We start from the raw sequence: 72,089 nt of genomic DNA on the forward strand, positions 1-72,089 counted from the left end.
CCAACTAGACAAACAGGTACAAACACTTGGTCAAGTTGACACATGAACCTGACCATGACAGTCATGTGTCTTCTCACTTGAGAGAGACCCTGAACTTCAATGACCTTCTTGAACCAATGTATCTTTCCCTCGATACCTTTTCTGGGAGATTTCTATAGACTTGTTTTAATTGGGACATTTTCTCAGCCTTAGAACTGTAAACTAGCATCTTATTTAATTCCCACTTTTAAAAGCCATTCCATTTCTGGTATATTGCATTCTGACAGCTAGAAAACTAGAATAGTGGCTAAGAGATTTCATATCAGGTTGAGAGGTTATGCTGGGGCTTATTCTTATGTAAGTATAATAGGAAATGCAGAATTATTCTTGGATGGAAAACTTCCTCTAAATTTTCTTTCATTCTTCTCCACTTCTTTGTGAGCTATTCTGCTCCCCCTCATTGAGCCTTTAACTATCCTCCTATTAGTTTTACTCCTAGCTCCCTGCCTCTTACACCATCTAAGTTTGTTGACAGGTCAATAGCAGCTGTGACCAACCAAGAAAATTCTGAGAAAATACCCCTACTACAACAGAAATTTGAAAACCTATGTCTGTCACAAAAACTTCACTACCAGCCTGTTCCAGCTGAAGGTGCCCAGAAACCCAATTTATGATGCCCCTGCTCAGCTCAAAGCAATTTATATGTCCCCCCACTACAACATTTTGGCTGCAAGAAGTAGCTAAAGAAAGAGCACAATGTCCCTGCTCCCTTTAAAAATTGCTTCAAGCTGGGCTAAAGCATTCCCCAAACCTAATGCTGGCCCAGTCATTTTTTTTTTACATGGGCAGACACTGGGAACTGAACCTGGGTCTATGGCATGGCAGGTGAGAACTCTGCCACTGAGCCACCATTACCCACCCTCTAGTCAATTTTATTTAAAATAAAAATGCAGAATGTCAGTTTTCAGAAAAGGAACTTTACATATAAAATGGACTCCATAATCTGGAGACCTCTCAGTTCCTTTCTCTCTGCTTCTTTTGCAGAGTAGAGTCTGATGTTTGAGAGAGAAAGCAGTGTCTCAGTACTAGAGCAGTGTGTCAGAAACCCAAAAACCAATCAAATCATAAGTTAACAAGCCCTCATCCAATCAAGGGATGACACACGATGTAGTGGACACCTTCCCCTCCCAACTTCAGTGTACCTTTAAAATACAGCTCCCAGGACAAAAAGCCAGAGTCATTTTCTCTTTCCTTTCACTGGCTCTCCAGGCAGGAGCCATTATCAGGCTCCCACCTGCTTTCTCTCTTTCACTCTCCCACCTACCTTCTCACTGCTTTCTCACCTTCAGTAAACCTGTCAAGTTTGACTTGCTGATGTGTGTATTTCTTAGTGACTACATGCCTAACATCTATGAGTTAGGCTGTGTTTATTTTTTTGTTTCAGCTGGAGATGTTAGAGGCAGAAATTTCCTCTGGTGTTGTTTGTATCTCTCCAGGTGACTTTAGGTTTTCTTGGAAACTTCTTCTAAGATAAAGTCCTAACCTTCCATTTCTTTCCATTGCAATCTCTGATTATGGTTTTGTAGTAAGGTGTGGGGTAAAGGAAATCACTTGTAATCCTGTGATTTGGTCTCAAACTTTTAGTGAACATATGCCCCTGAATTGTGATCTTCACAGGTGCTTCAACACCTTTTTTGAGGTGAAATAGGAAAATTCAATGGTATTGGACAGAGAAATTTCTCTTTTCACTTGCCTTAGGCTAGATGTGGCCAGAGATCAGTAATCTATTTCCTCATGTTACTTAGGTTCTGGTAAAATCAAATTTGATTAGTCTCTGTTAAAATAGTTCATTTGAGGACAGATCTTTGATAAAGTGAACCACCCCCTCTTGGTATATTTTTAAATGGCTAGTTTCCTCCTCCCCCTATTGAAAGTAGGAGGGGAATTTTCTCAGGAAATCACAGGGGGAACCCGGTTGGGTTCTTGGAGGCAAACCTCAGGAAAGTGTTTCCCCGACTCCACAAAAACAAACAAATAACAAATGGGGGCCACTCCCAAGCTACTCCAAACAGACACTCCATCATTTACATTGAGCTCTGGTACTGGGCCCAGAAGTGGGTTTTGTTTCCTAGGCTTTTTCTGAAGTTACTCTTTGGCTTTCTATATCCATCTGTTATCTCTTTTTAAATTAGCTGATGGGACTAAAAAGAGTTCTTTTTCATTTTTTTCACTGTATTCATCTTTTTTTTTTGTTTGCTTTTTGATAGGTATGATGACTTCCAAGTACCTTACCTGCCAGTCCCTCTTTTGTGGTTTTAATTTCCATTTACAAATGGCTAATAATGTTGACAGTCATTTTTGTTGTTGAAGTTTCTTTTCAAATCCTATTCCCTTTTGGAGAGAGAGGGCTTTTGTTTTATATTATTGAGCTTTGAAAGTCTTTTATTTACTCTGGAAAAAGAAGTTTTGCCAGATGTGTGGTTTGCAGATGTATTCTTTGTATTTGACTTTGATATGTGCTGTGATATAATTACATCACCTTATAATTGGATTCTGGCAATCCTAGGGCAGAATGGGTGAGGAAGCCTCCATTCAACAAATACTATAGTCATGCATATTTTGTACCAGGCAGTGCTTTAGACACAAACAAGGAGGTGTATACTGTGAACTTGGTTTTAAGGAAGTTTTAAGTCTAAAATAGTGAAAAGAAAGATAGGGGATAAAAAAACTGAAAGAAAAACATGGAGATGGGAAATACTATGGCATGCTTGGAGGCTTGAAAATCATTTTAAGAAAGAATGTGCTGCCTAATGACTGTAATATGATTGGAACAAGGCATTTTTCAGACTAAACTGGCCTTGAATTATACTTAAAGGGAATTAGACATTATTCTACTGAATTTTATTGCTGATATGGCTTAAAATTTTGGATGTAAATGAGTCAAGAGAAGATCCAAGTGTTAAAACCAAAATGCCATCATATATGTGTCTTTCCCTATTTCTTTACTATGCTTTCATCTTTGATAATTTAATTTCACATAGGATTTGTCCCCTTCTTGGCAAAGAGAGCAACAAGGAATTTTGATCTTCAATGTGCCCACAGGATTGGCTTCAGCAGAAAGGAGCTCTGCTCATACGTGACTCATTAGTGCCCTAGTGTCTTTTCAGATAACCAGTAGCCTTGACTCTTGATAACTGGCCTTGTACAGTTGCCCAAACTAAGTGTGTGGAAAGACAGTGACCAATCAAGATTACCAGGGAAAACTGAGATGCTATTAATAAAAGAATGAGAATGCATATTATCCACACTTTTTTGTAAGTAAGGAGGTGATCAGAATATATTAGATATAATATATCTAATGAGAAACAGTTTATCTCATTTATAAACATGTCTGGGGAACACTGAACATGGGTCAATTTTTCCAAAGAAACTGGGATAGTTACCATGAAGTAACCCGATATTTAAAACTTTCTTTGAAGCTTGACTTAAAAGCTAGATCTAAACAAACAGGTTACCTTTTTTGCTAATGGCATAATGATAGGCCTTTAGGCTCATTGCAATTTTTCAGTAGGATGGAAAGGCAGATACTTATCATTAGTAACATGACAGTAACTGCATGTCCTGGAGGTCTTAAAATGTCAAGGTAATGGGCCACTGTTGGATTTGAAGAAAGGAGTAAATAGTAATTTGGCAAAATACTGGGGTTTGACTACCTGAAAAGACTCCTTACATACAGAGTAGTTCAATATTATAAAGATCTCTGATGAGTATGCAGCTTTATATATTGATAATCTCCAATTCAGTGGGTCACACCAGGGATGATTTGTTTCCAGGGGATATTTAACTTGAGATATTTTTGCTCATCACAAATATAGAGGCAGAGCCAAGGATATTGATAAACATCCTACATGCACAAGACAGAAACCCACAGCAATGGAATCTCTAGTCCAAAATATCAGTAGTGCCGAGGCTTCAAAACCATTCTCTAGTTGAAGAAGCACAGCCTAAAGATTTTTCTTAACTTCATCATAAATGACAAGTCCCTGATGATATGGAAATCTTACCTCATTTAAAATATTTGAAAAGAAAAACAGTGCCATATTTTCATTTTGAGAGCACTAAAACCTGTCTTTGAGCCAGTGTATATTCATTTATTCCATTGCAGTAATGAATAGCTATTTCTGTCAGGGATGATGGCATATTTCTAAATGCTTAAAGCATGAACAATGACCTCAAAATTTTCTTTATAGGAAAAGTTAATTATAATATATCCCTCAACAAAGCCCGTAAAGATTTGTTAATATATTTGAACCCTCCAGTAACTTCCTCAGGCTGGAAACATATTTCCAGCTTATATTTAAGAAAATTGAAATTAAAGAGTTTGAGTATCTTGCTCAAATTCACTGATTAGAATCAGAACCTGGTCACGGTTGTTTAATGTCAACACAAGTGATCTTCCCAATTCATTATAGCAACAAGGATCAATGCTGCATATAAATAATCAAATTTAATAAAAATGTAGCAATAAACAAATAGTAAATGATATCTTATGGAAATGAGAAAATAAATGCAGTTATAATAGTGTAGGGACTCAGGAAATATAGCTTATTGTTTCATTTTTAAAAGATAGGTGCTTTAAACTTGAAATTGTTACCGCTACAACATACATAAATATCTTATATGTCTTAATAACTGGAACTTGTGTTATTTTATTTAGAAGAAGATTCTTTGCAGATATGCTTAATTTATATCTTTACAGATAGGACAGTATTTTGTATTGTTAGGTGTTTGTATCAGAGAAGTTAAGGTGATTTCATACACACACACAAACACATCAGTTTTGTAAAGAGGAAGCACAGAGATATTTAAAGCTGCCTTCCATATTGCTGTGTTAAAGCCACAAGCCATTGAATGCTGACAACCACCAGATGATGGAAGAGGCAAGGAGTAGAGTCTTCCTTAGAGTCCCACGATGGAGTGAGACCTTGAAGACAGCTTGATTTTGGACCAGTACTACCAACTTCAGATTTCCAGACTCCTGAACATTGAAAAATAAATCAGGTACCCCAAAATTTTTGTATTTGTTCAGGAGCCACAGGAAACTAATTGCAAAGAGTAACACTTGGAAATGCATAGAATATTTAAAATAAAATAAAGCAGAACACAAAAACACTAACAAAGTCAGGGAAACTTAAAAAAGGAAGGAAATGCACTGTTTAGTCAAGAATCAAGATGAAATATGGAACAAAAAGTAAAAGTAAAACCAATATTAATAACAGCATCTAGTGCACTTATATCTTATAATTGATTTTTATATTTTAAAATAGCATCAGAAATTTCAGATAATTTAAATAAATTTCATTACAAATTTATGTTATAAGTAGGCTATTATTGTTATCTCCATTTAAAGATAAGAACTTTTAAAAATTTTCAAAATTATAAACCTTAAATTGGAAAAAACAGTAAAGAATAATAACCAGCAAAAATAGCTAAAAATAACACCCACCAATATAAATAAGCACATGGGATACTTCCTGAAAGAAAAATGAAGTCAATTCAAAATAACTAGTTAGATACATTTAGGATTATAGAAAGGAATCTCTTTTTGTGAATTTGTTAGAGATATATTCGTGTTACTTGAAATCAAAACCTTGAAGTATAACATTACCATCCATAAAGCCACTTATAACACTTATGGATGAGGGAAGAAAAATAAAGGTTACAGACATATTTTTACTTTGTGCTGACCAATAAAGGGGATTGTAAGAAGAATCTCAAGACAAGGAGTCACCAAAGAGTTATATAGGGTCCTCTAAATTTTAATGTCCTTCCCATTTTGCCATTTTATCTTCATTATTAAAACACAAGCTACTACTTAAAGCCTTGTTTTGAAACCCTAAGTGCAACTAAGAAATGTGCCCTGCAGAAAGCAATTTCTACCTCACCAGTTTCCTGAGAACCACTTTCACATCCTTGTTCAGCAGGCCATATAGATCAGGGGTTTCAGCGTGAGAATCACTGCTGTATAGAATACTGTGGCCACTTTATCAGTTTTCAGCCTGTAGTCAGAGCTAGGCCTCCAATGAAGGAGAAGGATTATTCCATGGAAAATAACTATGGCTGTGAAATGGAGGGCACAGGTAGAAAAAGCTTTGTGCCTTCCCTCTGCAGAGCACTTCCTCAGGATGGTGATGAGAGTAAATATATAGAAGGTGAAGATGATCATATGGTGATGCTCTCATAGAAAGTGTCCACAATAAATAAGAATACTTCATTCATAGATACATCAGAGCAGGCAAGAGATAAAAGAGGGGGTAAGTCACAGAAGTGGTTAGTCACATTTGATCTATAGGGTGGGATCTCAAGTGCTAAACAAATGTGAATCAGAGAACACACTGCTCCACAGAGAGGGCAGGCTGACACCAGTCCAAAACAGAGCTTCTGCAACCTTATAACCATGTACAGCACTGGGCAACAAATAGCCAGAAACAGTAATAGGCCATCATAGTCAGCAGGATGACCTCAGTGACCACACATGCACAAAACAAAAATAATTGCATGATGCATGCCAGGGAAGAAGTGGCTTATGATATTGGCCAACATCTTAGGCACAATGATGGTGGAGTAGCAGAAAGCCACAAGGGACAAGTGGCTAAGGAAAAAGTACATGGGGGTTTGAAGTTGAGAGCTGGCTTGGATGATTGTGTTCATGCCCAGGTTGCCCATCACTGTTGAGTCCATAGGTGAGAAGGAACACGAGGAAGACAAAGTCACTTAGCTCAGGGAGGTCTGATAATCCCAGGAGAATGAATCCTGAAATAGTGCTGCAGTTTCCCGTCTCCATTTTCACTATATTGCATGTTGAAGAAACCACACAATATTTTTGTCTATCTCCTAGGAACATACTAATGGAAGAAAAGTTATCTTACACTAACTTAAGAGATATGGAGAATTGATATCAAACCCTGTTTATATAAGTTATATGAAAAATAAAATTTTTAGTTTACTCCAGTTGTGAGCTATCACATTGGAGTCCATTGATCAAAAATAAATTTAGCATACAGAGAAGCCATATTGGCCACTCCACATATTACCACAATAGAATCAGGAAGTTCTGTGAGGTGAGATGGTCTGTTGGGCTTGAAGTGATCCAATGACATGCTTAACACCCCATGAAAATTAACACACCCCATTCTCTGAAAAACTTAATAAGCTCTGTACAATTATAACTATTATGATACTATATAATTTATCTTTTTTCATTCATTCTATCACTAACAAAAGTTTACCCAGGTAAGCTTCTTTGCAACCTTGCTGTTGGAGAATCTGAGATCACAGACTGTAGGAGGAGTACACACTTAACTTCACATGTGTGCAATGCAAATTGAAGAGAGGGTAGACTATAAATCACGCAACCCAGAATTTTTTTCCATATCTTGGACTAAACTGCAAGAAATAGAAACAGAGAATGATTCTGAAGTTAGATTTTCTCATCTACTTAATAAAAAACATGGATTATTTGCTTACCCCAGAGAAAAAACGAGTAATATGAACTTAAAAACTATTCTTCCAATTTTTCTAGGGCAATAGTAGAAAACCAAATTGTAGTAAACACAATAGAAATTTCAAAAGAATACATTTCATTTCTCAAGCAGTGATAGGACCCAAGTCCTTGACTCCCTATGATCAACTCATGAGCACATGAACTCAACCTTCAGAATTAATATGACATGTAAGAAGCATCTCCATGGTCATTTTTACTATATTCTATGAAGGAAATTGGGGTAGGAGGAAAGGGGAAGGAGGAAAGAGGGAAAAAAGAAGGAAAATATATACCATTTTGTTTAGTCTGTATTCTTTCTCATGCTAGTAGATGTTATCCATCATTTTGTTGTTCAGATGAAATTGTGCCAACTTCTCATTGACCGTCTCTTAATGCCAAAAGAAATATTCCTTGCCATAATATGAGTTCTGTTAAAAATTATCTAATTAGAAGCATTGAATTAGACATAATTTAAAGATAATTTTGCTTATAAATATATTTATTTCCAAGTTACTTGAGTCTAGTTCTAGCTAACAGACCTGATGGACATACCTGTCCTTTCAAGTCCTGAAGATGTCAGGATGTATACAGATTAGAACTAAGATATTATACCTTAATTAGTCCCCTAGGAACTGGGTATACTAAGTTCTCTCAACAACTATTATTCTCCATGGAATCAAAAAAGTTAAAAGTTAAAACTAAAGATAACTCTACAGAGGGTATAAGAAGCAAACAATCTCTATGAACTTTTGGTCTCATATATACTACTTTTAAGTCAAAGTGTGTTCCCAAACTTGGAGTTGTTATTCTAAGATACTCTGCAGTTTGTCAGAAATTCAAAATATCAAATTCAACCTAAGCTTTGGTTCTTCCATTTGCACCTCCACCTCAGACAGGATCTCTCTCCAGATTCTTCTCTCTTTCCAAGAAGAGATGCTATTACTTGTATAATGTTTGAGCTGGCTGATTGCCCTATATTCTCAGTTATCTGGTGGGTTCCTGAAAATTCATGATTTTTCAGAATATCTAACTCTATGTGCTATAGGAGTGGGAGCAAATCTCTTTCTAGATTTCTGCATCCTATTTGAAGGCAAAAATCAGATTATATATTTTATAGAAGATTCAAAGTATTTAAGATTTTAACAAGTTTCCAAATTATCATTTAATAAGTCACATCAGAGCCTTTTTTATATAATCTACTCAGAAACCAAAATAATGAAGTCTTCTAAATTACTCCATAAAAATTCTATTGAAGAATAGGAGATTGCTAAATTTCCCTTCAATGAAAAAGATAAAGGGCATAATCAAATTTAATTAATTATTGAAATATGCAAAGATGGTGAATAACTATAACCATTTTGACATATTATGTGGATTATGTGAAAAAATTTGAGTGGCCATATTATTAAAAATGACAATGTTATTCTTTTCAAATCTTCAATGTAATCAACTTTAATGATGTGGAAACCTGTATCATTCTAGCAAAAAAGGAATTTGTCCCTGGATAATGTGACTATTTGAAATAAAGAACAAATAAAATAGCCCTGCCAATATTTTTAATAGATGCACTTCCAATGATCTTTCTCTGGAAATTTAACCAAAAATTCGTAATATATTTAAGTGTTTGAATAGTAGTTTGAATAACTCAATGTAGACAAATATCACATACAGATATATTACCATAGGAAAGAAAAGGAAATTTACATAGTTTTGTTTTGTTACAAAGGAATATACTAGTGTGATTAGTAAGGGATATAGTTCTGAACAGAAAGTGGAATATAAATATGCATTCAGAAATAAAAAGAATTGAAATAAAATGTAATGACATCTATTTCAAATGAATCATGATGGATATCAGATAGCTATGGTATATACTGAAGGATATGAGCTTTATTTTTTCAATTTAAACTTATGATGAAAAATACTGATATAAGTCATGTGCTATGAAATAGCTATGGGAACTACCACAGGTAATTTGAAAGCAAAGTTAGAAAATGGAAGAATATTGAAAAAAGTGTTTTTGCATATGAGATCAAAGCCCCAAATTGATGTCTTTTTGATGTCATCAACTAATTTTAAACCACTGGTTGAAGCATTTAAACCATATGGCTCTCCATTTCCTCAGAATACTAATCAAGATGATTTCATCTCTACTTTCACAAAAATGTAATTATCCTTTGCCAACTTAAAGAAGAAGTAGAAGCATTTCCTAACTCAAAACAGTTATTCATTATGGAGTCCAATCAAGATTAAAATAATTTTAAGCTACTTTTCACCATTGACTCAAGGAAGTTGGATATCTTTCTTTCTTAATGACATTTCTAATTAAGTCAAAAACATTTTGTAAAAATGACTATTTTTGTAAGAGTAAAATTAAAAATAAGCAACAAAGTTAAATTGCTTCAACAAATAACTTGGAAAGTTTATATGAAGACATAAATGTTATAAAATATGATGCTATAAAATTAGATACCTAGTAAAATGAAGGCTTTGTAATAAATATTTACTGTATTTAGACTTTAGAGTTCATTTGTAACAATGTTGTAATCCAAAGAGTGAAATTACCCATTAATATTTATGATTTTATCATTCAGTTTTTTCATGAACACTGTCCAGAGGGTCTTAAATAAAAAGATGATCAAGGCTATCCTCTTGCTGAAGCTGCCATAGTGGATTCATACATATTTACACAGGACATGAACACAGTATAAAACAGGTCATGAACACATCATCTCTGTTTCTGTTCTCAACATTGTGAAAACCAATCTATTATTTCTAAACCTCTTGTATTACTTGGAGTCCTCCACAATGAAACTCTTTATTTAAATAATTTATAATAGTAGTTATATCTAATTTAAGTTTCCATACTTTCAAGCACCTAACAGGATACTTTACATGTATATGGCATAAAACAGTAACTCAAAAATATCTATCAACCATTTTCTTAATTAAACAACCTCACTTCCTGAATATTGTTTCAGCCCTTTGCCCTTGCCTAAGACTTCTTTCTCATGCTCCTGCTTCTTTTGACATCTTGCCAATTCTTGAAGGCCATATGTCAATTATGAAGCAATTCCTCCAATATTCATATGTGAATTTAAACTCATTCTCTTCACCAAAACTATTACGATAGTCAATATATTATACTTTGTAAAATTGTAACTTTTGTTTGTCACACTAACACAACTGGATTTTATTAAAGATTTGAATATAAGCACTCTCTTAACTCTCATGTATTTTACTATTGTTACAATAGTAATTTGATTGTTTCCTATCACCAACAACTTTCTAGGCACAAGGAAAGAAAGTATGAGAGAACTAGCACTTACTGAACACATATAATATATATAGTGTCTACATTTTCTTTTGTGGAACAGTCACCTTATACAGTAAGTTCTACCCAGTATTTATATAACAACTGAGGCCAAGATCACACAACTTTGTCTGACTTATACAAACAGAAGCAAGTATAATCTTTTGACCAAAAACTTAGGTTATTTCCATTATAAAATGTTTTCTCCTTGTGAATATCTAAGAGATATTTAAGAATGAAGTTGTGGTACAGAGTTTTAAAAAAAAGTCAGAGATGTTATGCAATAACTGATGAAAATGTTTGCCTACATACACATTCAATGAAAAATAATTTCTGTGCACTATTTCTATTGATTGTGTCATGGACATGCCTATTTCTCAGCCTGCAAATAAGGGGAACAAATATGGTATAATCAACTACAGAGGCCATTTAAGTTTCAGATTTTGGAGTATCCTACAGAGCATAGGAATAAAACTGTGCTATGGAAGATGGAGATGGGAGACAGGTGTTAGGCACAGGTGGAAAAGGCTTTGTGTTGCCCTCTAGAGAATTATCTTCAAGATAGACAATGATGAAAATTTTAAAGGGGAGAAAGGTGAGTAGTATGCTCATGTCATTAAAGATGGCAAAAGCAAAAAGCATCACCTGGTTGAGTTAATGGAATAGGGGAAAGAGCAGTGAGAAGAAAACACAGAAAAAGTGATTGTGTTGAAACTATTAAAACATAATTTGAAAGCAGAACATGTAAGTATCAAGAATCATGCTACTCCCCATGTATATGGTTCCTCTACCAGCCTTGCACAGAATTTCTCAGACATGGCAACTCCATAGAACAGAGTTTCAAATAGCCCCAAAGTGGTCATAAACCATCGGAGCTAATACAAAGGATTTCATCATCATAAGTGTACTAAAGAAAGGGAAATGTAAAACACATCCTAAAAAAGGACATGGATCTTTCTTATAAAGTAGCATCATCAGCATCTTTGGAGCAGTGATGGAGAAAAGCAGGAAAGCTAGAAATGAGAGATGGCTGAGGAAAAAGTACATGAGGATTTGTAGTTATAGTTTAATTTTGAAGATCATGTCCATTACAAAATTCCTTACAAAGGTAGCACTGTATTTGGCCAGAAATACCAAAAAGAGGGGAACCCTTTGTTCAGGGTAATCTGAGATGCCCAAGAAGGAAAATGTGGCTTCAGCATTGCATTTCTTTCTGCCAGAAACATATTTCCTATTGCTGCAATTGAAAATCATTCTTTAAAGTAAAATATTAAGAATTGTGATGGGTGCATGAAGCATGGTTAACTAGCCCTGTGTAGAGTCTAAGGTGAAGCAAAATATACCTCTGTTATAATGCTGATATGTTAAGTATCCAAGACAGGATTATCTAAAATTTCAGAAATAGAATTACTATTTAATTTATTTTCTCAAGAATTATAAAACTTAATATTCATGTTCTGAAATGTGATTTTAAAGAATTCAGTGTGTAGTAATGATTTAATCAAGCAATTTGTATGTTAACATGTAATAAAATCCTCATGCAAGATATTGCAGTCTCACTGAACTTCAGTAGTTCTGGGAAGAAAATGAAAGAACTACTTACATCTGTCTTACAAAAACTAATGACAAGTGGAAGCATCTAATGTAACTTGTGTATTTACAATAATTTTTACATAATATTGATATGCACATATATTGTAATTATGAATAAACAATAGCCATTTTACATTGCTTAAATCCAGACTTTAAACAGCAGTTTGGCACTTTCTCTTCATTCCTCTTTTTTTGTCAATTAAGTCAGACATCAATGTTGGCACTGATTTATGATTTTTAAAAAAGAATATCTCTCAAACTGCTATATTCTACAGGTGAAGAAATGGAAGCCCAAACTAGCCATGACTTTCTCAATGACATCAAGTTATTAGATAATCACCCTATCTACTACAACTCAGATACCTCCCACCTACTACAACTTTCCCAATGGCATAAAGATATTAGGTGATCTACCTACCTAGTCCCAGGCATGTACCCATCTCACTATGCCAGGTGCACTACAGAATGAGATATTTACATTTTCATTTTGTGAAGATTGCATTTTCAAACGTTTAATGTTGTTAATTCTTTTGACAACTTATAAGGCATGTTTTCAAATATGAAACTGTGGAAATTAGTCAAATGAAAGTGTTTAGTGTCACAGAATGGTTCTAAAGAGCTATGTCATGCTGAAAAATAGGGGAATGGAAGTGAGAGAAATTCCCCCATTCAGGATCAGGCATGGTAAGAAAGTATTAAACTTTCAAAATGTTACATAGGTTTTCTTGGCCCCACAATCTTCTCGGCATTCACCTGCATTACCCTTAACAATTTGGATGAGATATTAAGTTGGCACCACACTCTAAACACATTTATGAGAAAGAGTTCTTAATGCAGAAATAATGATGAGATTCCTGAAATCAGTTTTCCAGAAAAGGCCTTCAGATAAAATATGGCACTCAATTAAATTTAAGTTTCAGAGAAATATTTTTTTGGTATAGGTATATCCCAAATATTACCTACAGCATACTTATATTTTCAATTACTTCCCTATTTACCTGGAGTTCAAATGGCAGTTGCCAGTGCTAATTCTGGTAACTCTGTGCCCAGAAAAACTCAGAATATCAGGGTGACCAACTCAAATCCAGGGTCTCTCCTTGCCTTAGTGCTGTAAATTCTATATATCAAGAATCCTCTGTCAGATTCTTTATAATGAAGATTTCTAACGAGACTACCACTTGTGGTAAGAAGATCCCTGGGTCCAGATGTTCCACCAGTAACATCTGGAGCCTCATGCAGAGATCTGGACTCTCAATGATCCTATCTGTGCAGATATCCAAGGATTTAAGGGCAAGGCAAAAGATGATGTTTTATAGACAATCTTCACCATTTAAAAATTCTTTCTTAGTGACCTATTTCTGAGTTTCTCAATCTTATAACCATTGGGCTAGAAATACTTTGTCATAGGGAACTCTTCCTGTATTGTATCATATTCAACAATATCCTTGACCTGTACTCATTAGAGGCCAACAGCAGCTCTCCATTCAGTCAAGGCAATAAAAAACGTCTCCAGACTTTGTCAAATAACCCCTTGAGTTGTGGGTGCTCAAATCACCTTTAGTTGAGAAAAACTCCCTTTATTTCCTTGATATTGGTAGATTTTAATGTTTCTGCTGTCTATTATTCAACTCATAAACAATGTGCAGAGTTAATATCATGGTTTATTTTCTCTCATATGATTCCAGTATATGGATTAATAAATATATGTATTATCTTTCAATTCAGGAAATGTATTATCTAATTTCTTTTTGTCTGTCATTTCTTCTCTCTTCTTTATTCCTTTATCACTTTTTCCATGCTCTGAAATTTTATTTGGAACAGGTTCTGTTTATTTTATTCCTACTGAAGTCTTATTCCATTCATTTCATGTGACTTTTATTTAGATACTTGCATATTTTCCCTCATAAAACTTTTTTTTAAAAAATCACAAATGCAGGGAAAAATATATTGCTTAAAACTCTCAGGTCAGGCCCATTCTTTTTCTTCTATTCCCAAGAAACTGTTGCTGAGACCTAAAATTTCTAGAGTGTAAACAGTTTTTCTTTGAGTTATTTCTAAATCTATATGAAAGTTGATTTCATTGATGCTAATCAATGAAAACCTCATGACAAACATGAACTAAATATACTTAGAGAAAATGAGCTTTAGCCACATTTTTAATAAATTAAAAATTACAATTCTCAGCAACTATTTTTACTTTCTCCTCTCAATTTTCTTTTAAGAAAATAAAAGCCAAGTATACTAAAATTTTGTAGAAATTTACATACAAAAATACATCTGCTGTGTAGATTAATTAGGTGACTCTGCCAAACCGGAATAAAGAGACTGCACCATGTTTTCCATGTGGTGCCTCAAAAACACCCATTCATCAGTAGCTGCACATGCCAAGAGGGAAGTGAGTGATGGGGCCACCACCCAATGCAAAATACATGCAACTGTGAGTTTTACAAAAAGCTAATTTAACTTAGATCAAGGTGCATTATAATTATTTAGTGTTAAGATTCAAAAAAAATACTGAAAATACAGCATGATAAAATTATGCAAATACATAATTATATATAAAAATAAATATTAAATGCAGCCAGGAAAGTCATTGGAAGAAAATATATTTAAGGGTTAATAACATTTATGAATGATTTTTATTTTTTACTTTGAATTTCGTTTCATTCTAATTTTTGTGTAAGGAATGTTTACTCCTAAGGTAGTGTTATACTTTTGACTATAAAAAAATCATCATGAAAAATGTGCTATTCTACTTCTGGTGGTTAACAATATGGACTTTCTCTCACTGAGTAGTAAAATATTTCTCTAGAAATTCCTTCTCTGTAACAATTTAAAAAGACTAGAGCATCACAAAGGAATACCAAAAAATCATGCTCAAAATTATGGGGCTTCTAAGGGGAAGGTAACTCTGTGTTAAAAACCTAACATGGATGTATTGTTTTTGAACTTTTGTCCTTGGAAACATGCCAAGCAACCTTCCTTGGAAACAGGTTCCAGAGATGGCCAAATGTTGCAATATCAGCAATCCTTAATATATGAAGTACTGTGGCATTACCAGGGTTAAAGGCAAGGGGTATATTCTGCCTTGACAGGGTTCACAGAAGCTCCTTATAATGATTGTTGGATATCATTTCTGGGAGAACTTTCCATTTGACCAGGACTGAATACAAAATTTTAGGTTGATTTATTTTACTTCAGAATACATCAAAACTGCACGAATGAAGAATTAAAAATAACTTGTCTGAAAGAAAACAAATATTTTGACTAAGGAAATTTGGGGTCCTTATATGGTTTACATGATTTATTAGTGAAAAACATGAGGGTAACAAATTTCTAGACAGATGCTGTTGAAAGAAACTTGCACCACCTTTTCCAAATGGTAAGTATCATTCTCAATATTAAAGGGATTTATTCAGATCAAATAAAAGGGGGGCATTATTGGAAGAATATACATTTACATATACATATACATATCATGTAGACTTCACCTAAATAATTCCAGGATTTGTAGAAATAGAAATATAGAATTGATGGAATTCAAATCAGCAAGCAAAGTTCATATGTTGGAAATATAATTTTGGAATAAATTTCATTTATAATGTTCAATTTAGGAAAACAACTAACCTTCCAGAAATTAACATTTTGCATGGTCCATAATTTTAACTCATTCAAGTGAAGTTCTCTAAGGTTGAAATTTATGATTAGTCACAAATAATAAATAATTCTGGATACAAAATAAAAGTAAATGGTTCAAAAACAGTTTTTCTATCATTACATAACTGACATTTTCTTGGCTTTTCTAAAATTAAATTTAAACAGGTTTATGGTGTTGGTGTTATAAGCATGCTCTCTAAACTCCACATGTTTTGGTAAAATCATAAACTCGACAATGAATACATCTGACTCTGAAAATGCATTTAAAACCTTTCTGCCCTTTTTCTCATGCAAATTTGAGATAATAGTGACACATACTGTAAAATACTTATAGATGGGTTAAATGTGTTACTAACTTTACATGTCAAGTTCATTGTAATTATGAAATATATTTGAATTTCTATTATATAATATCCAAATGATGATTTATAACTAATGGATATTTGGCAAATACACAAGATTATTTCATTCACTGGCTGTTTCACCCAGATATATTTTTTTTGTCTTCCTGGGTCTCACTGAAGTTTTTCTTGTTTATTCAATGGCCTATGACCACTAGGTAGCCATCTACAACCCTCTTCATTACCCAGTTGTCATGTCCATGAGACTCTGCTGTGCCCTCATCACTGGGTCCTATGTGATTGGCTTTACTGACACGTTGGTTGTTGTTCTTTGTATGAATAGTTTGCATTTCTGCAAATCCCATGTAATTCACCACTTTTTCTGTGATACAATCCCAATTTTAGTCCTGTCCTGCTCTGACACTGGTGATACTGAAATCTTTATACTCATGGTGGCTGACTCCACCTTAATGGTGTCTCTTATCACAATCACTGTATCCTATGGGTCCATTCTATCTACTATCCTGAAAATTCATTCCATTTCAGGAAAGCACAAAGCCTTCTCCACTTGTGCTTCTCACTTCCTGGGAGTCACCATCTTTTACAGCTCAATGGTTTTTACCTATTTAAAACCAAAAAAGTCCTACTCCTTGGGAAAGGATCAAGTGGCCTCTGTATTTTATGCTATGGTGACCTCTATGTTGAATCCACTCATTCATAGTCTTAGGAACAATGAATTGAAAAATGCTCTCATTAGAGTCATACAGAAGAGAGAGGGCTCGAGGCAACTGAAATGACAGTGATGCTGAACATTCAATATTAGCTTTACTTTATTTATTTTCCTGTTTGGGTATTTATATGGTCTTTCCCTAAATACATTAGTGTTCTCTAATTACTTTTGATTAGCTATCCTGTACTTAACCGTGCACAATCTGGAAAATTTCCAAAGATATGTTTTTAGAAATTTGCATAGTAATTGGAAGCCATGAAATATATGCCACACCTGTGGTCTAGATTATATGTGTTTGTAAGGGCAACCAATACGAAAAATGTGGTGTCATCTTTCAAACTGCATAATAGAAATCTTCAGACACTTTTCGATTTCAGAGAATTTTATTATGGAAAGCACTTTCAGAGGTGATTCCATTATTCTGTAGAGAAGAAATACATTCCTGTGTTAGATTCTAGATGTGCCAGCTTCTAAGCAGATTTTCCCTTGGTAAGTCACTGAAAGTTTAACTGTATAAGAATAATAATAAATCTAGGTCCTTATAGTTAATGTAAAAATTAAGTCAGATGATGAATGTAAAGAATTTAATGGGGTGCTTATAAAAATGACCATAATCATCAGAATAATTACATTTTTGCAAAATTTTTATTATACTATGCATTTGTTATGAAAATGATCATTGGTATTTCATAACTACTTTGGCCTCACCTCAGTGATAAACACTAAAAAGGGAAAATAGTACTTCAAACACCTTTTCTTAGAGCAAAGAAAAATATTTTGATATAATTCAGTTGTAGAAAAAAACTGTGTATGAACATTGATGAAAATTTGGAAATTGGGTTTAAATATTAAAGAAAATAGAAATACTCTGGAATATTAAAAAAATAAAATTTTGGTAGTCTTTTCATGGTCTTTCAGACTAATGTTATGTGTGTGTATGTATATGTTACATATATATATTTTTGTCATTTTCTATTTTACTTGCAGCTTTCAGTTTTCACTCTTTCCTTACATTTCTGTTAATTCCTCTGTCATTTAATCTTCACAGAATCAAGAATCTCTTCTTGCGATTTTGTAATACCTGAAGTTTTATGAATTCTCAGAATAAATATCTGCATACTGTAGTATGTCTTGTCACTATTTACTAACAATTAGAAATTGCTGCCATTCTGTGATGTTTCAACAAGATTTAGCAATTATTGCTTCTTTGTTTAAATTCAGTATAATTAAAATCATTATCTCCAGGTTTGCTATTTAAAATTAATAAATCGCTAATTAAAGTCTTGTTTTATCTATTAAATTTTAATAGAGATAACTTGTAAACTTAAGAATTCATAATGATTCTTAATTTCCTGACATCTCATAAATTTACATCAGATAAGCTGCTAAAATTTCCTTTAAAACATTCCTCTACAAATATGGGCTTGCAGCTTTAATTTTCTTTGTTATTCAAGCTTATACAAGAAAATTTTACATATTGTCCAATTATTCAATTATAATAAAGTTCAACTTCTGTTTTAGAGATAAAAATGTTTAACAACTTTTCACTAATTCATCACTGCTCATTAATTTATTCCAACAACAAATATCTGTAATTTATTCCTTTACATTCTTAATTTATGTAACAATTTTTGTTCATGTATAATGACACATAAATTATTTCCTTAGAATTTATTTTTGATGTAAACCCTATTTTGTTCATTATCTCCATTTTTTACAATACTTCTTTTGCTTCCTTTTCAATGAACGATGTCTTTGATAAACATTTATATTTTAGCAATATAGTTTTTTGACTAACTCGCTTCTGGTACTTAAATTGTGTCTATTTTTATATATTAGGTTTTTTACATTTTCTTGTCACTTTATGAAATATGCTGGTCTTGCTTTCATTTATGTACATTTCATTGATTCAAAAAATGTATGCTGTTGACTTGTGTTGACAATGATAGTCAATAGAGTCTATAATTTTGTAGACAACCTAAATTGAAGAAATGCTTTAATTTATTTTACAATTAATGGCTTCTAGCATATTCACAGGTTGTGCATTCATCACCTTAATAAATTGTTAACATTTTCATTACTCCCAAAAGCCCTAAGCAAGCACATCTCAATCCCGCTTTATTCTCTAAGCCTACATATCACTAATATGTTTCTGTCAGAACTAGCAATTTTTTTCCTTCTCTATACATTTATCTAAATGAAGTCAAACAATACATTGTACTTTGTTTCTTGTTTCTTTCAGTTAGTATTTTTATCTTGCAATTTATGAAAGAATATTCATATATTAGTATTCAGTACAGTCCATAGTTTGCTTTGTTTTATTTTATATATATACAATCATATTATTAACACCCTGTAACAGTATCATGCAGTCATTCTAATTCATGGAAGAAATTTTTATTATTTTTACTTATCATCATGTGTATCATCCACAGAATAGTTCATTATGTTATACATTTCCATGTTTCATCCTCTCACTTTCCATCTGTTGACATGCATGACCTTAAATTTTCCCTTTCAATCACATTTACACACACATACCACCACTGTTCATTACACTCACTATAATGTGATACCATTGCTTTTTTCCATTTCCAAACATTTATAATCAATCTTATTACACATTTTTCACATAGTAAGCATCAGCTCCACAATCTCTGTCATTATTCTATCTTTTGGTGATGTATATTCCAGATATTAACTCAATGAGGTTGAAATTATATTTAATTCATATAAGTGAAGTCATACAATATTTTTGCATGTCTGGCTTCACTCAACATAATACCCTCGAGATTCATCTATGTTGTCACATACATTGAGAATTCATTTCTTCTTACAGCTGAATAATATTCCATGATATGAATATATCACATTTTCTTTATCTGTTCATTGGGTGATGGACATGGATTGTTCCCACTTTTTAGCAATTGTGACTAGTGTTGCTATGATCATTGGTGCGAAAATGTCTGTTTGCAAACATGCTTGCAGTTCTTCTGACTATATACGTAGTAGCCGGATTGCTGGATCAAATTGCAGTTTTATACTTAGCTTTCTGAGGAACCACCAAACTGTCTTTCACAGTGGCAGTACTATTCTACATTTCCACAAAAAGTAAATAAAGATTCCCATTTCTCCACATCCTCTCCAACACTTGTAGTTTTCCTTTTTTTTATTTTTAATAGCAGCCATTCTATAAAATGTGAAATGATAACTCGTGATTTTTTTTATTTATTTTTATTTAATTTTTTTATTAATGGAAAGAAAAAAAAATAAGAAATTAACACATTTAGAAATCATACCATTCTACATATGCACTCAGTAATTCTTAACATCATCACATAGATGCATGATCATTGTTTCTTAGTACATTTGCATCGGTTTAGAGGAACTAGCAACACAACAGAAAAAGATATAAAATGTTAATATAAAGAAAAGAAATAAAAGTAGTAATAATAGTAAAAAACAACAACAACAAACAAACCAACAAGCAAACAAAAACAAAAAAAACCCTATAGCTCAGATGCAGCTTCATTCAGTATTTTAACATGATTACTTTACAATTAGGTATTATTGTGCTGTCCATTTTTGAGTTTTTGTATCTAGTCCTGTTGCACAGTCTGTATCCCTTCAGCTTCAATTACCCATTGTCTTACCCTGTTTCTAACTCCTGCTGAACTCTGTTACCAATGACATATTTCAAGTTTATTCTCGAATGTCCGTTCACATCAGTGGGACCATACAGTATTTGTCCTTTAGTTTTTGGCTGGATTCACTCAGCATAATATTCTCTAGGTCCATCCATGTTATTACATGGTTCATAAGTTTATCTTGTCTTAAAGCTGCATAATATTCCATCGTATGTATATACCACAGTTTGTTTAGCCACTCGTCTGTTGATGGAGATTTTGGCTGTTTCCATCTCTTTGCAATTGTAAATAACACTGCTATAAACATTGGTGTGCAAATGTCCGTTTGTGTCTTTGCCCTTAAGTCCTTTGAGTAGATACCTAGCAATGGTATTGCTGGGTCGTATGGCAATTCTATATTCAGCTTTTTGAGGAACCGCCAAACTGCCTTCCACAGTGGTTGCACCCTTTGACATTCCCACCAACAGTGGATAAGTGTGCCTCTTTCTCCGCATCCTCTCCAGCACTTGTCATTTTCTGTTTTGTTGATAATGGCCATTCTGGTGGGTGTGAGATGATATCTCATTGTGGTTTTGATTTGCATTTCTCTAATGGCCAGGGACATTGAGCATCTCTTCATGTGCCTCTTGGCCATCCGTATTTCTTCTTCTGGTAGGTGTCTGTTTAAGTCTTTTTCCCATTTTGTAATTGGGTTGGCTGTCTTTTTGTTGTTGAGTTGAACAATCTCTTTATAAATTCTGGATACTAGACCTTTATCTGATATGTCATTTCCAAATATTGTCTCCCATTGTGTAGGCTGTCTTTCTACTTTCTTGATGAAGTTCTTTGATGCACAAAAGTGTTTAATTTTGAGGAGCTCCCATTTATTTATTTCCTTCTTCAGTGTTCTTGCTTTAGGTTTAAGGTCCATAAAACCACCTCCAGTTGTAAGATCCATAAGATATCTCCCAACATTTTCCTCTGTTTTATGGCCTTAGACCTAATGTTTAGATCTTTGATCCATTTTGAGTTAACTTTTGTATAGGGTGTGAGAGATGGGTCTTCTTTCATTCTTTTGCATATGGATATCCAGTTCTCTAGGCACCATTTATTGAAGAGACTGCTCTGTCCCAGGTGAGTTGGCTTGACTGCCTTATCAAAGATCAAATGTCCATAGATGAGAGGGTCTATATCTGAGCACTCTATTCGATTCCATTGGTTGATATATCTATTTTTATGCCAATACCATGCTGTTTTGACCACTGTGGCTTCATAATATGCCTTAAAGTCAGGCAGCGCGAGACCTCCAGCTTCGTTTTTTTCCCTCAAGATGTTTTTAGCAATTCGGGGCACCGTGGCCTTCCAGATAAATTTGCTTATTGGTTTTTCTATTTCTGAAAAATAAGTTGTTGGGATTTTGATTGGTATTGCATTGAATCTGTAAATCAATTTAGGTAGGATTGACATCTTGACTATATTTAGTCTTCCAATCCATGAACACGGTATGCCCTTCCATCTATTTAGGTCTTCTGTGATTTCTTTTAACAGTTTTTTGTAGTTTTCTTTATATAGGTTTTTTGTCTCTTTGGTTAAATTTATTCCTAGGTATTTTATTCTTTTAGTTGTGATTGTAAATGGGATTTGTTTCTTGATTTCCCCCTCAGCTTTTTCATTACTAGTGTATAGAAAAGCTACAGATTTTTGAATGTTGATCTTGTAACCTGCTACTTTGCTGTACTCATTTATTAGCTCTAGTAATTTTGTTGTGGATTTTTCTGGGTTTTCTACATATAGTATCATATCGTCTGCAAACAATGATAGTTTTACTTCTTCCTTTCCTATTTTGATGCCTTGTATTTCTTTTTCTTGCCTAATTGCTCTGGCTAGAACTTCCAACACAATGTTGAATAATAGTGGTGATAGTGGACATCCTTGTCTTGTTCCTGATCTTAGGGGGAAAGTTTTCAATTTTTCCCCATTGAGGATGATATTAGCTGTGGGTTTTTCATATATTCCCTCTATCATTTTAAGGAAGTTCCCTTGTATTCCTATCTTTTGAAGTGTTTTCAGCAGGAAAGGATGTTGAATCTTGTCAAATGCCTTCTCTGCATCAATTGAGATGATCATGTGATTTTTCTGCTTTGATTTGTTGATATGGTGTATTACATTAATTGATTTTCTTATGTTGAACCATCCTTGCATACCTGGGATGAATCCTACTTGGTCATGATGTATAATTCTTTTAATGTGGTGTTGGATACGATTTGCTAGAATTTTATTGAGAATTTTTGCATCTGTGTTCATTAGAGAGATTGGTCTGTAGTTTTCTTTTTTTGTAATATCTTTGCCTGGTTTTGGTATGAGGTTGATGTTGGCTTCATAGAATGAATTAGGTAGTTTTCCCTCCACTTCGATTATGTTGAACAGTTTGAGGAGAGTAGGTACTAATTCTTTCTGGAATGTTTGGTAGAATTCACATGTGAAGCCGTCTGGTCCTGGACTTTTCTTTTTAGGAAGCTTTTGAATAACTAATTCAATCTCTTTACTTGTGATTGGTTTGTTGAGGTCATCTATGTCTTCCTGAGTCAAAGTTGGTTGTTCATGTCTTTCCAGGAACCTGTCCATTTCATCTAAATTGTTGTATTTATTAGCGTAAAGTTGTTCATAGTATCCTGTTATTACCTCCTTTATTTCTATGAGGTCAGTAGTTATGTCTCCTCTTTCATTTCTAATCTTATTTATTTGCATCCTCTCTTCTTCTTTTTGTCAGTCTTGCTAAGGGCCCATCAATCTTGTTGATTTTCTCATAGAACCAACTTCTGGTCTTATTGATTTTCTCTATTGTTTTCATGTTTTCAATTTCATTTATTTCTGCTCTAATCTTTGTTATTTCTTTCCTTTTGCTTGCTTTGGGATTAGTTTGCTGTTCTTTCTCCAGTTCTTCCAAGTGGACAGTTAATTCCTGCATTTTTGCCTTTTCTTCTATTCTGATAAAGGCCTTTAGGGCAATAAATTTCCCTCTTAGCACTGCCTTTGCTGCGTCCCATAAGTTTTGATATGTTGTGTCTTCATTTTCATTTGCCTCTAGGTATTTACTAATTTCTCTTGCAATTTCTTCTTTGACCCACTTGTTGTTTAAGAGTGTGTTGTTGAGCCTCCATGTATTTATGAATTTTCTGGCACTCCGCCTATTATTGATTTCCAACTTCATTCCTTTATGATCCGAGAAAGTGTTGTGTATGATTTCAATATTTTTAAATTTGTTAAGACTTGCTTTGTGACCCAGCATATGGTCTATCTTTGAGAATGATCCATGAGCACTTGAAAAAAAGGTGTATCCTGCTGTTGTGGGATGTAATGTCCTATAAATGTCTGTTAAGTCAAGCTCATTTATAGTAATATTCAGGTTCTCTATTTTTTATTGATCCTCTGTGTAGATGTTCTGTCCATTGATGAGAGTGGTGAATTGAAGTCTCCAACTATTATGGTATGTGTGTCTATTTCCCTTTTCAGTGTTTGCAGTGTATTCCTCACATATTTTGGGGCATTCTGGTTCGGTGCGTAAATATTTATGATTGTTATGTCTTCTTGCTTAATTGTTCCTTTTAATAGTATATAGTGTCCTTCTTTGTCTCTTTTAACTGTTTTACATTTGAAGTCTAACTTGTTGGATATTAATATAGCCACTCCTGCTCTTTTCTGGTTGTTATTTGCATGAAATATCTTTTCCCAACCTTTCACTTTCAACCTATATTTATCTTTGGGTCTAAGATGTGTTTCCTGTAGACAGCATATAGAAGGATCCTGTTTTTTAATCCATTCTGCCAATCTATGTCTTTTAATTGGGGAATTCAGTCCATTGACATTTAGAGTTATTACTGTTTGGATAATATTTTCCTCTACCATTTTGCCTTTTGTATTATATATATCATATCTGACTTTCCTTCTTTCTACACTTTTCTCCATGTCTCTCTCTTCTGTCTTTTCGGTTCTGACTCTAGTGCTTCCTTTAGTATTTCTTGGAGAGCTGGTCTCTTGGTCACAAATTCTCTTAGTGACTTTTTGTCTGAGAATGTTTTAATTTCTCCCTCATTTTTGAAGGACAATTTTGCTGGATATAGGAGTCTTGGCTGGCAGTTTTTCTCTTTTAGTAATTTAAATACATCATCCCACTGTCTTCTAGCTTCCATGGTTTCTGCTGAGAAATCTACACATAGTCTTATTGGGTTTCCCTTGTATGTGATGGATTGCTTTTCTCTTGCTGCTTTCAAGATCCTCTCTTTCTCTTTGACCTCTGACATTCTAACTAGTAAGTGTCTTGGGGAACACCTATTTGTGTCTAATCTCTTTGGGGTGCGCTGCACTTCTTGGATCTGTAATTTTAGGTCTTTCATAAGAGTTGGGAAATTTTCAGTGATAATTTCTTCCATTAGTTTTTCTCCTCCTTTTCCCTTCTCTTCTCCTTCTGGGATACCCACTACACGTATATTTGTACGGTTCACATTGTCCTTGAGTTCCCTGATACCTTGTTCAAATTTTTCCATTCTTTTCCGGATAGTTTCTGTTTCTTTTTGGAATTCAGATATTTCATCCTCCAAATCACTAATTCTATCTTCTGTTTCTTTAAATCTGTCGTTGTAGGTATCCATTGTTTTTTCCATCTTTTCTACTTTATCTTTCACTTCCATAAGTTCTGTGATTTGTTTTTTCAGTTTTTCTATTTCTTCTTTATGTTCAGCCCATGTCTTCTTCATGTCCTCCCTCAATTTATCGATTTCGTTTTTGAAGAGGTTTTCCATTTCTGTTCGTATATTCAGCATTAGTTGTTTCAGCTCCTGTATCTCATTTGAACTATTGGTTTCTTCGTTTGACTGAGCCATATGTTCAATTTTCTGAGCGTGATCCGTTATCTTCTGCTGGTGTCTGGGCATTTAGTCAGATTTCCCTGGGTGTTCGACCCCACAGGTTGAAAGATTTTTCTGTGCAGTCTCTGGGTTCTGTTTTTCTTATCCTGCCCAGTAGGTGGCGCTCGTGGCACACGTTTGTCTACGGGTTACACCTGTTAAAGTTGCTGTGGGTCCTTTAACTCTGGAAAATTCTCACCATAGGGGAGGTTCGGCAGCCGAAGCATCTTGGAAGAATGCCAGCCGGCCTGGGGTTCCGAATGCGGGGAGGGTCGCCGCCCGCCACAGCATGGGAGAGCATCCGGCCGAATTAGCTAGTCGGCCCGGGGCACCAAGCGTGGCGGGAGGGCACCAGCTGTCGCAGCCCGGGAGAGTGCACTATTCCCAGCTGACGGGGGAGTCACGTGTTTGGAAGGGATCCCCCTGTCACTGTTCTCCGCAGTCTGGGGATTTCTGACCCAACTATCTCAGTTGTTCCGGGGGGCTACGTGTGGTGGGGGCACCAGCCGCCGCGGCCTAAGGGGACCGCCTGTCCAATTCTACCAGCTGGCCTGGGAAGGTGGAAGGGAGGGACTCCGGTCGCTTGCCGTCCCACCCAGGAAAGCCCGTGCCCCTTGGTGATCTCACCGGAGCTGGTTCTCCCAGATAGTCAGCTGTTCCAGGATGGGGTACGCCATTGTAGAGAGCCGCTTTCCGGGTTTGGCCTAGTGGACACGCTGCAGCCTGCTCTAGAGTTCCCCCCGCCCATCGAGTGAGCCAAGATGGCGCTCACATCCTGCTTTTGCAAATGACGCACACGCCCACCAACCCTATCTTCCAATCACCTCTGTATACGTGGCACTAACCTATTGGGTTTGGGCACAGTATATAAGAGGTTACCCAGACGGGGTGGGCGGAGACGACCCACAGGGAGCCGTGCCTGACGGCCGCATAGAGGTCGCTCCCCCGCGGGATATTCAGTCCCGCGCGGAACCTGTAACAGAGAATGCAAGCTTAACTCCAGTAAAGGTCTGTGCTTACAACTGCTACGTGTCTTGGATCTGTGTTTCTCACCAGCGCGGATTTGTCTGCGTCTCTCTGTCTCTCCTCATTGTCTCACCCGCCGGCCGGGGGCTTGACGCTGAGCGAGAAGTCGCGGACAAGTGGTGGCCCGTACGGGGAACCCTTCTGCTGCCTTTCCCCGAGCTGGTGAGGACGCGCATCCTGAGTTCGCGGCGGACTTTCCACGCCTGATCACCGTGGGAAGGTGAGTGCTTCTTATTACGTGAGAGTTAAGGGCTGTGGGCGTTCAGGTAGCCCCAGTGAATCGGGAGAGCTCCCCGATTGGTTAAAGTACAGTGCCGACTGCAAGCATGGGGCAGTCAGGAAGTTCACCTTTGTTAGCTCCTTTAAAGACCCTTTTGAAGCAGTGGGGTATCTCGGTTAGGAAGAGTTCCCTCCTGCGGTTCCTTGAAGATGTTGCTGCTTTTGCACCTTGGTTCGCCCACTCCGGGAGCCTTAGTCTGCCTTCTTGGTTAAAACTTGGTAATGACATAGAACGGGCGCGCCGGACGGGCCTTTGTATGGACCCGATCCTGCTCCCTATCTGGGAAACCGTCCGTGCTTGCCCTAAGGCGGAGAATGCTGCAGGCCTAAGTCCGTCTTCCGCCCTGCTGCAGGCACGGCACGCGCTCCAAGAAACTCAGTCAGTTTCGTCTGCGGACGGCTCCCGTAAAGGCAAGCCGCCAGAGTCAGACGTTAGTTCGGACGACTCTGACTCGGAGTCAGATAGTAATGAGACTGAGGGTGCAGACGCGCCTCCGCTGATCGATTGGGGGAGGCCCCCTGTCTCACCCACGCAGCCTTCCGCTCCGCCAGCGCCTGCTGCAGGGGCGCGGTGGCCTCCGGTGAATGGTTTTGGTGATCTCGCCAAAAACCCTCACCACGGGCTCCCTCTGGTGGCCGAATCAGGTAATTACAGTGGCTGCTCTCCAACTTCTAAGCGCTTGTTAAAAGGAATGGGATATGTCCCCGGCAAAGGCTTAGGAGCCTCATTGCACGGGCGCGCAAGGCCTATACAAGCTGTCTCCAATTCTGACAGACGAGGCCTGGGTTTTTCCTAGGGGCCACTGAGGGGAGACTCCCACCCACACCTATAAAACTAAAGTGGAAGACCAGTACCCCAGTGTGGGTGCCTCAGTGGCCCTTACCAAAAGAAAAGCTGTCAGCATTGCATACTCTAGTGTTTATACAGCTAAAAGAGAGCCATATCATTCCCTCCACATCGCCTTGGAACACACCCGTATTTGTCATAAAAAAGAAATCAGGTAAATGGAGACTGTTACATGATTTAAGAACCATCAATAACTGTATGGAGCCTTTAGGACCTGTTCAAATGGGGTTACCCCTCCTCTCAGCTTTGCCAGAACACTGGCCCATTATCATCCTAGATCTTAAGGATTGCTTCTTTTCCATCCCACTTCACCCTGAAGATACTCCAAAATTTGCTTTTACTGTGCCCTCTCTTAACCAAGAGGAGCCCTGTCAACGCTTCGAGTGGACGGTCCTGCCCCAGGGCATGACTAATAGTCCTACCATGTGCCAGCTGTATGTTGCTACAAAGCTAGCTAGCACTCGGCAGCAGTTCCCCCAAGTGAAAATCATCCATTATATGGATGACATTCTCTTAGCCCATAAAGACACAGATCTTCTTAAAACAGCTTTATCACATTTAGTCCTTAGTCTTAGAGAAGCCAACCTGGAAGTGGCCCCTGAAAAAATCCAGATGACAGAGATTACCACCTTCCTGGGGGCAAAAATCATGCCTCAGCATGTTTCCCCCCAAAAAGTGTCTCTCAGAGTAGATGACATACATACCCTTAATGATCTGCAAAAGCTTATGGGAGATATCAATTGGGTTCGTCCGTACTTAAAGATCACCAATGCCAAATTAACACCTTTGTTTGATTTGCTAAAAGGAGATTCAGACCTACACTCGCCCCGGTGTCTCACCCCAGAGGTGAGGCAAGCACTACGTCAGGTAGAACAGGCGCTCAGTAGTGCTGCTTTAAAAAGAATAGACCCCCAAAAGCCATTCGAAGCCTGCTTACTGCCAACAAAACTACAGCCCACGGCAGTGCTATGGCAACAGGGACCATTACTCTGGGTCCACCCTGGAATTTCCCCTAAGAAAAGTTTAGAGCATTTTCCTACAGCAATTGCAGAGTTGGCATTGGAGGCCATCAAGAAGGCCATACAGCATTTTGGCCAACAGCCTAAGTACCTCAGAGTACCTTACTCTTCTCAGCAACTTGAGATACTTACTGGATGTATAGATCAGTGGGCCATCCTCCGATGTACCTTTTCGGGAGAAATTGATAACCAATACCCAAAAGATCCCCTCTTACAATTCGTCACCCGTCACCCAGTAATCTTTCCTAAGGTAACTTCATCTAAGCCACTAGTGAACGCCCTCACCGTGTACACGGACGGTTCCAGCTCCGGTTCAGGAGCATATTGCGTAGAAGGAGGTTCTCCTAAAACTGTGTTCTTCCAACCACAGAGACCTCAATGGGTAGAATTACAGGTCATTATTACAGTCCTGAAAGAAATTACCGATCCCCTAAATATTATATCTGATTCGATTTATGTCGTAAATTCTGTAAATATTTTAGAGACGGTGGGCATTATAAAATATTCCTCCTCAGTAAGACCATTCTTTATCAAACTTCAAGAGACAATATGTGCCAGACAACATCCTTTCTACATAACTCACATTAGAGCGCACACAGGCCTGCCAGGCCCCATGGCACAGGGAAATCACATAGTGGATGTGGCCACTCGACAGCCACATATCTTCCCTGCGCTGACACCGTGTCAACAGGCCCAAGAGTTTCATACTAAATTTCATGTCAATGCAAGCACCTTAGTCAGACAGTTTCACATACCGCGTGCAGCTGCCAGAGATATAGTCAGAGCCTGCAATAATTGTGCAGAACAGAGGGTAGTCCCTTCAGTTGGAGTTAACCCTAAAGGTCTCATCCCGGGAGACATTTGGCAAATGGATGTCACCCATCACTCAGAGTATGGTAAAGTTAAATACCTGCATGTGTCAGTGGATACTTGTTCTCAAGTTTTATTTGCCTCTGCCGAATCAGGAGAAAGAGTCCACCAAGTAATTGCACACTGCCTTGCCGCTTGGGCAGCTTGGGGTAAGCCGAAAATATTAAAAACAGATAACGGACCTGCTTACACCAGCAAAGCCTTCCAAAGATTTTGTGCAAATATGGAAGTGCAATTAAAACATGGTATCCCCTACAACCCTCAAGGGCAAGGAATCATTGAAAGAGCACACAGGTCTCTTAAAGACTTGCTCAAAAAACAGAAAGGGGGAATAGGCCACGGCCTGTCCCCGAAGGCTCAACTGTCTGTAGCCTTATTTACATATAATTTTCTAAATGAAAACTCACAAGGAATGACACCTGCTCTTCAGCACACCACTCCGAGTCCTCCACATAGAGGTCTAGTCCGTTGGAAGGATGTCCTGTCAGGACAATGGCAAGGCCCTGACCCAGTGCTCAGCTGGGCCAGAGGCTCTGTTTGTGTTTTTCCCCAGGAGCCAGGACGTCAACCAGTGTGGGTTCCGGAAAGACTGGTGAGAACCGTGACATCGCCCGAGGAGGCCACGGAGCTGTTGCCTAAAAAACCAACAAGCCTTCAACCTGAACCATCAGATCAGGCCTCCAACTCTGCTGATGACGGCGGCGACTGACGAGATAGCAACGAAAGCGCCGGTCACCCTTCGATTGTTTAGAAGGGGGACCAGTTTTAATAACCCCCGTTGCCTTCGACCTTTCCAAACTGGGCGAGACTGTACAAAGTCTGTGGAACCGAGTCACCTCATGGTTCTCTTGGCCCAATTTGACTACTTGGATTCTCATGGCAGTGGGACTATTAGTGGGCTTAGTCACTGTTAAATGTTTGTTAGAACGCTTGTTCCAGACACAGCAGCAACTACGTGTTTCTACCATGTTAGCTATGTCTTCCCAGTCAAATGTGGGTGTGCGTCCCTCCTCGATAGATAGCCCGTCTGAATCACCTGGGGCAAAGCTCTTGTCAGCAAGGTTTGTTGCAGGCTCCCTGGCCACTACCCGTGTTTAGCTAGGCACCAGAGGCTGTTAATTTTGCGCGCCTAGCCGCCTCGACGGTGGAGCTGCGGCCGCAGTCCTGGCCAGACTGGGCTTGGCTCTAGCCATTGCACCGAGGCCTCCGCAGCGTTTCCTATGCCCTGGCTGTCGCTCTCATAATCCCCGCTTGACCCAGTTGCGAGGCGAAGCACTGCAGGGAGGAGTCACGTGGTATCCAGTTCACGGACTCTCCGGTCTCTATATGAGGTGAGCATTCTGGTCGGTGCCAGAGGCTCCGTCGTGTGATGACGCGAGCCTAGTCCAGACTCCCCAAAGCACCAAACTATGTTGTGAGCCACTCAGGCCCACGGGAGCACCATCATCAATAGAGACACTGGGTACAAGAATACGGTCTACGGACCATGCCTCTTATAAAACAAAAAGGGGGAGATGTAGAGAGCCGCTTTCCGGGTTTGGCCTAGTGGACACGCTGCAGCCTGCTCTAGAGTTCCCCCCGCCCATCGAGTGAGCCAAGATGGCGCTCACATCCTGCTTTTGCAAATGACGCACACGCCCACCAACCCTATCTTCCAATCACCTCTGTATACGTGGCACTAACCTATTGGGTTTGGGCACAGTATATAAGAGGTTACCCGGACGGGGTGGGCGGAGATGACCCACAGGGAGCCGTGCCTGACGGCCGCATAGAGGTCGCTCCCCCGCGGGATATTCAGTCCCGCGCGGAACCTGTAACAGAGAATGCAAGCTTAACTCCAGTAAAGGTCTGTGCTTACAACTGCTACGTGTCTTGGATCTGTGTTTCTCACCAGCGCGGATTTGTCTGCGTCTCTCTGTCTCTCCTCATTGTCTCACCCGCCGGCCGGGGGCTTGACGCTGAGTGAGAAGTCGTGGACACGCCATCCCTTTGATTTCCCTCATGGCTCCGGGAGCTGCTCTGTATTATCTCCACTCCCCCAGTAGCTGTTCTGGAGGAGGAAAGGTGAGGGCGGCAAGGCTGTAGAGGCTGGTGGTGGAGGAGCCGGTGAAGGCGGGGGAAGAGGGCGCCATGGTGGTTGGAGAGCGGCCGGAGCAGGAGGGGGAGGAGAGGGGAGAAGTAGGGCGGGCGGGTTGGCTGCTGCGGGGCGTGGGCGCTGTGCGGCGGGCTGGCGGAGAAAGCGATAACTCGTGATTTTGATTTGCATTTGCCTAATAGTGAAGCTGAGTATCTTTTCATGTGTTTTTAATCCTTTTGCACATCTTGTTGGGGAAAAATGACATTTAAGCCTTTGTTTACATTTTAATTGGGTTTCCTGACTTTTTTAACTTTGAGCTATAGTATCACTTCATATTCCCTGGATAGTAAACTCTTATCAGATATGTGGTTTTCAAGTATTTTCTCGCAATGACTAAGTTGCCATTTCACACTCATGATAAATTTCTTCCACTTCAGTGAAGTCCCTTTTATTTATTTTTCTTTCATCATTCATGCTTTGGATCTTAGTTCTAAGAGACCACCTCTTCTCAAAAGGTCTTGAAGGTGCTTCCCTACAATTTCTTTTGGGAGGTTTATAATTCTGGAATTATATATATGTCTTTGATTCATTTTTGAGTTAATTTTTGTATAGGTTGTGAAATAAAAGTCATCTTTCATTATTTTGGGTATGGATATCCAGTTTTCCCAGCACCATTTGTTGAAAAGGCTGATCTGACTCAATTGTGTGAACTTGGCTGCTTTGTGAAAAATCAAGTGACCATCGATATGAGGGTCTATTTCTGAATTCTCAATTTTTCCCATTATGTTATTTTTACTGATGTTGCTTTGTAATATGCTTTAAAGACAGGAAGTGAGAGTTCTACAATGATGTTCTTTCTCAAATTGTTTTTCACTATTTGGGGTCCCTTATCCTTCAGAAAAAAAATTTGTTAATGAATTTTTCCAGTTTTTCAAAATGGGCTGCTGGAATTTTGATTAGGATCGTGTTGAAGCTGTAAATTAACTTGGCTAGAATTGATGTCTTTGCAATATTTAGCCTTCCTGTCTATGAGCACACAATGTCGTTCCCTTTATCTAGGTCTTCTTTTCACCCTATAGCAATGCTTTATAATTTTATGAATATAGGTTCTTTACATCCTTCATTAAATTATTCCTATATATTTAATTATTTTATTTGTTATTGTACATAGATTTTTCCCTGATGTATTCCTCAGATTGCTCATTACTAGAATATAGAAACACTACTGATTTTTAAATGCTAATCCTGTATCCTTTCCCTTTACTGAAATTGTTGATTGATAACAGTAACTTTGCTGTAAAATTTTCAGGACTTTTGAGCTATAGGATTGTATCATCTGCAATTAGTGAAAGTTTTACTTCTTTTTCAATTTGAATTATTTTATTTTTTTCCTTCTTAATTTTTCTATCTAGAACTTCTAACACTGTGATGACTAACAACAGTGACAATGGCTTCCTTATCTGTTTCCCAATCTCAGTGGGAGAGCTTTCACTCTTCCACCATTGGGTAGATATTAGCTATGCTTTTTATGTATGCTCTTTATCACATTGAGAAAGTTTCCTACTATTCTTATTTTTGGAGTTTTTATTTTTATAAAGAAAGTATGCTGGATTTTGTTAAATGCATTTGGGGCATTCTGGGTCGGTGCATAAATATTTATGATTGTTATGTCTTCTTGTTTAATTGTTCCTTTTATTAGTATATAGTGTCCTTCTCTGTCTCTTTTAACTGTTTTACATTTGAAGTCTAATTTGTTGGATATTAGTATAGCCACTCCTGCTCTTTTCTGGTTGTTATTTGCATGAAATATCTTTTCCCAACCTTTCACTTTCAACCTATATTTATCTTTGGGTCTAAGATGTGTTTCCTGTAGACAGCACATAGAAGGATCCTGTTTTTTAATCCATTCTGCCAGTCTATGTCTTTTGATTGGGGAATTCAGTTCATTAAAATTTAGAGTTATTATTGTTTGGATAATATTTTCCTCTACCATTTTGCCTTTTGTATTGTATATATCATATCTGACTTTCCTTCTTTCTACACTCTTCTTCATGCCTCTCTCTTCTGTCTTTTTGTATCTGACTCTACTGCTCCCTATAGTATTTCTTGCAGTGCTGGTCTCTTGGTCACAAATACTCTCAGTGGCTTTTTGTCTGAGAATGTTTTAATTTCTCCCTCATTTTTGAAGGACAATTTTGCTGGATATAGGAGTCTTGGTTGGCAGTTTTTCTCTTTTAATAACTTAAATATATCATCCCACTGTCTTCTAGCTTCCATGGTTTCTTCTGAGAAATCTACACATAGTCTTATTGGGTTTCCCTTGTATGTGATGGATTGTTTCTCTCTTGCTGCTTTCAAGATCCTCTCTTTCTCTTTGACCTCTGACATTCTAACTAGTAAGTGTCTTGGGGAACGCCTATTTGTGTCTAATCTCTTTGGGGTGTGCTGCACTTCTTGGAACTGTAATTTTAGGTCTTTAATAAGAGTTGGGAAATTTTCAGTGATAATTTCTTCCATTAGTTTTTCTCCTCCTTTTCCCTTCTCTTCTCCTTCTGGGACACCCACAACACGTATATTTGTGCGGTTCACATTGTCCTTGAGTTCCCTGATACCCTGTTCAAATTTTTCCATTCTTTTCCGGATAGTTTCTGTTTCTTTTTGGAATTCAGATGTTCCCTCCTCCAAATCACTAATTCTATCTTCTTTAAATCTATCATTGTAGGTATCCATTGTTTTTTCCATCTTTTCTACTTTATCCTTCACTTCCATAAGCTCTGTGATTTGTTTTTTCACTTTTTCTATTTCTTCTTTTTGATCAGCCCATGTCTTCTTCATGTCCTCCCTCAATTTATCGATTTCGTTTTTGAAGAGGTTTTCCATTTCTGTTCGTATATTCAGCATTAGTTGTTTCAGCTCCTGTATCTCATTTGAACTATTAGTTTGTTCCTTTGACTGGGCCATATTTTCAATTTTCTGAGCGTGATCCGTTATCTTTTGCTGGCGTCTGGGCATTTAGTCAGATTTCCCTGGGTGTTGGACCCCACAGGTTGAAAGATTTTTCTGTGAAATCTCTGGGTTCTGTGTTTCTTATCCTGCCCAGTAGGTGGCACTCGTGGCACACGTTTGTCTACGGGTTCCACCAGTGAAAGTTGCTGTGGGTCCTTTAGCTCTGGAAAACTCTCGCCGTAGGGGAGGTTCGGCAGCCGAAGCGTCTTGGAAGAGTACCAGCTGGCCCGGGGTTTTGAACACGGGGAGGATCGCCGGCCACCGCAGTATGGGAGAGTGCCCGACCGAATTACCTAGTCAGCCCGGGGTGCCAAGCTTGGCGGGAGGGCGCCATCTGTTGCAGCCCGGGAGAGTGCACTGTTCCCAGCTGGACCGGGGAGTCATGTGTTTGAAAGGTACCCCCTGGTCACTGTTCTCTGCAGCCTTGGGATTTCCGACCCAATTCTCTCAGTTGGTCTGGGGGGCCTCGCATGTTGGGTCACCAGCCGCTGTGACCCAGGGGACCGCCTGTCCAATTCTGCCAGCTGGCCTGGGAAGAAGGAAGGGAGGGACTCCAGCTGCTTGTCGTCCCGCCCGGGAAAGCCTGCACCCCTTGGTGATCTCACGGGAGCTGGTTCTCCCAGACAGTCAGCCATTCCAGGATGGGGTACGCCATCCCTTTGATCTCTGTTGTGACTCCGGGAGCTGCTCTGTATTGTCTCCACTCCCCCAGTAGCTGTTCTGGAGGAGGAAAGGTGAGGGTGGCAAGGCTGTCGAGGCCGGTGGCGGAGGAGCCGGTGAAGGCAGAAGAGGGCACGGTGGTGGTTGGAGAGCCACCGGAGCAGGAGGGGGAAGAGGGGAGAGGAGGGCGGGCGGGCCGGCTGCTGCGGGACGTGGGTTCCGTGCGGTGGCTCCTTCTTTCTTTTTAATGTAGGTATTCAGTGATATAAAGTTTCCTCTCAATACTGCCTTAAGTTCTGCTGATTTTCATTTGTTTCAAGATAGTTACTGATTTCTCTTCCAACTTCTTTACCACTGATATGTAAAAGTGCATTATTTAACTTTCTTAAATTAATACCCATTCCATTCCTCCATGTTATTGAATTCCAGCTTTATTTCATAATGATCAATTTTTAAAATAACTTCAACTTTTTAAAATTAATAAAGAATTGTTTTGTGATACAACATGTGGTCTATACTGGATAATCATCAAAGAATACTTGAAAAGAATGCATACCATGCTGTTGTGGGGTTCTGCATATGTCTCCTAAAGCTAGTTCATTTATTAAATTATTCAAGTTCTCTGTTTCCTTATTGATCCTCTGTCTAAATATTCTACTTGTTAATTTGAGTTGTGCCTTGAAGTCTTCAACTTTCATGGTAGATATGTCTATTTCTCTCTTCACTTGTGCCAGTATTTGCCTCATGCATTTTTAGACATCCTTATTAATGTGTAAATATTTATGATTGTTATTTCCTATTGGTAGATTGGTACATTTCCTAATATATTTTGTTCTCCATATACTTTTTTTTAAAAATGATGACACTGAATACTTGTCAGGATAGTTTTACATTTTTTGAAATGCAGGACAAAGAAGTCATGTTTCTCTTCTGATTCTTACTCTTTACCCTCTCTCCCAATTATTTTCCTTACTGGAATCCCACAAATAAAGATGCAGCAAAAGCCTATCAGTCATAAAATGAATTTTGAGATTATCATTTCTTCAATTTTTACTTATATTATTTGAAATTACAATTAATAATTATAGAAAATTGATTACAATGTTGTGGTGAAAAACTCAAGGTGTTTTTGCAAGGAGTAAACATAACTAATTGAGGTGAAATTGGCATAAAAAATTTCCAACAGGCTCTACTTTGGCTTACACACCAAAGACATATATTCCATAACACATTTAGTCTGGGTTTTTTGATCTCCAATGAACTTTTTTCAGTACTACTGAAATTTTGGTAAAGAGAAGAATTGTACTTTTAAAATTCATCAAACATATAACAATTTAATCCCAATATATAATATCTTTAATACATGAATATCATAAAATTCCCTCTTAAAATTTTGGAGTGTAAATACTTTTTTTATAAACAAAAATACCAAAAAATTGGTTTTATTCTTGTTAACTAATGTAAGGTTCATAAGACATTTCATCTAGTTATATGGAGAGGAAAAGAGACCTTTTTGCAATTAAATTAGTCAGAAAATGGTTCTCAAACCAGCATTGATTTTTGCTTTCCTTTCTCATATTTCTTTAAATACAAGAAAAGGCAGCAGACTATAAAATAAAACAAGTTGTTCAAACATTGCTGTGGTTGGTTAAAACAATACATCTGCTATGTCACTGAATTAGGTGAAACTGCCAAAACTGAATGGTGAAAGTCCACCATGAGTCATTTTGGTGATTTCAACAGCTGGTGCACATTCCTAGAAAAGATTTAGTTATGTTGAAGCAGCTAATGCAAATTACATGAAGTTGCAGGCTTTCTGAATGTCTAATATAACGTTGGTCAAACTGTATTACAAATAGTTAACAATAAAACTGGACTGTTTCTGAAAATATGGTGAGATAAAGTTATGTAAATACATACATATACGTAAAAGGAAACACTATATGCACAAAGGAAAATAATTGAAAGAAAACACATCCATAGATTAACAATATTTATAAAAGAATTTCCTTTTCCTATTTGAATTTTATTATATTCTAATTTTTGTTCAATAAAGAATTTTTCCCCCTGATAGTGTCAAACTTTTAAATAGAAAGGTGTCATTTTTTTAAAATGTGCTATTCCATTCCTGGTGCTTAACAATCTGGATTTTCATCCACAGATTAATAAACATATCTCTAGAAATGCCATCTCTTTTACCCAATCAGAAATGAGCCCATCAAAAACTACATAATCAAAATACGTTGCTCAGTATTATCTGGTGTCTATATGGAATGCAACTCTTTGTTACAAAGCTAACATGGATGCATTAGTTCTAGAACTTCTATTCTTGGAATCATGCCAAGTAATCTACCTTGCAAATTGGTCCCAGAGTTGACCACATGTTGCATTATCAGCGACATTCAATATAGGAGGTGCTGTGGCATTATCAGGGTAAATAGCAAGCTATGCTTTTTATCACAGTAGCTGTCTGATGTCTACATCTTTTGAGAGATTGTTTATGTTAATCTCTCAAAAACATATTTTCTGAAAATAAATAGTAGCATGTGTTTTATCATATTCATATTCCCCACTAAAGTACCTTATGGTTTTAATTTCTGATCTGTCCTTTCTATTAAATAATATTGGATACAGAACAACTGCAAATGATGCATTAATCTCTGTCATTTTTAATTGAATATCTAGCACTTTTTTTTGTTTTTCCAAAATGTATTTTAAGAATGCAGTCTTTTGAGCATGATTTCTGTAGTTAAATAATCTTGGGAGAATCACAGAGCCAGAAACATTTAATAGCTATGACGGGGTAAGATAAGTTTCTGTGCCCTTTTTATTTTCTCAAACTTTTGTACAACTGTGTTACCAATGGCATAATATTTTCACCTGAATAATAGGAAAATACAATGAAGTATTAATAATAGTGTCAAGTTCTCTTTATTTCCACAATATATATGACCTTCTATTATATAATATTAAATGTTGCTTGATAACTGCTTTATACTTGACAGTAATACTCAGATTGTTTTCAGTCATATTTTATGAACTACTTTTATTATGAATTTCCAGAAACACTAAATTAATTTTTTAGATGCCAGATAATTCTCATAAACACCATTCTGAAGTCATTTATACTAAGTATCACCTTTGATGCCTCAACAGTTTGCAACACTAAACACTATAGAAAGTAATAATAACACAAATTTGTCTGACTTTACCCTTATTGGGTTGACAGACTTTGAAGTGGTCATACAGATCCTTTTATGCTGTTTCTCCTGATATTCTTGCTTACCAAGCTGGGGAATGCAGGGACAATACTGACAACTCACCTGGATCTCCAGATGCACAACTCCAATGTATTTTTCCTCAGTTACCTGTCATTCTTGGGTTTCTGTTACTGAATGGTCATCACACCTGAAATTTCAGAGAATTTGCTGACTTCCAACAAGTATATATCATTCATAGGCTACTTCACCCAGATGTTGTTTTTGGTCTTCCTATCACTGAGTTTTTCCTTCTGCCTTCAATGGCCTATGACCACTAATAATCCTCTAAACTACCAGGTTATGTCCACGAGACTCTGCCAAACCCTCATCCTTAGGTCCTAATTGATTGGCTTTAATGATTCACTAGCCAATGTTCTTTATAAGAACAGTTTTCATTTCTGCAACCCCAATGTTATCTATAATCTTTGTGACTTAATCCCAATTTTAGCAGTGTCCTACACTGAAATCATGATATTTATTATCATTTGTTTAAATGTAATGGTGTCTCTTATCACGATCTGTGTCCTGTATGTCCAATCTGTCTACTATCCTGAAAATTAATTCCACTTCAGGAAAGTGGAAAGCCTTTTTCATTTGTGCCTGTCCCTTCCTGGGAGTCATCATCCTTTTTGCAATAGAATTTTCACTTATTTAAAACTAAATAGTCCTACTCCTTGGGAAGGGATCAAGTGGCTTATGTGCTGTATATTGTGGTGATTCCCATGCTGAATCCACTCATTTATAGTCTTATAAACAAGGAAGTGAAAAATGCTCTCTTTAGAGTCATGCAGAAGAGAGAGAGCTCTAGGCAACTGAAATTTCAATGAATCTGAACATTTAAGTTTATCTGTTCTTTCTTTCTTACAGGGTATTTACTTGGTTACTGTCTACCTAAAGTAGCATCCTTCAGTTAGTTTGAATTTCATTGGAAACACCCTCTGCTTGGTCACACATGATCTGGATCATATTCAAGAATATGTTTTTAGAAATCTTCATAGTAATTTGTAGACATAAAATATTTGTCAAATGTGATTTAAATATGTATAGTTTTAGGCCAACTAAAATGCAACAAAAAATATGTGGTGCTATCTTCAAATGGTATAATAAATATTCCCATGAGATTTCTATTGTCAGAGAATTTTATTAAGGTGTGCACTTTCAGAAGGCATTCAATTTATTCTTAGAAAAGAAATATAGCACAGTTGTAAAGGATACTGCTTTTTGACTGCTTTTTAGATTCCAGATCTGCACTCAGTAAATCACTGGAAATTTAAATATATTTTCTTCAACTATACAAGAAAAATAGTATTTCTAAATCAATTAAATTAGTATAAAGATTATGTTAGGGGTGCACAGGTGGTCCATTGGTAGAACGCTCACCTTCCATGAGGGAGACCTGGGTTCAATTCCCAGACCATGAATCCAAAAATAAAAAAATAAAGATTATATTGGATGATGAACAGAAAATATTTAATGCTATACTAATATATTTTGGTTAGTGTCATCAGAATAAATAAATTCTTGCAAAATTTTGAATGCTCATGTTATGAAAATGTTCATTGGTGTTTTACAAATATTAGTGGTTAATCTTGCTCTTAATCAAAGTTACAAAGGCAAAACAGCACTTCAATATTAGGTCTTAAAGCAAAGTAAGATGTGGTGAAAATTGAGTTATAGAAAAATGGATATGTGAGCATGAAGAAAATTTGGAAAATATCTCAAATTACTAAAGAAAATAGAAATATCCCTAACATTTTTCATGTTTTTTTTCATGGTCTTCTAAACTAATCTTATGTATGAATATGCATATATTACATAAATAAACATAATTCTTGTCTTTTTCCTTTTCTCTTTTTAAATATGGTTTTATTGAAATATATCTTCACATACTATATAATCACATAAAGTGTACAATCAATGGTTCACAATATCATCATATAGTTGTGCATTCATCATCACAATTGATTTTTGAACATTTTCATTACTCAAAATTATAAAAAATAAAAATAAATATAAGTGTAATAAAGAACATCCTAAACATTCTGTACACCTAATCACCCCTATTATTTCAATTATTCATTTTTTCTTTTATTTCTTGCTCAACTTTTTATACACTGGAAAAAGGATTGTCTGTCACAAGGTCTTCATAATCACACAGTCATGCAGTTTTTGGTTTCCACTCATCACTACAAACTTTGGTAATTTCTCTGCAATCTAAATTTAGGATATGTACATTTTCTAGGTAGTGACTGAACTAAAGAACCTCAACTAGCAATGCTATAAGACATGCAGTTTTATAAAGTTATGAGGTGCTGGTTTGAAGTTGCCATGTACCCAAGAAAAGCCATGTTCTTTTAATCCCTCATGTGGGGGCAGACCTATTGTGTGTTGGACATTTTGGTCAGATTATTTCAACTGAGCAGAGACCCAGCCCATTCAAATTGGCTTGTAATTCTTTACTAATTGTGTCTTTTATGAGAAAATAAAAGACAAACGTTGAGAGAGCTTAGAGAGAAATGCCCTGGAGAGGCCAAGGACCCACAGATTTTCAGAGAGAATGCCACTGATACCAGGAGTTGAAAAGAACAAATCCCAGGAGAGAAGGACCAGCAGACACTATCCATGTACCTTCCCATGTGACAGACGAACATTGGATGACAGTAGCTTATTTTCAGAGATGGTATCTTTCTCTAGATTCCATATTTGGATTTTTTAAGGCCTTAGATATATAAATTTGTAAACTCAGAAATCTCCCTTTTAAATGTCAATCCATTTCTGCTATATTGTACTCTGGCTGCTTTAGTACCCTGGAACAAAGAGATTAACTTTTTACATGGACTAATATCTTTTAAATGTTTACATGCTAAGAATTTGATTTGAGAACCCCACCATTCTGTGAAGTGTTAAGAAGCTTCAATAATTCATGTTTCTTTGTTTAATTTGATATGACTTTTAAAAAAACATTTCTTTTCTCCTGGTTTCTAGATTAACACTAAGGTTTGATAATGAAGTCAAATTTTGTGACAGCCCATGAATTTAATTAGGTAGGATGATAAAATTTCCTATAAAAATTCTTCAACATCACCTGCAGTTGCAGTTTTATTTTTTGTTCTGTTTAATGCATATATAAGAAAGTATGCTTTCTCCATTTTCCAAGTATTTGATTATTTTTCCTTTAAACCTAAGCAATGTTTTTAGATATATTATTTGCATTTAAATAACATGCATTCCTTTAATGTATATTAAGGTTTTCTTTCTAGAATTATTTTTTACCGTTTTCTTCAATTATTTTTGAAAGGGTAAGATAAAGTTCAACCTCTGTTTTCGAAGTAAAATGCTAACTTCTCACTTGTTTATCACTGTTCAATAATTTATTCAAATATTAAAATGTGCATTCTTTTCATGTACATTTTGAATTCATATGAAAATTTAACTTTTCCTATGTAATGTCCATATAAATTACTATACTATGACTTACTATTGCTCAGAAATCAAAGTTGTCTAAAACTTATGTTTTTCACAATTCCTTTTTTATTTGCAATTAGTGATGTCTTTAGTAATCATTTTTTATTAATATATATTTTGACTAATCTCTCATCTTTTGTATGCATTGTGCTTTTCGTTATTAATGCATTATTTGTTTTTCTTTAAAAATCTGAAGCAAAATGGCAAAATTTTACTTTGGTTGATCTGAGTGATGATTCAACATATTTTTGTATACACTGTAATTGGTTATAATTAAAAAATTATTCAGAATTTCAAAACAGGTGATGAAACCTCCCTTACTAGTTTTTAATTTTTTTTTTACTGTTAGCACAAATACAATCTAGGATATCCCATTAATCACATACAGATATCCATTTCACTGTTGTTAATTACATTCACAATGCTTTGGTACCATAATCATCAACCACTATCAAAATATTTCCCAGCTTTCAAATAAGAACCTTGTATGTTTTAAGTCTTAATTTCCCATTCTCGACACCCATCAAAACCATGGTAAACTACAGTACAGATTCTGAATATGAGTTTTCTTATGTTAAATATTTTAAATCATTAAGATTGTATAATATTTGTCTTTGTTTTGGCTTACCTCACTCAACATGATGTCTTCAAGGTTCATCCAATTTGTCACATGTATCAGGACTTCATTCTTTTTTATGGCAAAACAGTATTGCATTGTGGTATTCTATAATACCACATTTTACTTACCTATCCATCAGTTGGTTTGAAGCTGTTATGTACCCCCAAGAGAAGGCCATGTTATTTTAATCCATCCCTGTAGGTGTAGCCCTATTTTGGGTGGGATTTTGACTAGATTATTTCAATTGAGGTGTGATGAACTCAATTCAAGGTGGGCCTTAATCCTTTACTGGAGTCCTTTATGGGGATAAAAGAGAAGGAAAAAAAACACTTGGAGAGAGTTTACAGAGGCAGCATGTCTCCAGAGATGCAGAGCAGAAAAACAGATGCTCAGAGAGAAACCCACTGGATTCAGAAGCAGAAAGCTGTAGAGCCCATGAGTGAAGGACCAGCAGATGTTGGCCACATGCCTTCCCATGTGACAGAGGTGTCCCAGAGGCTGGCCTTTCTTCAGAGTCCAGGTATCATATTCTTAATGCCTTAATTGGGGGCATTTTCATGGCCTACAACTGTAAATTTGCAAACATTATAAATCCTCATTGTAAAAGCCTAATTTTTGTATATTGCATTCTGCCAGCTTTTTAAATCAAACACCACCCAAGTTGTCTTTTGGTTTCTACTTGCATGATATGTTTTCTTTTGTTTTAACATACTTTCGATCTCAACCTACTTGATTCTTTGAATTTAAACTGTGTCTCTTCGAGAGAACATATAATTGGGTAATACATTTCTGTCCAATCTGCCAATGTTTGCCTTTTGGCTAGAGAGTTTAATTCATTTATATTAAAAATCACTGCTGATATCTCAGGATTTCTTCTGACCTCTTGTCATTAAATTTTGAAAATCTTTTTAGTAGTTTGAAGCTGTTACACACCCCAGAAAAGGCGATGTTCTTTTAACCCATTCCTGTGGGTGAAGACCTATTGATTTGGTTATTTCACATTGAAATGTGATCCACCTCATTCAAGATGGATCTTAATCCTCTTATCTGTGTCTTCTACAAGAGAATAAAACAAATACAGAAGTTAAGAGAGAAAATTCAGAGAAACACCCAGAGGAGTTTAGAGAAAAAGCCACAGATGGAGAAATCAGAAACTGAAGCAATGAAATCCAGGAGAGAAGAATCAGCAAACCTCACCATCTTGCCTGGCTATCTGACAGAGGAACCAAATCTCAGGGTGACTTGTCTACATAGATGCCTTTGTTGGGATATTTTCATGGACTTAAAACTGGAAATGTTTAAGTTAATAAATCCCCAATGTAAAAGGAAACCCATTTTTCATATACTGATTTTATCTGCTTCAGAACCAAAATAATCTTATGCCATTTTTCCCTTCACTTCTATCAATGGCTAATTTTATATTGATCAGATTTCTTGTGATGCTACATATTTAGTGCCTTCTATTTTTTGCTTGGACATATTTCTCATCTATTTTATTTGCACTTATCATGAGGTTAAAATCTAACATCCTAAATATACAACAATCATATATTGTTTGATACCAACTTAACTTCAATAGCATGCAGTAATGTTTTTGTATACCTCTTTATCCCCCAACTTTTTTACTTATCCCATAAGCTACCATTTTCTGTACTCCTTTCCACTTATATCTTTGTACAGTATATGTTCAAAATTATGGATTTATAATTACTTTTATGCATTTACATTTAAGTACTGGTAGGATGGAAGTAGAGTACTGAACAATGCAATATAATAACAATGTCATTTAAAATTACTACAAGGTTAACTTTACTGCAGATCCCTATTTCTTTATGCCACTTTGAAACATTGTCTAGTATTCTTTATTTTAAGTCTGAGGAATTCCCTTTAACATTTCTCATAAAGAAGGTTCAGTGGTGTTTAACTCCCTCAGCTTTTGCTTATCTTAATCTCTCCCCATTTTTGAAAGAGAGTATTGCAGGATATAAAATTATTGGCAGGTAGTTTTGTTTCTTTATTTAAAAAAAAACAAGTTCCAAAAAGAAAGTCATCTATTCCTCCATTTAGAAATAATTTTTTAAAATCCCAAAACTCCATTTTTTTTAAAAGAACAGAGATAAGACATGGACTTCAGTATTCTCCCTCTGCATTGAGCCCAGGGATTCTTATAGGCCAGTTTTGCTCCTCTACATCCAACAAGAAGCCTCACTGGATGACCTTTTTGTGAGGAAACTTGGAAAGACAGTAAGGAAGGGTGAAGTTTCAATATATAATAATCATCTACAAGACATAATCTGCATTTCAAACATACAAACAAAAAACCAGTTCAACCCTTATTTCTCCAACATATTTGTGCTATAAATTGAGTCAAGATTTAGAAACATGATTAGGCCCTCAAATCCCAATGGATAAGAAGAAAATTATAGCCAGAAAGTAGTAGTGGGACAATACTGGATAGATGATGGTTGGAAAGAAGTCAAAGTAAAAAAGACATACAAATCCGGGGGCATCTTTCCAGGCTAGGCACAAAAAATTTGAGACTCAAAATCTCTCTCTTGTAGAATTCCAGGGCTTCAGAGAAAAAAGTAAACTAAAAGGTGGTAGACAGAAACACACATATATACATTATATATATATTATATATATATAGTACATAGAATATTTTCAGCAGAAGAAAAAGGTACTTAAAAAAATTTTATTCCAAGAAAAAAGATAAAAGATAACAATTAAATGAGCATGAATATCAGAGTTTGGTAAAAGGAGAAGTGATGAGAAAGACTGGGCCTAGTTACAGTACTGGAAGAATGATGAAAAGGCCATTATAGTTGGGTTTGCTTTTTATGCACTTCAAAATAAAAACCAGATCAAAGTACTCAAATGAAAGCTTAAGTGAAGGGAGACATTTTCCTAAACTCACCAGGGTCGAAAGGACTAGTCACTCTCACCAGACCTCTGGCCATTTTCAAATGCATCACAGGGGGAGAACAGTAACTGAATCAGTCTTCCATACCCCTGCAATGATGAGTGGGTAACTAACCAAGTCCATCTCCCCATCTTCAATGGAAAATAGAGTGGAACAGGCAACAGTGTCAGAGGAGTGATAGAGTCAGGTTGGCTTTCATCTCCAGATGGGATGAGAATGGGCCCTTGGTGGGGTGGTTACTGGAGGCCAGAGGACAAATGAGGCATGCCGTCATTGCCCCATTCCATCAATGGCAATAACTTATGAATACTTATGCATGGGGAGTGAGGAGGGGGCATTGGAGGTGAAGGGGGGATGAATAGGGAAAGGACAAGGGAAGGGATGCTGCACGCCATCTCCCTGTCTGTCATCTGTCAGCACCCCAGGTTGAGTACCTTGAGGCAGGACAGCTGAGTAATACATTCCAGGCCACACGTGGTGATTCCAATACAGCCATACAGGTCAGTGGTGGTGAGCTGGCTCAGGTGCTCAGCGGTCAGCTCCGGGCCTTTGTCCATGATGCACACACCATGTCAGATGTTGACCAGCCTCTGCATCTGTAGCACCATGGGGATGACACCATCTTCACTGATATGGCAGGGACAGAGGGAGAGGGACTTGAGGCTATCCAGACCCTGAGCTATGAAGACCAGGCTCTGGTCCCCCACCTTGTCACAGAAGGACACGTCTAGCCTTGATGGGCACAGGTTGCCCCTGGCCAGATGCATGGTGCCTGTGTCACTTACATCACAATGACACAGGTTAAGGCTGTGTAGCCTGTCCATATATGACAGGTGCAGGAGGCCTGCATCCAAATGCCAGAGCACAAGCTGAGGTTAAGGAGCCTTAGGCCCAATGGCCCACAAGAAACATACTTTAAGGAAAGATTGATGAGTTGCTGTAGTCTTTCAGCGTGAGCTGTTCCAAGCACAGGGAGCCGGTGGCCACACTGCGCATCATGCTGCAGGTGCTCCATGCTCATGTTTGACAGGTGGCCACAGCTGTGGAGGGGAGGCTTTTGAGGCACTGCAGGCTCCAGGCAATGGGCAAGAGGCCGGTGTTGGTGATGTTGTTGCAGCCACCTAAGCTCCAGATCCCTGGGTACTGGACGATGCAGGCCAGGCTGTTGGCGGTGTTCTACTTGCAGAGGCTCAGGTTAAGGGCAATCAAGGAGCAGATTTCCTGCACTAAGCATGGCCCAGCCAGTTGTCACTAAGGTTATAGCAGCTGCTGAGGTTGAGACTTTCGATGCCCGGGATCACGTAGCTGAGGCTGCAACTCGGCAGATGCTGGAGGCTTGCAGGCTGAAGAACAGTGACAAGTTGGCCCGGAGCTGATGCAGCTTGGCCTTCACACCTCACCACACTGACTTGTGGTAGGCAGCCCTTGTGCACCGCTGCACTGCATTCCCCTTGTCCCGGAATTCCAGGTGGCCAAAGATCATGACCAGCAGCTCCGGGAAATGGCATGAGATGTGGGTCTCCACCTTCCTCCACACCCCCTCTGCAGCACGGATGGGAGGAGGCGCGAGCCCCTCCATGGGCCCAATGGACTGCCCTCCAACCTTGCAGTTATGGCCACTGCCTCCGCTCCTCATCCTGCTCTGTCTGTCCTTCCTGCCTGCCTGCTTCCTGGTGTAGCCACCCTGCCCTCCAGCCTTCCTGGGCTCCATTCGGTCCTCACATCTGGGGTGGGGAAGGCACCCCTTCTTCACTCTAAGAGCCCAGCTGGGCCAGGGACCACTGCCACCACGGTCACCACCTTCGGTCTAACCACGCAGTGCTCTGGCCGCGCCACCAGTTCCGTGACTCCCATGTCCCCTACCACATCTCCCGCTCCCTTCACTGCTGATGGGCTTGGCAGGTGGTTGAGGGAACTTAGGGGGTGGGCTGGAGACTTCCTGTTGCCTTAGTCTCTCCTTGGCTTTTCAAACCTCCCAACTGAAGCCCACCCACTCTGCCACTCAGGTGGGGGTCCAGGAGGCCTATCCCAGCCACCAAGCACAAGATCCTTCTCCCCCTGCCCTCTGGGGCACTTGGCAGCAACTTCTGGCACCACAGATGCCTTGGCTGGAGCATGCCTTGTCACAGACCCAGGGCAAGCAGGCCGGCTGGGTGTTTTCAATTGTATATTAATTTTTAACATGTTACCTTTGTTACAACTGATGAAAGTTTATTGAACTAGTTCTGTCATCCATTATTTACATTCAGTGCAATTTTTCCCATATACCACTGTTATTACCACCTTGTGTTGGTATCATATATTTGTTATAACCCATAAAAGAACATTCGTATATTTGCCCTAATAATTCCAGTCTGTCATCTACAGTAGAATTCACCATGTGGTGCAGCCTTATGCTTTATATTTTAATTTTTATTATAATAGAATCCCAAATTTTCCTCTTTTATACAAATTTACATATATAGTTCAGTGCTGTTGATGACATTCATAAAAATGTACTACGATCACCATCATCCATTCCAAACCTTTGTCAAAAAACTATATAAAGTCTGTATAAGTTAAGCATCAACTCTCCATTCTCGAACATCAATCTATTTTCTGGTAACTCATGTTCTAGATTCTAACACTATGAGCTTGTTTATTACAACTGGTTCATAACAGTGAAATAAAATATTTGTTTGTGTCTGGCTTATTTCACTCAAAATAATCTGTCTTTGGATCTATGGTTAGTTTCCTGTAAACAGCATATGGTTGGATCATACTGTTTAAAATCAATTCTGCCAATCTATGTCTTCTGATTGGGGAGTTTAATCCATTAGTATTCAATGTTATTACTTCAAAGTTAGTACTCATCTCAACCATTTTATGCCGTCGGAGAGCTCCAGTCGGTCAGGCCGGCTGGCACACCGGGTGGGGTTGGGGAGCGAGCTCACGGAAATTAACCTGGGAAGCCGAAGCCGGCGCCTATCCCCTGCCAGCGGTCACGCGAATGATGTCCTCACACAGGCCGAATGTGGGTTCAAGCGTTTATTGTTACAGCCGGGATGGGTCACCCGGGGAACCCGAGAGGTGGGACATGGGACAACGTGCAGGCTGCACGACGACCCCGCGAAGACCCGGGGCTGAGGGAGTGCTGGGCTTAAGTACACTCAGGGGAGAGGCGGGGTTAAGGGCTCACACGTCAAGAGGAGGCAGCCACTCACACAAGCTTAGCGGCAGTTGCTAGACAGAAGGGTATGTTTCGGGGATAGGGAAGTATAGAGAATAACAGGAAGGCCTGTTGTTTTGTGGTGGGCTATGGAAATGGGCGGTTTACAACAAGAGGGGGAAGGGGGGAACAGTGAGCTAGGTTACAGATATGGAGGGCACAGAGTGAGCCTAGAGAGGGAGAGAAACATTAAAAAATTTTAAGTTTGGCTAGGCTCCAGTCCCTGAGAAATACGCCACAATTCCTTTCCTTTTTCGTTTAAAAGAGCACACTTGTGTGACAAGTGGTGGGCATGAACCTTTGCTGGGAGGGGTAGGGATGAGATTCCCCTTGCACTTGAGGCTCAGAATTTCAGGGGAAGGGTGTGTGCTGAGCCGACCCTTATGCAAATCTCATGTGCCCCAGAAGAGCCAGAGGAGGCCTGTTAGAGTGGCCCTCTTCTGCGGCTACTTTGTGCCGCACCCAGCGGTACCCATCTGGTAGCCTTTCGGCGGCCCCAGATGCACGCTCTCTGGTGACGTGCAGCCCCCGTAGGGGAATGGAGAGAGGCAGGGAGTGGCGCAGGCATAGGCAGGCAAGGTTAGAGCCGCAGCAGCGCAGTGCCGACTGCACAAGATGGCCAGTCTTGAGAGCGACACCAGTACCTCAGGGTGATCAGTCCTGGGGGTGAGCAACACTAGCGAGCCATACCTGAGCCTGGCGATGATTTCCGGCGTCTGAGAAGGGGTTCTGGAGCTCTAGAGCAGCAAGGGCTAAAAGTTTCGTATCTCGCCTGTGACGAGAGATTCTTGAACAGAGACACTTGAGTGTGAAAAGAATAAAAATTAAAATTAGTAGGAGGACACCATAGAAGATAAGGTTGGAAGGTTGGAAGAAGGACGAGAATTTGTTCAGAAGGTCTGTTAGGATAGAGGTGGAGAGTTTAGTTACCGATAGATTTTGTATAGTTAGGATTTGAGTTTGGAGGCTATGGGTATAGTTCCAGAACGAGTCATTATAAGCAGTAAACATCCAATCGCGCAGGGTGAAGCGAGGGCGAGAGGTGTTAACCAGCACAGGGGTGATACATAAACGAGAGAAGGGGTAACGCCCATCACAAGTGGCGGTGGCTACTTCATATAGGGCTTCAATATCTAAGGCTAGCAAGTCAATTTGCTGTTGCAAGTTAAACAGGGCTTGGTGGGTTAGGGAATTGAGTCCTGCCTGTAAGGACAGTGCCGAGGCAGTGGAAGTGGTAAGGTTATTTATGACAGAAGCGGAGGTGGAGGTCTGGGTGAGCGCGACGGCTGCCGTGACAGAAGCTGCAACTGAGGCAATGATGGCTGCAGAGATGGCGGCGGTGATGCCGAAGTCTCGTTTTTTACGTGGACTGAGCTGATCGACGGAGCTATCCATGGGCAGTGCAGGAGCGACCCATCTGGTTGCGTTGAGGGGGATCCACAGGAGTCTAGGTTGAAGTACTATGAAAACTATTGAGAAAGAGGCATTAAGGTAGTTAAGTAGGTGACATGTGTCTGGGCGACTATAGTTTGAGCAGGAAAGGAAGTAGAATGGAGGGCTTAAAAAGACCATGGAGGTGAGATTTTCTGTGCCTAGAATATTAAACATGTAAGAGCCCGTACCGATAACCTTTTTACCCTGAATTTGGGGCTGTCGAGTACTGTGGTAGGTGACCAGGTGCCATTGGGATTGGGTTGTTCCGAGGAGGGGATGTAGGTCTAGGCAACTGAGGTTTCCACAGAGAGAGAGATGCATGAACCACTGGTACCATAAAGAAAGGGGGGATTATGGGGAACGAAGAAGTTATATTTGGAAGAGTTGAAAGTTCGAGGGGGAGAATGACACGGAAGCCACGGGATTTCTGTGAAGGAGGTTGAGGGTGTAAAGCTGCTAGGCGAGCAGAGGGGACCTGGGGGCCGTACCGGTGGGTGTGGATGAGTTTGGTTATAGCCGGGTGCAGTTCCTCTAGCTGGCCAGGTTCCTGTGAAAAGGAGGGCTTCATTGGGGGCGTTATGGGAGTTTTTATTGAGTATTCCGGCACTTATGGTTCGGGAGTAGATAAGGTGGATACAATTGGGCCATTGAGGAGAACACGGGAGCCCGTTTTCTGCTTGTCCTGAAAGATTAGCGAACGTGAGGTTGAGTAGTTTGTTGTTTGGCTGGGAGACTTCGGGGAAGGCTTGCATTGACGAATTCTGCAAAAAGGTAAGGTTAATCGCTAAGGCTTTGGGAGGGGGAGAGAAGTTAGGGAATAACGAGAGGTTGAGAGGCGCACTAGTGGGGAGAACATTGGGATTACACGGGAGATCCAGTAGACAATTATTGACAAATAGTTGCGGGAATGTGGGGGAATCGGGGGTGAGGAACAGTAATCCTGGGGGATATTGGACTGCGGCCCACACTTCGCTTTCAGGAGGTTTTGCAGAAGTGGCTGTGGAGAAAATTAGAAGTGTTACAGGGAGGAGTCGCCAGGTGGGAATTCCGGAGGGGCGTGCTAGGGAGAACATTTTTACTGAAAATAATAAGCAGGTTAGCACCTAGAGGAAGAAAATGAACAGGTTAAAACATGCGATGATGCACAGGAAAATTACGGCAAGTAGGATTCTTTCGAAGAGGCTCCAATCCTTTGGAGCAACTGTTGCTGGGTAGCATAGGGACCGGTAAGCCCATCCTCTTTGACTGCTTTGCGTAGCCGCTTTATATTTTCCTCACTGTGGGGAACCCATGGGAATGGGCGCTGCGGGGATGGGGTGAGATTAATGGGGAAGAGCGCTGCTTGTGTCGGTGGCAGCGGCTGGACTGGGGGCCAGAGCTGCCCTGGACCCGAGGGGGGGGTTGCCGCCTGTGGGATTGCAACAGGGCAGCCGGGGTGAACGAGATGGTGATAGCTCTGGGCACGGCCCTGCGTAAGATGGCGGCGGGGGTACATAAGATGGCGACTGCACTTCCGGGAAGAAGGGGTTGGTGCTGTTAAAGGGAGGAGGACAGGCAGCAGGAGGGGGGACGGAAGGCATGGGGGGGTTCGGGGCGCCCCACTTCCTCTCTCTTAGGGAGGGCGGGGTAGAGTAGTTCCCTTCCGGTCTGGGCAGTGGGGAAGAAGGCGGAAGGGTGGAGTTAGTTTTTCCGCCATCAGCCTCTCCACCATAGTCTTGTAAGGGCGGGTGTCTCTCGAGTCGCTCCTCTAGCTGCTCGAGCAAGGACTCCGTGTCGGAGTCAGACTCAGATCCTGATGCGGAAGCCTCCGTGGCGGCCGCAGTTATGGGTTTGTGTCGCCCGTCCGTGGGTGGTAACGAGCCCTGAAGTCACGAACGGATGGTGATGAGCATGGGGAGAAGCCCCGGAGGGAAGCGCTTGCCCTCATGCTCCATTTTGTCTGTGACCCTGGCAATAAGTTGGTCATAAGTGGCAGGAGTCCATAAGGGACTCGTCAGCAGCCAGGGGTTAAAAGGCAGCAGAAGGTCCCAATATACTTGAAGCTGCCAGGCAGAAACCTTCATTTATGAGTATCCAACAGGGCGGCTAGGGCACGCACCTGCGGGACCTGACTCTTAGAGAGGGTTTGGCCCATGATAAAATTTGGAGGGGACTACTCACTGCTCGTAGAAACTAGGACTGCGTTTATTTAAGCAGGAGAGTCTAGTAGGCTTACCTTGGTTCAGAAGAGAGGTCCTAGTGTCTCCGGTGTGCGGCAGGCGATGAAGGGTCCCTGTTCGGGTGCCACTTGCCGTCGGAGAGCTCCAGTCGGTCAGGCCGGCTGGCACACCGGGTGGGGTTGGGGAGCGAGCTCGCGGAAATTAACCTGGGAAGCCAAAGCCGGCACCTATCCCCTGCCGGTGGTCACGCGAATGATGTCCTCACACAGGCCGAATGTGGGTTCAAGCGTTTATTGTTACAGCCGGGATGGGTCACCCGGGGAACCCGAGAGGTGGGACATGGGACAACGTGCAGGCTGCACGACGACCCCGCGAAGACCCAGGGCTGAGGGAGTGCTGGGCTTAAGTACACTTGGGGGAGAGGCGGGGTTAAGGGCTCACACGTCAAGAGGAGGCAGCCACTCACACAAGCTTAGCGGCAGTTGCTAGACAGAAGGGTATGTTTCGGGGATAGGGAAGTATAGAGAATAACAGGAAGGCCTGTTGTTTTGTGGTGGGCTATGGAAATGGGCGGTTTACGACAAGAGGGGGAAGGGGGGAACAGTGAGCTAGGTTACAGATATGGGGGGCAGAGAGTGAGCCTAGAGAGGGAGAGAAACATTAAAAAATTTTAAGTTTGGCTAGGCTCCAGTCCCTGAGAAATACGTCACAATTTTATCCTTTGGTTTTTATGTCATATCCTATTTTTGTCTCTCTTTTTGCCCTTTTAGTTACCCTTACTGATAACCTTCATTTCTATACTTTTATCCCATTCTCTCTCTGTTGTCTTTTCCTTTTAGGCTGCAGAACATCTTCCAATATTCCTGTAAGGCAGGACTTCTTGTTAGTGCAATTTTATAATTCACATAATCTATAATCATCTAAAGTGAAAAATCAGTGGCTCACAGTGCCATCAGATTACTGTGCATTTATCACCATAATCAATGTTTGAACATTTTCATTACTTAAATATATATGTATGAATAATAATAAAATGAAAAAGAACAGCCAAAACATCCTATACCTTTTATCCCCTTTGTTAATTATTTGCTTTTGTCCTTTTTTTATCCTTATTTTTTTTACTCATGTTTCCATACACTGGTTAAAGGCAGTGTTACACATAAGGTTTTCATAATCACAGTCACAAGTAAAGATATGTAGTTATACAGTTGTCTTCAAAAATCAGGGTTACTAGATTATGGTTCAACATCTTTATGTATTTCCTCCTAGATTTTCTAATCCACTAAAAACTAAAATGAGATATCTATATAATGCATATTAAAAACTCATATGGTGACCTCTCAACTTTATTTGAAATCCCTCAGACACTGAACCTTTCTTTTGTTTCATTTCTCTTCCTTGTTTTGGCCAAGAAGGTGGTCTCAATACCACAATGTCAAGGTCAGGCCCATGACCAGGAGTCATGTCCCATGTTGCCAGAGATCTACCCCTGGGATTCATGTCCCACAAAGGGGGAAAGCAAAAGGTTTGCATGCCATTTTGACTTTGAGAGAGATGCCACATCAGAACAACAAAAGAGGTTCTCTGCAGTGACTTTGAGACATAATTTTAAGTAGGCTTAGCTTCTCTTTTGCAAGAATAAGTTTTATAAAGGCAAGCCTCAGCATCGAGGATCTGACTCATCAAATTGGCAGTCCCCAATGATTACAAGAATATCAGGTCTTCCCCAGGAGACCACCACTGGAGAAGTCCACCTTTTTCCACAGTTCCCCAAGGGGACTTTGTAAAAACCTTTTAATCTTCCAACCAGATTATTCTTGAATATATTAGGCATCACACTACTCCGTACAAACCAACAAGATCTCACCACTTTTACTTTTCCAAAGTTCCATGTAATTATGGTATCTATATAAACTGACCATACAACTTAAATTAGATAGTGTGCTGCAGAAAATATAAATTTTGCACCAAGGAAACATGCCTTTCTTTGGTCTCACACAGAAGTTGAAGTTTTAAAACATAGATAATAGATCTCTTACCCTTTAGAATTATTTATCTTAGTCTGCAGGGTGAAACTCTTGCTGATCAAGTCTCCTAGTTTCTGTTTATCTCTGAGTATTTTAAACACCCCCTCATTTTTGAAGGTCAGTTTTGTCTGTCAAAATATTCTTGGTTGGCAGTTTTTAAATATCTTAAATATATCATACAACTACCTTCTTACCACAATGATTCTAATAAAAAGTCAATACTTAGCCTTATTGTTGTTACCCTTTATTTGATGAGTCTCATTTCTCTTGCTGCTTTTAATATTCTCTCTTTATCTTTAGCATTTGTCATCTGGTTAGTGTACATCTTAAAGTAGGTCTATGAGAATTTATTCTGCTTTGAGTATGTTGCACTTCTTGGACAGGTATATTGATATCTTTCATAAGAGTTAAGAAATTTCCAGCCATTATTTACTCAAATATTCTTTCTGCCCATTTCCTATTCTTTTACACTGGATCACCTATGATGCATATGTTTCTTCACTTTGTACTCTCATCCAAATCCCTGAAGCCATACTCAAAAATTTTTCCACTCTTTTCTTAATCAGTTCTCTTTCTGTCCATAAGGTTTTGATTGTCTTGTCTTCTAGTGTCCTACCTCTTTCTATGAGACAGTTTAACTTATCTCACAGGGCTTTCTTTGCACACCAATCCATTTTGTACTCTTTTCTGGCAATGATCCCTTTCCAGTAGTCCTTTGAGAACAGTGATCAATAGAGTACTAGAAGGTATGCTGAAAGTAGATGCATATTCTGTGCCACCATAAGCAGGGCTGTTGTGCAAAAGCTTAGAAGGGGTGGGATGCCACTCCATCAGACCTTGAAGAGGAAATCTCAATTTATAGGTGCCTTTGAAATCTAATAGTGTCTGTCCTGCTGGGTTTCCAAATTGACCCCTGTTTTCCTTCCATTATCTCACTATTGAAATAGGAATATTTATCCTATGGGTATTTAATGACTCAGAGTTTTGTGGTTGGGAGAAGCTCAAACTGAGTCATCAGCAAGGTGATTCTTCCCTATCTGTGGCATTCTAGGGCTGGCTGCTGAGGGTCTTTGATCTTTGGCTTTTTTGTTACATGAAAAATGCACATGGTGAAGTTTTTCCCTTTCTCCTCTGGGTTACAGTGACTTCCAGCTTCATCTGCCACTTTCTTTCTATATCTGAGTTTCAGTCAGCTTATAAAGGACTCCAAAAATCAGATTAAAATACATATGTGATTGAGACAGGTCCACTTTACATAAAAATAACTTCTACAAAATGCTAAATGGATTCACATAACAAAAATGACAAAAAATAAAAGTTATTTTGGGTAGAAGTGATATCTTAACAATATTTAATCTTCCAACCCATGAGCATTTCCATTTACTTCTTTAATTCATTTCAGCAATGTTTTGTATCTTCTGCAAATAAGTCTTTACATCTTTGGTTTCATTTAAACCTAGATATATGATTAATTTGACTTCTATTTTATTTGGAACTCTTTAAAATTTCCACTTAAGAATGTTCATTATACAAGTATAGAAACACTGCTGAACTTACTTGTTGATATTGTATCCTGAGACATTGCTAAATTAGTTATGTTTAGGAGATAGCCTCATTGTGGATTTTTCAAATTTTTCTGTGTATGGTATCATGCCATATGAAAATGGTGAAAGTTTCATTTCTCCCTTCCCTATTTTGATATGTTTTATTTCCTTTTTGTGTTGTTTTGAAACTGTCATATAACCCAGAAAAGGCATGCTTAATTTGTATTGCTTCTGATTTTAGAAATCCCTCTGTTGATTGGAAAATGAATGCCCCTCCAAGTTCCACAGTCTTTTATTGTGTGTCTTAAAATGAGGGATCAATTTCTCCAGGTCTCCTTCATGATTGTTTCTTACAGTGCTTCAGCTGTCTAAGAGCTTCATCAGCCTGCACAGAAACAGTTGAGCTTGATACAGTTTTAGACAGTCATACTTGTCTAAAATAAGTTCTTCACCTTTGGCTCAGGTAAGTATTATTCTCAAATTTAGAAAGTTTTAAATTTGATCAAATAAAAAATAAAATAAAATATATCTGCATACATAGACATACAATTTATGTCTTACCTAAATAATGCCAGGATTTGTGGAAATGGTAATAAGAATTTTTGGAATCTGAATGTACCAGCAATGAACAGAAAGTCAAGATATAATCTTTGGAAGAAATTTTATTTTAACTTGACAAGTTAAAAAACATATTATTTTTTGAAAGTTAATATTCATATGTGATATATAATAGTGCAACCTACAAAGAATCCTAAGATTTACTTTATTACCTGTTATAAGTATTGCATAATATTCAATATGAAACAATAGCAAAAGATATATTAAAACTATCTTTAATTTTGTTTCCCAGAGCCTGCCCATGCCAAAAGAACAACAACAAAAAAACTATCATGGTTTATTGCATATTTACACTAGTTATTATTTTCCTGAAAGTAATCATAAATAGGAATACAGTGTGCTAAATATGCTCTCTGGATTCAACCAATCTTTGTAGAATAACAGAATCAACACTTAATGGTTATGACACTGAACAAGTTCATTAACTTTTTGTGAACTTTCTCTCATCTGAAAGATGGAAACAACAGTAATACCTAGGGAATAATATTTTCATTTGTATAAATGGATTAATAAATGGAAGCATTTATAACAGTTCAGTTTCACTCTAATTATTCAACATAAATGAATTTCTACTATATGAAATGCAATGGATGTATTATGACATAGTTTATATTTGGCAGTAAAAGCAGGAATTTGTCAGTCATATTTTGCAAATTACTCTTTATTATATATTTCTAGGAGTATGAAACTAATTTTTTAAAATGCAGCATCACTCATATAAACATAAAAATGTTTTAAGTCATCATACCAAGTATCAAATTTGATTTCTCAACAGTTTACAGTTCAATGCTATGGAAAGTAGGAATAACACAAGTGTGCCTGACTTCATCCTTGTTGGACTGACAGATTCTGAAGAAATCCACAGAGTTCTCCTTATGGTATTTCTCCTCATATATCTGATTACTGTGCTGGGAGACACAGGGATGATACTCATAATCTGTCTGGATCCACAGCTTCACACCCCAATGTATTTTTTCCTCAGTCACCTCTCATTCCTTGACTTTTTTTTTTTCTGATGCTCCTTTTTTTTTCCTTTTTTTTATTAATTAAAAAAAGAATTAACAAAACAATTAGAAATCATTCCAATCTACATGTACAATCAGTAATTCTTAATAACATCACATAGTTGCATATTCATCATTTCTTAGTACATTTGCATCGATTTAGAAAAAGAAATAAAAAGACAACAGAATAAGAATTAAAACAATAATAGAAAGAAAAAAAACAAAAAAAACAAAAACAAAAAACCTATACCTCACATGCAGCTTCATTCAGTGTTTTAACATAATTGCATTACAATTGGGTAGTATTGTGCTGTCCATTTCTGAGTTTTTATATCCAGTCCCGTTGTACAGTCTGTATCCCTTCAGCTCCAATTATCCCTTCTCTCTTTTTTTTTTTTAATTAACGGAAAAAAAGAAATTAACCCAACATTTAGAGATCATACCGTTCTACATATGCAATCATTAATTCTTAACATCATCACATAGATGCATGATCATCATTTCTTAGTACATTTGCATTGGTTTAGAAGAACTAGCAACATAACCTAAAAAGATATAGAATGTTAATATAGAGAAAAAAATAAAAGTAATAATAGTAAAATCAAAACAAAACAAAACATAACAAAACAAAAACCTATAGCTCAGATGCAGCTTCATTCAGTGTTTTAACATGATTACTTTACAATTAGGTATTATTGTGCTGTCCATTTTTGAGTTTTTGTATCTAGTCCTGTTGCACAGTCTGTATCCCTTCAGCTTCAATTACCCATTGTCTTACCCTGTTTCTAACTCCTGCTGAACTCTGTTACCAATGACATATTTCAAGTTTATTCTCGAATGTCCATTCACATCAGTGGGACCATACAGTATTTGTCCTTTAGTTTTTGGCTGGATTCACTCAGCATAATATTCCCTAGGTCCATCCATGTTATTACATGGTTCATAAGTTTATCTTGTCTTAAAGCTGCATAATATTCCATTGTATGTATATACCACAGTTTGTTTAGCCACTCTTCTGTTGATGGAGATTTTGGCTGTTTCCAACTCTTTGCAATTGTAAATAACGCTGCTATAAACATTGGTGTGCAAATGTCCGTTTGTGTCTTTGCCCTTAAGTCCTTTGAGTAGATACCTACCAATGGTATTGCTGGGTCGTATGGCAATTCTATATTCAGCTTTTTGAGGAACCGCCAAACTGCCTTCCACAGTGGTTGCACCCTTTGACATTCCCACCAACAGTGGATAAGTGTGCCTCTTTCTCCGCATCCTCTCCAGCACTTGTCATTTTCTGTTTTGTTGATAATGGCCATTCTGGTGGGTGTGAGATGATATCTCATTGTGGTTTTGATTTGCATTTCTCTAATGGCCAGGGACATTGAGCATCTCTTCATGTGCCTCTTGGCCATCCGTATTTCTTCTTCTGGTAGGTGTCTGTTTAAGTCTTTTTCCCATTTTGTAATTGGGTTGGCTGTCTTTTTGTTGTTGAGTTGAACAACCTCTTTATAAATTCTGGATACTAGACCTTTATCTGATATGTCATTTCCAAATATTGTCTCCCATTGTGAAGGCTGTCTTTCTACTTTCTTGATGAAGTTCTTTGATGCACAAAAGTGTTTAATTTTGAGGAGTTCCCATTTATTTATTTCCTTCTTCAGTGCTCTTGCTTTAGGTTTAAGGTCCATAAAACCGCCTCCAGTTGTAAGATCCATAAGATATCTCCCAACATTTTCCTCTAACTGTTTTATGGTCTTAGACCTAATGTTTAGATCTTTGATCCATTTTGAGTTAACTTTTGTATAGGGTGTGAGAGATGGGTCTTCTTTCATTCTTTTGCATATGGATATCCAGTTCTCTAGGCACCATTTATTGAAGAGACTGCTCTGTCCCAGGTGAGTTGGCTTGACTGCCTTATCAAAGATCAAATGTCCATAGATGAGAGGGTCTATATCTGAGCACTCTATTCGATTCCATTGGTCGATATATCTATCTTTATGCCAATACCATGCTGTTTTGACCACTGTGGCTTCATAATATGCCTTAAAGTCAGGCAGCGCGAGACCTCCAGCTTCATTTTTTTTCCTCAAGATGTTTTTAGCAATTCGGGGCACCCTGCCCTTCCAGATAAATTTGCTTATTGGTTTTTCTATTTCTGAAAAATAAGTCGTTGGGATTTTGATTGGTATTGCATTGACTCTGTAAATCAATTTAGGTAGGATTGACATCTTAACTATATTTAGTCTTCCAATCCATGAACACGGTATGCCCTTCCATCTATTTAGGTCTTCTGTGATTTCTTTTAGCAGTTTTTTGTAGTTTTCTTTATATAGGTTTTTCGTCTCTTTAGTTAAATTTATTCCTAGGTATTTTATTCTTTTAGTTGCAATTGTAAATGGGATTCGTTTCTTGATTTCCCCCTCAGCTTGTTCATTACTAGTGTATAGAAATGCTACAGATTTTTGAATGTTGATCTTGTAACCTGCTACTTTGCTGTACTCATTTATTAGCTCTAGTAGTTTTGTTGTGGATTTTTCCGGGTTTTCGATGTATAGTATCATATCGTCTGCAAACAGTGATAGTTTTACTTCTTCCTTTCCAATTTTGATGCCTTGTATTTCTTTTTCTTGTCTAATTGCTCTGGCTAGAACCTCCAACACAATGTTGAATAATAGTGGTGATAGTGGACATCCTTGTCTTGTTCCTGATCTTAGGGGGAAAGTTTTCAATTTTTCCCCATTGAGGATGATATTAGCTGTGGGTTTTTCATATATTCCCTCTATCATTTTAAGGAAGTTCCCTTGTATTCCTATCTTTTGAAGTGTTTTCAACAGGAAAGGATGTTGAATCTTGTCGAATGCCTTCTCTGCATCAATTGAGATGATCATGTGATTTTTCTGCTTTGATTTGTTGAAATGGTGTATTACATTAATTGATTTTCTTATGTTGAACCATCCTTGCATACCTGGGATGAATCCTACTTGGTCATGATGTATAATTCTTTTAATGTGTTGTTGGATACGATTTGTTAGAATTTTATTGAGGATTTTTGCATCTGTATTCATTAGAGAGATTGGTCTGTAGTTTTCTTTTTTTGTAATATCTTTGCCTGGTTTTGGTATGAGGGTGATGTTGGCTTCATAGAATGAATTAGGCAGTTTTCCCTCCACTTCGATTTTTTTGAAGAGTTTGAGGAGAATTGGTACTAATTCTTTCTGGAACGTTGTTAGAATTCACATGTGAAGCCATCTGGTCCTGGACTTTTCTTTTTAGGAAGCTTTTGAATGACTAATTCAATTTCTTTACTTGTGATTGGTTTGTTGAGGTCATCTATGTCTTCTTGAGTCAAAGTTGGTTGTTCATGTCTTTCCAGGAACCCGTCCATTTCCTCTAAATTGTTGTATTTATTTGCGTAAAGTTGTTCATAGTATCCTGTTATTACCTCCTTTATTTCTGTGAGGTCAGTAGTTATGTCTCCTCTTCCATTTCTGATCTTATTTATTTGCATCCTCTCTCTTCTTCTTTTTGTCAATCTTGATAGGGGCCCATCAATCTTATTGATTTTCTCATAGAACCAACTTCTGGTCTTATTGATTTTCTCTACTGTTTTCATATTTTCAATTTCATTTATTTCTGCTCTGATCTTTGTTATTTCTTTCCTTTTGCTTGCTTTGGGATTAGTTTGCTGTTCTTTCTCCAGTTCTTCCAACTGAACAGTTAATTCCTGCATTTTTGCCTTTTCTTCTTTTCTGATATAGGCATTTAGGGCAATAAATTTCCCTCTTAGCACTGCCTTTGCTGCATCCCATAAGTTTTGATATGTTGTGTTTTCATTTTCATTTGCCTCCAGGTATTTACTAATTTCTCTTGCAATTTCTTCTTTGACTCACTCGTTGTTTAAGAGTGTGTTGTTGAGCCTCCATGTATTTTTGAATTTTCTGGCATTCTGCCTATTATTGATTTCCAACTTCATTTCTTTATGATCCGAGAAAGTGTTGTGTATGATTTCAATCTTTTTAAATTTGTCAAGACTTGCTTTGTGACCCAGCATATGGTCTATCTTTGAGAATTATCCATGAGCACTTGAGAAAAAGGTGTATCCTGCTGTTGTGGGATGTAATGTCCTATAAATGTCTGTTAAGTCTAGCTCCTTTATAGTAATATTCAGATTCTCTATTTCTTTATTGATCCTCTGTCTAGATGTTCTGTCCATTGATGAGAGTGGTGAATTGAAGTCTCCAACTATTATGGTATTTGTGTCTATTTCCCTTTTCAGTGTTTGCAGTGTATTCCTCACGTATTTTGGGGCATTCTGGTTCGGTGCATAAATATTTATGATTGTTATGTCTTCTTGTTTAATTGTTCCTTTTATTAGTATATAGTGTCCTTCTTTGTCTCTTTTAACTGTTTTACATTTGAAGTCTAACTTGTTGGATATTAGTATAGCCACTCCTGCTCTTTTCTGGTTGTTATTTGCATGGAATATCTTTTCCCAACCTTTCACTTTCAACCTATGTTTATCTTTGGGTCTAAGATTTGTTTCCTGTAGACAGCATATAGAAGGATCCTGTTTTTTAATCCATTCTGCCAATCTATGTTTTTTGATTGGGGAATTCAGTCCATTAACATTTAGTGTTATTACTGTTTGGATAATATTTTCCTCTACCATTTTGCCTTTTGTATTATATATATATCATATCTGACTTTCCTTCTTTCTACACTCTTCTCCATACCTCTCTCTTCTGTCTTTTTGGTTCTGACTCTAGTGCTCCCTTTAGTATTTCTTGCAGAGCTGGTCTCTTGGTCACAAATTCTCTCAGTGACTTTTTGTCTGAGAATGTTTTAATTTCTCCCTCATTTTTGAAGGACAATTTTGCTGGATATAGGAGTCTTGGTTGGCAGTTTTTCTCTTTTAGTAATTTAAATATATCATCCCACTGTCTTCTAGCCTCCATGGTTTCTGCTGAGAAATCTACACATAGTCTTATTGGGTTTCCCTTGTATGTGATGGATTGTTTTTCTCTTTCTGCTTTCAAGATCCTCTCTTTCTCTTTGACCTCTGACATTCTAACTAGTAAGTGTCTTGGAGAACGCCTATTTGGGTCTAATCTCTTTGGGGTGCGCTGCACTTCTTGGATCTGTAATTTTAGGTCTTTCATAAGAGTTGGGAAATTTTCAGTGAAAATTTCTTCCATTAGTTTTTCTCCTCCTTTTCCCTTCTCTTCTCCTTCTGGGACACCCACAACACAGATATTTGTGCGGTTCATATTGTCCTTGAGTTCCCTGATACCCTGTTCAAATTTTTCCATTCTTTTCCCGATAGTTTCTGTTTCTTTTTGGAATTCAGATGTTCCCTCCTCCAAATCACTAATTCTATCTTCTGTCTCTTTGAATTTATCATTGTAGGTATCCATTGTTTTTTCCATCTTTTCTACTTTGTCCTTCACTTCCATAAGTTCTGTGATTTGCTTTTTCAGTTTTTCTATTTCTTCTTTATGTTCAGCCCATGTCTTCTTCATGTCCTCCCTCAATTTATCGATTTCATTTTTTAAGAGGTTTTCCATTTCTGTTCGTATATTTAGCATTAGTTGTCTCAGCTCCTGTATCTCATTTGAACTATTGGTTTGTTCCTTTGACTGGGCCATATTTTCAATTATTTGAGCGTGATCCATTATCTTCTGTTGGCATCTGCGCATTTAGACAGATTTCCCTGGGTATTGGATCCAAAAGTTTGGAAGATTTTTCTGTGAAATCTCTGGGTTCTGTTTTTCTTATCCTGCCCAGTAGGTGGCACTCGTGTCACACGTTTGTCTGCAGGTCCCACCAGTAAAAGGTGCTGTGGGACCTTAAACTTTGGAAAACTCTCGCCATCCTGGGGGTTCGATAGCCGAAGCGGCTTGAGCCGGCCCGGGGTCCGAACGCAGGGAGGGTTGCTGGTGGCCGCAGCCAGGGAAAGAGCCTGTCCGAATTTCCTAGTCGGCCCTGGGCAACAAGCGTGGTGGGAGGGCGCCAGCGGCAGCGGCCTGCCCGAGAGAGTGCACGTTCCCCGGGAGTCACGGGTTTGGAAGGGGCCTCCCCCACCTGTCACCGTTCTCTGCGGCCTGGGGGTTTCCGATCCAATTCTCTCAGTTGGTCCGGGGGCTGCGTGTGGTGTGGGCGCCAGCCGCCTTGGTTTCAGGGGACCGCCTCTCCAATTCTCCCAGCCGGCCCAGGAAGGGGGAAGGGAATAACTCCGGCCGCTTGCCACCCCGCCCGGTAAGGCCCGCGCGCCTCGGCGATCTCACCCGAGCTGCTTCTCTCAGCCAGCCAGCCGTTCCAGGATGGGGTACGCTGTCTTTTTTATCTCTGTTGTGGCTTTGGGCGCTTTCTGTATCGTTTCTACTCCCCTAGTAGGTGTCCTGGAGAAGAAACTAAGATCCACGCGTCTTACTAAGCCGCCATCTTCCAGGAAGTCCTCATTCCTTGACTTTTGTTACTCAACGGTCATCACCCCCAAAACCTTAGAGAACTTAATGACTTCCAACAAGCATGTTTCATTATTGGGCTGCTACAACCAGATGTACTTTTTTTTATCTTCTTGGGTGCCACTGAGTGTTTCCTTTACTTCAATGGCCTATGACCACTATGTAGCCTCTTTGCTACATAGCAATCCTCTTTGCTAACCAGTTGTTATGTCCATGAGACTCTGTTGTGCCCTTGTCCCTGGATCTTACATGATTGACTTCACTGACTCCTTGGTCACTGTTCTTTGCATACAGAGTTTGCATTTCTGCCACTCCAGTGTAATCTATCATTTTTCTGTGACACACCCCCAATTTTAGCCCTTTCTTGCACTGACATTCATGACATTGAAATCACAATATTCATTCTTGCTGGCTCCACCCTAATGGTTTCCCTTATGACAATTTCTGCATCCTATGGGTCCATTCGGTCCACTATCCTGAAAATTAATTCCACATCATGAAAGCACAAAGCCTTCTCTACTTGTGCTTCCCACCTTCTGGGAGTCACCGTCTTTTACAGGACTATGATTTTTATTTATTTAAAACCATCTAAGTCTTACTAGTTGGGAAAGGATCAAACAGCCTCTGTTTTTTATATTATGGTGATCCCCATGCTGAATTCACTCATTTATAGTCTTAGGAACAAAGAAGTGAAAAATGCTCCCATTAGAGTCATGCAGAAGAGAGAGGGGTCCAGGCAATTGAAGTGATAGTGACTGAACATTCATGCTTATCTTTTCTTTCTTTCTTATTGTGTATTTAGTTGACCTCTCTCTAAAAGTCATAACACCCTTCAATTAAATTGCATTTCTCTTGAACCACCCTCTTCATCACCACACATAAGCTAGACTATTCCCAAGAATATACTTAAAAATTATCATAGTAACTGAAAGCCATGAAATATATCCCATACCTGTGGGCTAACTATATGTGGTTTTAAGGGCAACTGATGTGAAAAAACATAGGTCTTCTATGAAAACTGTATCATAGAATTCCCCATGCATGTTCCAATTTCAGAGAATTTTATTATGGAGAGCACTTTCAGAAGTTGTTCCATTTAGTCTGTAGAAAAGAAATACAGCAGAGTTCTAAAGAGTACTGCTTTGAAATGGACAATCCAAGGTTTAGATTCTAAATCTGCCAGGTTTTAAAGAGACTTTCCTTTGGTAAGTCATTGAGAGTTTTTCAGTTTCCCTAAACGTAAAAGAAAATTAATAATTCTAAATCCATAGATTTATTGTAAAGTTTAAATTGAATCATTTAATGTGAAATACTTTAATGCAGTACTGATAATTTGTGGCCATCATAAGAATAATTAAAGTCTTGTAAAATTTGAAGGCACAATGTATTTTTTTATGAAAATAGTTACTGGTGTTTCATAACTAATTTGGTTAATCTTATTTATAAAATCAAGCAGTTAAATTGGAAATTAGTACTTTAAACATTTGTTGTTAGAACAAAGGAAAATATTATGGAAGTATGTTTATAGACAAAATATATGTGAACATTGCAGAAAATGTTGTAAATGTTTTAAATATTAAAGAAAATAGAAATATCCTAACACCATTTTTAATAGCTTTTTCATGGTCTATGTATGTATTTTTATGCTTATATTACACACATGTTCCAAAGGTTTTTCTTTTTATTACTCTTTTGCACTTTTAGTTTTACACTTTTCAATATATCATTTGGTGGTTACCTTGTGATTTAAAGTTGGGAGATTAATGTTTTCTTGGTATGTGGGTGAGATCCTGCAATGCTTAATATTTGAAATTTTGTGAATTAATCAGATTAAAAATCTTTATGCAGTAATATCCCTCATGTGCCTATCTGCTAACCATTTGAAAACCCTACCATTTTGTGATCTCAACAAACTTCAGTAATTATTTCTTTTTTACATTCGGTATAATTTAAAACAGTGTTTTGATCCTGATATCTACAGATTTGTTAGTTAAAAACAAATTCTCAAGTTAAAGACTTGGCTTATTTGTTTAACAATTTTCAATTGTAGAAAATTTGTAATGGTAAGTATTTATAATGAGTCCTAATGTTGTGAAATCTCATAAATTCTCATCAGATAGGTCATTCAAGTTTCCTTTTAAAATTCCACTGCAAATTTTTGGATTGCAGCTTAAATTTTGCTTGCTATTCAAAGTTTATAAAAGAAAATATTTTTCCCATGTTGCAAAAATTTGATTATAATAAATTTTAACCTCTGTTTTAAGGCATAATAATGTTTAACAATTTTCACTGGTTCATCACTCTTTATTTATTTATTCAAATTACTAAAATCTATATTATTTTCCTTTATCCTCTTAATTTATGTGAAAAATTTAATAGCGGATACAATACTACATGAATGATTTCATTATGACTTTTTTTACTTGAAATCTGTTGTTCAGAATCTATATATTTTTGCAATTCCTATTTGAATTGATCTTTCTTTCATTTATGTACATTTCATTGATTTATAAAATACACCCATTGATATGTATTGACAACCTTGGTCAACAGAGCCTATAAATTTGTTAGGCAATAATAAATTCAGGAAATCCTTGCTTTTTTATTTAAATTAAGAATAACCTACCCTCTTATAATATGTTCCAATGAGTAATTATGTTGTTATTAAATACATATAACATTACTTTGAGCAGTATAAAAACATGACTGCTTGCATTTTCTCTCTTATGCTTAATTATACCAGTGGGGATCATATTTTATGTAAAATGTAATATAAAGTCTGGGGTTTTTTCCCCACAGAAATCCCCAAAGCATGCTTTTCTATATGCACATACTTTGTATATTTATGGTTTTTTTATTAGAGAAGTTTAAGGTTTTGAGAAAAAATGAACGTGCATAAATTGCAGAGTACCAATAAATCCCCCTATTATTAACACCACATATAAGTGTGGCAATTAGGGTGGTAGCATTATTTTAATTCTGCTATTAATTAGAGCCATGGTTTACATTAGGATTCAATATTTGCAATGCACAGTTTTATTTTTTGTCTCTAGTAGTATGTATTCAGAACCTAAAATTTCCTCTTTATACCGCATTTAAAATCCTTTTATTCATGATGCCGTGATGCAATTCTATGTATTTGAAAAGTCCAACTATATAAATAATGGTGAAGAAAGTAAAATTGGAGTACTGAATGACAAAATATAATCAATAGCTTTTGTTTGCAAATGATTAAAAATAAATTATATTTGCACAGCGCCTACTGAATGTCAAATGATATTTAAAGGTTTTGAGGTTTACAATTAATCTGGTTTATCTTCACAAGAGAACTTTCAAATAGGTACTGACAATACCTGCAATTTAATATCTGGTAAAGGAAAGTCATCCTCCTACTTGTTCAGGCAAAGACTTGCATCATTTTCATCTCTATATCACACACCTCACATCCAGTCCATCAGCATATCTTATTGATTCTATATACAGAATATTTTGAGGGGCAGCTATTTCTCAACACTTCCTCTGCCATGACCTTGCCCCCAAATCCATCATCTCAGTCATTAAATTATTGATGAAGCTTTCTAGATTGTTTCCCTCTATTCTGCCTTATTCCCTTTGAGCTTAATCTTAATGTAGGGGCCAGAAGTGTACTGATAAAAAAATAGGTGTGATCATGTCACTTGTCTTAAAAAAACTACAAGATTTCCCATGCACTAAGAGTAAAATTCAGTGTTTTTAGAAGAACCTCCATATTCTAAATGGCCTTGTTCTTCCTTGCTCCCATAAACTTATCCTTTGTCAGAGAGACTTTCACTCTCACTTTGGAGTGGCCACACTGGTCTCCTCATACTTCCCTATACCTGCTAGTCCAGATGCTACCTGGACTTCTTTCATTTTCTCTTTTTCTTGAAATGCTCTACCACCAGATAACTGCATGAATCTTTTTTCATTTTCTCCCTTACAAGACCATGCCTTGACATGTTATTTAATTTCACCTCTGCCCCCTTTTCTGGTCCTTGCTGCATTTGTATTCCATAGAATTCACTCCAACTAATCTTTTATTTTGATTATGCCTTTTATTTCTTCTCTGTTTTCCTCCACAATGAAAACTCTGTGAGCACATTTTTACTTATTTTGTTCGACGTTGTATCCCCAACACCTAGAACAGTGCCTCAATAAATATGTCTGAATTACTGAATTTTACATATGATGAAACTACTGGGGCTCAGAGAGATTATAGAACCTGCTCATGCTCAGGTAACTGCTTCAAGGACAGAGCTCACATTCTCCATCAGCAACCTATGATATGCCTGTTCTCCAGAAATTTATTACTATTTTCAGAGAAAATATAGAATCATTGCTTTATTATATTTTAAACAAATAAACAAAAACTACCAGCTCATTGAAAATAGTATTTTTTGGCAGGAATCCTTTAGATGTGCTGAGAGAAGAATGTGTGACTGGTAATATCAGCCAAATCTTTACAAACATACATGTATAGTCCTATTTACAGAATTAAATGATTTGGAAAGGAAGGAAAGATTTATGAGGAGATGTGACTGGGCTGCAGAGGGAACTGTGTTTGGTACAGGATGCCCTTGTATGAGAAAGACATTCAGAAATATGTTGGCCCAACTATGTAGAAATTATCATCCTTGGCTGTAACAGTGGAGACTTTTCCTGAATAGGGTCTGTGGGTTGCTTTTTTCCATGAGGTAATCCTAGAACCCAGGATTGTTGCTGTAATTCCCAAGAGGTCATCCTTTTCTTCATGGCTGAAGATATTTCACATAACACTCTTTCCACATTTCAGTTTTCATATTGTGAAAAGAATTCCCACATTTTTGTAATGTGGTAGATTTTTAGGGAAAAATTTAATTTCGTGATACAGAACTGTTCAGGTTACCTACTTTTTTCTGGTAAGAGTGTCTTTAAGGAATTGTATATTATTTCTAAATTAGGAAATTTAACACCAAAAGGACTTTTATAACATTGCATTACTATCCTTTCAAAATATGTGTATAACTACAGTGTTATCACTTCATTCATTATTTCTTTTTTTGCTGGAGTAATTGAACTCAGGTCTCTGGCATAGCAGGTGAGAACTTTCCCTGTTGAGCCACCAGGGCTTCCCTATTTCATTCATTCTTATTTGACATTTTTTCACAGTGATTGCTCTAGACTTTATTTGCCTTCAAGTTGGAAAGATCCAATTTATCTTTCCTAATCTTTGCACTATTTTTGCCATCAATTTTACTTCTATACATGATTAAAACTCTTTAATGCATCAATGAAATTTTTCCTTAGTCAGTTATTTTTCAAAATCCAATATTTGATATATTTACCTTCATTTTACATTTTTACATTATTATTTCTTTGAGTAAACAAAAGTTTCTTTTGTTATCATACTCTCTCTGCCTGGAAAATTTTTGAAGCATAAGGCTGGTAGTTATAAATTATTTCTGTGTGTGTATGTGTGTGAGTGTGTGTAAGTCAATTTTCCTGAAAAGGTCTTTTTTATGTTTGAATGTTCTTTCACTGGGTATTGAATACTGCAAATGCAGTTATTATTTCAGCACTTTAAACATCCCTCCATTTCATTATGGCTTGATTCATTTTTAATGTATACATTTCTGGTGTAATTCTCATAGCTTCTCTTGCACGTGATATGTACTATCCTTTGACTGCCTTCATAATTTATTTATTTTTTCATTCAGATCTGAGACCAAATATCTAGATATGTTTTTGTGTTGATTTGACATTTTTATTTAACCCTCTTGGGGTCCATTAATTTGATAGATACTAGGTTTGATGTCTGTCCTTATTTCCAGAAAATTTGTTCATTATAACCTTAAATATTTCTTGTTAGATACTTCCTTTCTATCCTTGTGGTAAGACTGTTACTATATGTACATTATACTGTTGGATATTTTACCACAGCTGTTGGGTACTATTTTGCATGCTATTTTTATTGCCTCAGTGGTTGTTTGAAAGGATTTATGTACCATACAAAAGCTGTGATTTAACCCTAAGCAATTATGTGGGAGCAATCATTTCTCTTAATCCATATTCAGCACTATAGGTTGGAAAGTTGATTGGGTTATCTCCATGGAGATGTGATTCAATCAATGTGGGTTAATACCCTCAAAATTTGATTTGATACAGACTTGTCTCCACCCATAATATGTAGGTCTTGATTAGTTTACTGCAATCTTATAAAAGAGGAAACATTTTGGAGAAAGAAAAAGATTCAGAGAGACCAGAGAAGAATGACAGAGTCATCTCCATTTTGGAGATGAAAAAAGAATACATCTCCTGAGGAGCTGGAGAGGAAGTTAGCAGATGATGTTGAGTTCACCATGTGCCCCTCCAGACAAAAGAGGAACACTGACCATGTTTGTCATGTGCCTTTCCACTTGAAAGAGAAACTCTGAACTTCATCATCCTTCTTGAATCAAGGTATCTTTCCCTGCATGCCTTAGATTAGACATTTCTATAGACTTGCTTTAATTGGGACATTTCCACAGCCTAAAAACTGTTATCATGCACTTATTAAATTCCTTATTTTAAAAGCTGTTAAACCTCTGGTATATTGCATTCCTGCAGCAAGAAAACTAGAATAGATTTTGGTACTGAGAGTGGGGTACTGCTGCAGTTTGCAAATACCAAACACGTTGGAACAGCTTTTTAGACAGATAAGGGGAAGATTCTGGAAGAGCTGTGAGGAAATTGATAGAGAGGGCCTAGAATGCTTTAAAGAGACTATTGATAGAAATATGGACTCTTCTGATAAAGCTTTAAACAGAATTTAGGCATGTGTTATTACAGACTGGAAGGAAGGTGAACCTTGTTTTAAAATGGCAGATAATCTAACAAAATTGACTAATGGCTTTGGCTGGAAGGCTGATTTTAAAAGCCGTGAACTTGGGTATTTAGCAGAAGAGGTCTCTAAATTAAATGTGGAAAGTGCAGCCTGATTTCTTCTCACAGCTTATAGTGAAATGTGATAGGAAAGAGATAATCTGAGAAATGAACTCTTGATACAAAGAAACCAGAAATTGATCTGGAAAATTCTGGTCTTCCAGGAAGGGAGACCCAGAGAATAATGCCCCATGTGATGTTCTGGTCAAATGTAAGACTTGTCAGCCATTTCAGAGAAAGCCAGGATTGAACATGGAGTTATCCAGGAAAGATTTCTGGAAACTCTTTATGTCTGATGGGCATGATCTGAGGCTACTGAATAGAAAGATAATGAAAGTGTTGCAATATCTGTATAAAGAAAACCACTGCCAGTCAGGACTGAGAGGGACAGAGAAGGGACACATTGGAGGAAAAATAACTTCAGAGGCAAAGCTATAGATGTTGAGGTCTGAAGTCAGGAAGTCTCGGACCAGGAGAACAGATCCACGCAAGCATGTGGACAGAGTGAGTTTTCCCTGAAGACAGAGGATGGGCCTTCCACCTCATTGCAGTGGAAGAGTCATGCCACATCAGGCCTTGGAGCAGGTGCAGTACAGTCCTTGAGGTCTGGGGAGAGACTGGCTGCCACCACATGGAGGGGTTGCAGCCCCAGTGCTTGGAGAGTGTGGATCAGAGAAAAAGGTGGTGTCCCCAGTGTCTCCCAAGGTTGCGTATGGAGAGAGGCAGGCCTCTGTGTAGGTGATACTGCTGCTTTCTAAAGCCCCAAAGATAAATGATTCTCAGATTTTGAAATCTAATGAATTTTGTCTTGCAGGTTTTTTAAACTGCTTGGGTCCAGTGACCCCCTATGTACCTTCCTCCCTATGGAAATGTGCATATGTATCCTATGACTCTTCCTTCTTTTTATGTTGGCAGCAAATAACTTGTTTGAGCTTACAGATCCAGAACCAGAGATTTTCCTGAGAACAGACCACATGTGTAA

General features: G+C 37.9%; 1 long non-coding RNA gene and 2 pseudogenes across 1 annotated transcript; all 3 read right to left on the reverse strand.

Moving 5' to 3' along the window:
• Nucleotides 1-5,915: 5,915 nt before the first annotated feature.
• LOC143666742 (olfactory receptor 5L1-like) lies at nucleotides 5,916-6,823 on the reverse strand (annotated as a pseudogene).
• A 494-nt stretch (nucleotides 6,824-7,317) lies between these two features.
• Nucleotides 7,318-43,027, reverse strand: LOC143667187 (uncharacterized). The gene is made up of 4 exons (XR_013167937.1): nucleotides 42,943-43,027; nucleotides 38,794-38,878; nucleotides 7,816-7,950; nucleotides 7,318-7,425 (listed from the first exon to the last, which is right to left on the reverse strand). It is a non-coding gene; the product is annotated as an uncharacterized LOC143667187 (long non-coding RNA).
• A 2,718-nt stretch (nucleotides 43,028-45,745) lies between these two features.
• Nucleotides 45,746-47,448, reverse strand: LOC143666743 (F-box/LRR-repeat protein 14-like; annotated as a pseudogene).
• Between the last annotated feature and the right edge of the window lie 24,641 nt (nucleotides 47,449-72,089).

Source organism: Tamandua tetradactyla, chromosome 23 (assembly GCF_023851605.1).
Source record: "Tamandua tetradactyla isolate mTamTet1 chromosome 23, mTamTet1.pri, whole genome shotgun sequence".
Taxonomy (NCBI): Eukaryota; Metazoa; Chordata; class Mammalia; order Pilosa; family Myrmecophagidae; genus Tamandua; species Tamandua tetradactyla.